This window comes from Sciurus carolinensis, chromosome 19 (genome assembly GCF_902686445.1).
Source record: "Sciurus carolinensis chromosome 19, mSciCar1.2, whole genome shotgun sequence".
Lineage (NCBI taxonomy): Eukaryota > Metazoa > Chordata > Mammalia > Rodentia > Sciuridae > Sciurus > Sciurus carolinensis.
The window spans coordinates 10,582,319-10,654,407 of record NC_062231.1 but is presented as its reverse complement, the minus strand read 5'-3'; the positions used below and the strand labels follow the sequence as shown (position 1 = coordinate 10,654,407).

At 37.4% G+C, this 72,089-nt stretch overlaps 2 pseudogenes; both read left to right on the top strand.

Annotated features, from left to right (window-relative positions):
* Window positions 1–13,713: 13,713 nt before the first annotated feature.
* Window positions 13,714–26,012, top strand: LOC124971203 (ankyrin repeat domain-containing protein 46-like; annotated as a pseudogene).
* An 11,328-nt stretch (window positions 26,013–37,340) lies between these two features.
* On the top strand, window positions 37,341–39,178 carry LOC124970952 (E3 ubiquitin-protein ligase RNF168-like; annotated as a pseudogene).
* Window positions 39,179–72,089: the final 32,911 nt, after the last annotated feature.

The following is a 72,089-nucleotide window of genomic DNA, read 5'->3' as shown; positions in this document are numbered from 1 at the left end:
ACAACCTTAATGCCAATAAAGGATTTGCCACAAAACCTTGCACTTTCCATGTGGCATAAAGCTACAATAATGTAGCAGCTGGTTGATATTTGGTATCCCTGTGGGTTGTTAGAACCAGATGTGAGACATAAGATCTTCATGCAGCATCAGAGAATGGCCCTGGCATGTGGTCTTAATGTGCCTTTGGTCCCCCTCTCTCACACACACCAAATTTCTCTCACACAAAACCTGACAGTTGCTCAGCTAGAGTGGACTTCAGAGGACATAAAGGGACTACATTCTACAAGGAGGGTTGGCACACTGAGTTTTGGGATTCAGTCATAGTTTGAGTGGTAGCTGTGGTGACCCCCAACTTTCAGAAAGCCACAGAAGTGCTGGATGTTTGATGGTCACTTTCAGGACTCATCAGTCATTTAACTTTGACTGTGGGGAGAGGGAATGGGCTTTTGAGATACAGGGAATGACTAAATATAACCTTTTTCTGTTTCCTGATCTGAGAATCAAAATGTTAGCACAGAATGTCTGAGCCAGCTACAAACTTCTTGGATAAGCACAGCCTTTATTCATCAATGAAATCAATGATGAAGCACATTAAATGAGAAAAAGGTCCACCCTCTAATGAACCCACTTTCTTGGTGGAAAATGAGCCACTGGCCAAAGTGGGAGCCTGTGCTTACATAGGCTACTCTGAGAGGTGACTTTATGGACAGAGCATGTCAGTTGAGCACTTAGGAAACAGGTTTTTGGGAATTTGAGATTTGTTTTACTGGGCAATATTTTTGCTTGGGGAATGATGGAGGGTCTGGGGTCACCATTCAGTGCTTATCTGTTTCCCTTCAGAGTCCTATTTACTGTCACTGGGAAAGGATTTATATGGAGAAGGATCAATGCCTTGGATTCCTCTCAGAGACTGTCACTTTAGGCTTGATGGATGTCTCCTTCCCAGGACTTGTCTTTCCACTAAATGATGGCCACTTCTTTCTAAGGATTGTCCTGTCAGGGGGAGAGAATACACTGAAAATGAATCAATGCCATCAATATATGGCCCTCCTCCTCACTCCCTATTCCCAGGTTACAATATTTGGGGTTTGCTATTTTCCATAACTTAACCTGTGAGCTGCCAGATGGAACAGTGGGAAAGAGGTGGGTCTGATTTTCCCCTGGTTTGCTGGGCTCAGTTAAGTCTTTGCTAGTCTCAGATAAAGTCATGCTGACCCACTTGTAGACTTCAAAATTGCTTTTGCACTGGTGCATGGTAATCCCAAGATGTGGCCTGGCACCTGGCCCAGCTTCCCACAGATGATTTCTGAGCTCGTTTTGTCTTCTGTGGACCCACTTCAGGAGTCAAACATCCTCTGCATTGACTAAAATATGTGTGCATTTAGCCTCAGGATTTTTTTTCGCTAAACCTGTTTCTGGAATTTCTCAGCATTTTCTATCCTATGTGGCAATTCCACTCTTTCTGCATATCAGTTTTCTCTAATTTTGTCTCCTTTCCTCACTTCATGTACTCAAACTCTTTTTTTCAGATTCTTTGCCCAATATTGAATATGAGTGCAATCCCATTTTCATCCACCTCAGGGAGAAGCAGTATTCCCACTGAGTAACTGAGCTATAAGAAGTACTGCTTCACTTCTCACCCACCATCTTTCATCCCATTTTCTTGGGAGAAATCCTAGTTCTTGGCCAGCAGCAGTGAATGTCTCAAGTGTGTAAACCTGGAGGGAGGAGCATTCCACCTTGGCCACTTAGGGAAGTACACAACTCCCCCAAATTGACTCAGTGTTACCAAGGGAAACTGTATAGGAATCTGGTGGTCTGATTCTCCATGGTGCATTGTGATTGGGAAAGAAACCTATAAAATGTGTAGCTGTTCCTGCAATAAATGAGTTTACAATCTGCTTGCCACAAGTTTGTTTCCACCCAACTCCTGGAGTGTCGGTCTTGACTCTGAGCTGCTTACCCCTTGTATGTTCAAGTCTGGCACAAGAGAAGCTATACTGTTTAACTTGTTGCTACCAGGGATTGAACTTAAAGGTGCTTAAGCACTGAGCCACAGACTCAGCATTTTTATTTTTTATTTACCGACAGGGTCTAAGTTTCTTAGGGCCTCACCTAATCCTGTCTCAGCTTCCTGAGCTTCTGGCATTAAATGCATATGCCAGCATGCCTGCCCATTAGCTGGACTATATTTTGGGACCACTTCAGGCCAATTTCTCATCAAGCCTGAGGGTAGTAATATCACTTTGGGCCCCCTTTTTTTCACTATTTAAGGAATTACTAATTATGAGAGATGACTAATCGGATGGATGAACATCCGTGTGGACATAAGGAACTTGTTTCCTTCCTAAGAACTTCATATATCTCATTAAAATGTGTGAAAATAGAAAAGATTAATTTGTTTGAGCTACTGATAGGAAAAGGCCACCAAAACCTCAAAGGGAAATTCAGTAAAAATTAGGATGATTGGTTCTGCATCATTAATTATCAGTATTAAGGCATCTGTGTTCCTTGGGTGAGGGCTCATTCTGCAGAGGGTATGACTGAGGCTGTGAAAATTCCTGACAATATTCTGCTTGTTTCAGTTCAACATTTTTTTTTATATCAGAGTCACATGGACAAAAAATGAGGATATAATGGAAAGTTACCATGTGCTTATTCACCAGTTTTCTCTATAATTGACATCTTGCATTTCTGTAACATTTATTGTAATTATTGGACTAACTAATAATACTGATGTTGATATATTATTATTAAATAGACTACTTGGTTTGTAATTCTATAACTATTGACAAAAATCATACTATTGAGTAGCCACTGTCATAGTGACTTACAGATTAAGTTCACCACACCAAGTTTCCCCTTCTTCGGATGTTCAGTCTTCCCATTTTCCCTGAATCTCTAGCAACCTTTAATGTTTCCATGGCCTATTGTTTCACAGTTTTTCCTGGATTCAGAGTTATGTGACATTTTAGGCCAGCTGTTTCCCATACCAACATGTTTATGTGCTTACATGTTTATTAGCCACATTACTTTTATTGCTGGACTTAATCCTGTCCCTCTTCCCCCAGAACTGAAGCCAGAACCCAAAAAGCCAATGCCATGGTGATGGGTTGCCCATTATTCCTATGGTGCAGCTCATTGTGAATATATCTATTCAGATTGGTGGACACCTCATTGCTAACCAGCATTTCTGGTACCTCCCTACCTCCCATGAGATCTCTGTCCTCAGTGATTAGAGCTTGAGTAGCTCCCTGATGCTCACGCCACCAAGACATGGCCGTGCATACCAGATTCCCCTGAGCAACTTAGCCAGCAATTTTTGACAACAAATTGCCATGCACTGCCTATTTGATCTGAACAGATATCTTGAGATTTTTCTTAACAAACCACGACAAGAAACAGAATAGGAAGTCACAATTTTCCCTCTGTAGTAATGACCATTTTTTGCAACTGCTGTTACTTTCCATTTTAATTTTCATTCATTCCTTTTAGATATACATGACAGTAGAATATATTTTGACATATCATGCATACATGGACTATAACTCTCCATTCTTGTGGTTGTACATGTTGTGAAGTTTCACTGCTCATGTATTCATATATGAACATAGGAAGTTATTTTCATTCATTGTATTGTCTTTTTTTCCCACTCCCCTCCTTTCCCTTTATTTTCCTTTGTCTAATGCAATGAACTTATATCTCCCTACCCCCATTAGTTACTTTAAATAGTGCTACCCATCCTAGTGACACAACAAAGTCAACAAGTCTTTGAGGTGAACTTTATCCTCATAGCATAAAGTAACCCATGGTACCTCAAATGCAAAAGAGATCAGGGAGTTCTAAAAGAGTAAAGCTTCAGACCTGAGGTGAATCCACCCAAGACTCCAGGGTTCTGCAAAGAAGACAAAGGACACACCAAAAGGAGGAATTAGTGACTCTGTCTTCTTCCAGAATGTCCAGTGTTGCTAGAAGTTTCCCTTCAGTCTCTTCCTGTGATAGCCAGAACTCTGATGTTTCCTCTTAGTTTTCTTTTTATTCATTCACCTCAAGGACATGAGGTGAAATTTTACATTATCCTCAGTGGTGATGTCACCAAGAAAGGAAGCACACAGGGATCAGAGATCATTTTAGCTCAACACAAGTTAATGACATTTATTGAATATGAACCAAGATTTTAAATCAGTCAGGTGTGTGTGCATGCGTGTATCTTGTGTGTGTGTGTGTGTGTGTTTTAGATAGGCTTTTGGTACATTTTCTGGGATTCAAGTGATTCTCTCACCTTAGCCTCCGGAGAAACTAGATGTATCAGTGAGTGCCATTATGCCTCCCTAACCGGAGCCATATTTAACAAGTGACTCAATACTAAATAAGTCATGTTAGTCAGTTTTTTTTGTGTGTGTGTATAACAAATAACTGAGATAAACAACTTAAAGATGTGCAAATGTTTCTTTTGGTTCACAACTTTGGAGGTTTTGGTTTATCAATTGATGATCATGTTGTTTTGGGGTGGTGAGAGTGCACAATGGAACAAAATTTCAGAAAATAACAGAGATAAAAGGGTGGAACTCTATTGATCCCACTAGAGTATGCTCCCAATGATGTACTGGGTTTTGTCTCTCCCCATCTCTCTCTTGTTCTTTGTATGGTAGTCAGGATAGAATCCAGGTCATTGAACATGCTGGGCAAGGACTCTATCACTGAATCACATACTCATGTCCTGGGTCTTGCCACTTACAGGCTCCCCCACATCCCAATAGCTCCATTTTGGAAACCAAGCCTTGACCTTATATATAAACATTTGGGGCTGATGAAGATCCAAACTATCAACATCTTCTTTATACCTGAAGCCAAAGACAACAAAGAGGGAAACAGAACACCAAACTCCAGAGCACTCCCATGTGACAGCCAAAAGGGCTCTGATGTATATTGAGAAATTACGGGAAATAAATTCAATAATACCTCCAAACTGTAGGAGAATATTTTGTAGTTTGCAATACAATGTATAAGCAACAGAATCATGTGAAAAGAGAAGCACAGATTTCTTCAAATATATAAACAATATGAACTATTACCATTTACAGTTTGTGTTAAAAATTTAAACACTAAATTCTGGAGAATTTTTTTTCAAGAAGAAAAGCATTTGTGATGAACATATTTTCAGCTTTTATGTAAGATCATGAAAGTTAATGTGAGTTCACTACTTGGCTGTAGTGCAGAATCAGCTTCTAGGTGGCAGAATAAACCAAGACCTGAAGCCACTGGGTGATGTCATCCTATGAGACCAGGTGTCTGCGGAACTGACATCATGCTTCTCTTTGCTGCTTTTGATGGTAATAAACTGTCAGATTCCATTTAGGGTTGTTGTATTCTCCACAGCAGTGTAAAAGCTGCAATTGTGATCTTTATGGCCCTGTCAGTGAACATATGCAGCCTGGGGACTGCTTGACAGTGACTTGTAGATAATGGTAGTTAATTGTGAATAATCTTGTGTGATGTGATTTGTAGCAGCAATTTCATGCACCTGGAATGTACTTACTAATATCTCAAATACTTTCCATACCCCTTGGTAATCAGATTAAAACTAGTTTTTATTTTATGACAGGGGCTAGAATTGCTTTGACCTTCTTACCCTAATGCTATTCCAATTATCTTACTCTTTATAATGACAAAGTGTCTCAGTAGACTGGTAATCTTGTTATTGTATCTAATGTTTGACAAGACCAGTCTTGCTGTAGGCAGAAAGGAACTTCCCATGGGAAAAGAGGAAATATTTCCACTTTCAGACTATAATAAACAAGCACCATCCAGTAAAAACTTTTGGTTATACCTCTCATTTTCCAAGGTAATGACCCTGTGGTTTTAATTGGGTACCCATCAAAATAAATGAATTGATGACCTCACATGTACCCAAATGTGTAGGGCCTATCATAAAGTGTACTAAGAACATTATTTAATGTTTTTTGATTGTAAATACATTTAGATGATATATTTGTGAGATGTATCTACTGAAAACAGAGAAGAGTAATGGCACCCATGAACAATTTATGTAGCTCACAGTAAGATTTTAGTTCTAAATACCTTGGTCATGAGAAGAAAATATGGAGATTGAACTGGAAAATCTACTTCTAGAGTGAAAGGTAGGGAGTGAACAGGATGGAAGAAAAGACAGAAGGGGGAAAGAAATTGGGAAGTAAAGAAATAATTCATGTCTAATAGGACATCTATAATTGAGCATGAGACATGTTAAAGAGGCCTCCTTCATGAGTGAGCCAGATTTCTGTGCATTCAGATGATTGTAACTTCCCTCAATAACTGTGGGTCCTCAGTTAATCTCCCATTTTAGTCCATTCCTCCAATTCTCTCATTCAAGTCAAGCTTGAATTTGCAGATCTGTTTTCATTATTGAACACAAATCCACCAAGGAGTATTATGGGCCATGACTCTTCATAGAAGTATTTTCTGCAGCTTCTGTAGACTGTAGATCCTGGCTACTTCTTAGCCAGGAGTAGGTACTGTAAGGATTGTAGATCCTGGCTACTTCTTAGCCAGTAGTAGGTACTGTAAGAACCATGGATGCCATCCCCCCAGGACTCTCTCATTTCAACTTTAGAACCCCAAAATGGAACATCTTTGCTGTTAACTTTGTGGTGAAGACAGAGCTGAGTTGACCAGAACTGATTCACAGGCACTTATTCCTGTCTCTGGTTGATAGTGTTATTCACCACCAAAATTCAGAAATGGATAAACCACAGGGAGAAGGGTTATATCGTTAGGAAAAGAGAGAAATATGTGGGACTACCCCAAAAGTCAAATACTAGTTAGTCTAAATATCAACAAATGTTTATGGTGTCAGACACAATTACTTTTTTGTAGGGCATTCCTGAGTTACATGAATTGTCCTGATGAATTATCATAAATTTTATCAGATATCTAGAACATTATTTTTACTTTATTGGTTACAGGGTGTAATCGATATGGATATTTTCTGTGTGTGAGTGTGTGTGAGTGTGTGTGTGTGTGGGGGGGTGTATCAGGAATTTAACCTGGGGTGCTTAACATCTTCCAGCCAGTTTTTATATTGTATTTAGGGACAGGGTTTGACTAAGTTGCTTAGGGCCTCTCTAAATTACTGAGACTGGCCTGGACTTACAATCCTCCTGCATCAGCTCCCAAGTCACTGGGATTAGAGGCATGTACCACCACACCCTGCTCTGAAACAGTTGTTTTTCCACTTTAGGGTACATTTTTATTGTATGCTCTACTTAGTTATATATGACAGAAGAATAAATTTTGATTCATTGTACACAAGTGGAGTACAACTATTCATTTCTCTGGTTGCACATGATGAATAGTCACAACATTCATGTAATCATATGTGTACATAGGGTAACGATGTTTGTCTCATTGCAACATCTCTCCTTTCCACTGCCCCTCCTCTATTCTTATTTTCCCCTATGCAATCCAAAGATCCTCCATTCTTCTCTTGTCCTCTCCCATTATGCATCAGCACTCACATATCAGAGATAACAATTGGCCTTTGCTTTTGGGGATTGGCATTTCACTTAGGATGTTATTATCCAACTCCATCCAATTACCAATAAATGCCATAATTTTATTCTTCTTTATGGCTGAGTAATATTCCTTTGTGTATATATACCACAGTTTATTTATCCATTCATCTAGGTTGGTTCCATAACTTACCTATTGGAAATTGGGCTGCTATGAACACTGATGTAGCTGCATCACTGTAGTGTGCTGATTTTAAATCCTTTGGGTATACACCAAGAAGTGGGATATGAGGGTAAAATTGTGCTTTCATTCGAAGTGTTCTGAGGAATCTCCATACTGCTTTCCAGAGTGGTTGCACCAAGTTGCAATCCCACTAGAAATGTATGAGTGTACCTTTTTCCCCACCTCCTCATCAAAACTTATTGGTGCTTGTATTCTTGATGATAGCCATTGTAATTGGAGAGAGATTAAATCCTAGGGTAGTTTTGGTTTGCATTTCTCTACTGGAGAAGTTGAACATTTTTTTCATGTTCATTGATTGCTTGTCTAACTTCTTCTGGGAAGTTTTTGCTCAGTTCCTTACCCTTTTATTGATTGGGTTATGTATAATTTTTTTGTGAAGGTATTTGAGTACTTTATAGATTCTGGAGATTAGTGCACTAGCTGAAGTGTGTGTGTTGAAGATTTTCTCTCACTGTGTAGGCTCTCTCTTCACAATTTTGTTTCCTTTGATGACAAGAGGTTTTCAGTTTGAATCGATCACATTGATTATGGTTTTTGTTAGTTACAATTTGGGAACATTGTTAACGAATACTTGTCCTAAGCTAACATGATGAATATGAGCCTACTTTTTCTTCTGTTTGATGCAGGGTCTCTGGTCTAATTCCTAGGTCCTTCATCCACTTTGAGTTTTGTGCAGGGTGAGAGTAGTTTCATTTTACATTGCTGCATTTTGATTTACAGTTTTGCCAGCACCATTTGTTGAAGAGGATACCTTTGCTCCAATATATGTTTTTGATGCTTTTGTCTAGAATGAGATAACTGTATTTATGTGGATTTGGCTCTGTTTTCTTGATTCTGTACCATTGGTTTACCTGCCTGTTTTGGTACCCAATCCATGTAGTTTTTATTACACTTGGCATTTTAATTGAAAACACATTGAATCTGCATAGCACTTTTGGTAGTATGGCCATTTTGACAATATAAATTCTGCCTCTCCAGGAACATGGTAGATCTTACAATCTTGAAGGATTGCTTTAATTTCTTTCTTTAGTGTTCTATAGTTCTCATTGTAGAGATCTTTCACCTCTTTTCTTATATTGATTCCCATGCAGTTCACTTTATTTTTTGGAGGCTGTTGTGAATGGGATAGTTTTCTGAATTTCTCTTTCAGAAGATTCATCACTTATGACTAGAAATGAATTAAATTTATGATTTTTTATTTTATATTCTGCAACACTTCTGAATTTATTTTTGGGTTCTAGAAGTTTTCTGGTGGAATTTTTTGGATCCTCTAGATATAGAACTCTGTCATTGGCAAATGGTAATAGTTTGAGTTTTTCTCTTTCTATTCCTATCTCTTTAATTTCTTTGGAGAGAGTTTCAAGGACAATGTTGAGTACAAGTGGTGAAAGAGGGCATCCCTCTCTTGTTCCAGTGTTTTGAGGGAACGCTTTCAATTTTTCTCCATTTATAATGCTAAAGCATGTATATTTGGTATGTATTATTCATCTTCTGCCATATATAATGCCTCTAGGATATAGATAATATGATTGTCCCTATTCTATAGATAAGTTGACCAGTTTCCCATCATAGAGTGTTCATATTCACACTTGTACTAAATGGAAGATCATAAATTCAAACAATGTGTCCTTTCGATGCACATTTATCAACATTTACTCAGTTACTATATAAAGATACTTCCTCTGGTAATAAAGTTGAATGAAGACAGCTCTGAAGTCACACATCTATGGTTTTTCTACTACAGTGAGACTCATTGGTTGGGAAGTGTATTTGTCAGGGATCTCTACAGAAACAGAATCAACAGAAAGTACAAGTGTAAAAAGGGATTGGCTTACACACTGAATAGTCCACAATTGCTGTCTGTAGGTTGGAGAGATGGAAGAACCTGTAGCTGTGCAGTCCAAGAAGTGGAAGTCCCAGAACATGAGGGAGCAACAGTGCTATCCTAGTTTGAGACCAAGGCTCTGGAAACTACCTGGAGAATCGCTGGCAGAGTCCACTTTGGAAGAGTGAAGAAGCAAGAGTCCAATATTCTCAGACAACTGAAGCCGCAATCAAGAACTCATTCAGGATGAGTCAAACTTGCATCTGTATCTGCTTCCTTGTTCTTCCAACTTTTATTCCATCCAAACTACCATCCTATTGGGTATTTCTGCCCATGCTAAGGGAGCATCTCCACTTCAGTAAACTATCCCACATTCCAATCACTCTTATACATGCCCTCATGGACACACCCAAATCCTCTTAATCATCTTCATCTTTTAATCTAATCTAGATGATAATTCAAATTAAACATTACAGGAAGGCTGGAATTTTTTACTGTTATGCAATCCTCCCATTTGAATTTACCAAAAATTTTAGAGCATTGAATATGTATCTGACCATTCACAAGATGACAAAAATGAAAATCAAATAAGATACAACCTCTGAAAACTGCAAGATGAGGTAAAAATGGGAAAATATTACTATGACACATGATAAATTGTTTGTACCAAGGAGTAAACCTAGGTATGCTTATCCTCTGAGTCAGATTTCCAACCCTTTTTATATTTTAATTTGAGACAGGGTTTCAGTAAGTTGCTGGGGTCCCTCAATAAGTTGTTAAGGCTGAATTAGAACTTGTGGTATTCCTGACTCAGTCTACATATGAATTTTTTTCATCTTTGTCTTAAGAGGTATTTATTAAATTTCAGATGACTATTAAGCATCTACAAAGACTTCTTTACATAGATATGTATTAACAGTTTTTAAGACTATTATGTCACTCATTTAACAACCTAATATCTCTTATTAGAAAGAAAAACAATCATATTTCATAAAAGATAGCATAGTGTGCTATGATGAATCTTGCTTAATATTTGGCCTTTACCAGATCTTCAGTCTTTACTGTCAGTGACCATCAGTGTCCTAGGTATAACCAAAGCTTTCAGAAAGCCAAGTCTTTGGAGGAGTATTGGAATGAGTTCTTCTTTAAAGGTTTTGTAGAACTTGGCTGAGAACCCATCTGGTCCCAGGACTTTTCTTTGTTGGTAGGCTTTTGATGACCTCTTCTATTTCATTGCTTGAAATTGATTTAAGTTGTGTATGTCCTCCTTGTTAAATTTAGGTAATTCATATGTCTCTAGAAACTTGCTGATGTCTTCGAGGTTTTCTGTTTTGTTGGAATGTAGATTTTCACAATAGCTTCTAATTATGTTTTGTATTTCACTCATGTCTGTTGTGATATTTCCTTGTTCATTCCAAATTTTAGTAATTTGAGTTTTCTCCCTCTTTCTCTTTGTTAGTGTGGCTAAGGGTTTATCAATTTTGTTTATTTTTTCAAAGAACCAACTCTTTATTTTGTTAATTTTTCTGATTGTTTCTCTTCTTTCAATTTTGTTGATCTCGGCTCTGATTTTAACTATTTCCTGTCTTCTACTACTTTTGGTGTTGGTCTGCTCTTCTTTTTCTAGTGCTTTGAGCTGTAGTGTTAAGTCATTTATTTGTTGATTTCTACTTCTTTTGTTGAATGCACCCCATAAAATAAGTCTTCGTCTAAGTACTGCTTTCATAGTGTCCCAGAGATTTTGATATGATGTGTCTTTGTTCTCATTTACTTCTAAGAATTTTTTATTTCCCTCCTGATGTCTTCTGTTATCAATTCATCATGTAATAGTGTATTATTTAATCTCCAGGTATTGGAGAAGTTTCTGTTTTTTATTCTGTCATTTATTTCAAATTTCAATCCAGTATGATCTGATAGAATAAGGGTAGTATCTCTATCTTCTTGTATTTGCTAACAGTAGCTTTGTGGCATAAAATATGGTCTATTTTAGAGAAGGATTCATGTGCTGCTGAAAAGAAAGTGTATTCGTTCTTTGTTGGATGGCATATTCTATAAATGTCTGTTAAGTCCAAATTGTTGATTGTGTTATTGAGATCTATGGTTTCTTTATTCAATTTTTGTTTGGAAGATGTATCCAGTGGTGAGAGAGGTGTGTTAAAATCGCCTAGTATTATTGTGTTGTGGTTTATTTAATTTCTGGAATTGAGAAGGATTTGTTTGATGTACATGGATGAGCCAATGTTCGGGGCATAGATATTTATGATTGTTATGTCTTGCTGATTTATGCTTCCCTTTAGCAGTATGTAATGTCCTTCTTTATCACTTTTGACTAGTTTTGACTTGAAGTCCACATTATCTGTAATGAGGATGGATACTCCAGCTTTTTTGCTGTGTCCATGTGCATGGTATGTTTTTTCCCATCCTTTCATCTTTAGTCTATGGGTATATCTTTCTATGAGATGAGTCTCTTGCAGGCAGCATATTGTTGGATTTTTCTTTTTAATCCAATCTGCCAGTCTATGTCTTTTCATTGATGAGTTCAGGCCATTAACATTCAGGGTTATTATTGTGGTATGATTTGTATTCCCAGTCATTTGACTCATTTTTGTTTTTTGACATGATTTGGTTTCTCCTTTATTTCACTGTTCCTTTAGGCTAGTTCCTCCCATTGCTGATTTGCATCGTTGTTTTTCATCTCTTCCACATGGAATATTTTGCTGAGAATGTTCTGTAATGCCGGCTTTCTTTTTGTAAATTCTTTTAGCTTTTGTTTGTCATGGACAGATTCTATTTCATCATCAAATCTGAAAGTAAGTTTTGCTGGGTATAAGATTCTTGATTGGCATTCGTTTTCTTTCAGGGCTTGGTAAATGTTGTTCCAGGCCCTTCTAGCTTTTAGGGTATGGATTGAAAAATCTGCTGATATTTTTATTGGTTTCCCCCTGAATGTAATTTGATTCTTTTCTCTCGTTGCCTTTAAAATTCTGTCTTTATTTTATATGTTAGGTGTTTTCATAATAATGTCCCTTGGTGTGGGTCTGTTGTAATTTTGTATATTTGGAGTCCTATAAGCCTCTTGTATCTGGTTTTCCATTTCATTCTTCAGATTTGGGAAATTTTATGATATTATTTTATTGACTAGTCTCTTCATTCCTTTGGTTTGTTTCTCTAACCCTTCCTGAATCCCAATAATTCTTAAATTTAGCCTTTTCATGATTCCCATAATTCTTGTAAATTCTGTTGATGATTTCTTACCATTTTCTCTGTTTGGTCAACTTTGTTTTCAAGATTAGATATTTTGTCTTCATTGTCTGAGGTTCTGTCTTCCAGGTATTCTATCCTATTGGTTATGCTTTCTATGGAGTTTTTTACTTGGTTTATTGTTTCCTTCATTTCAAGGATTTTTTTTTCAGTATCTCTAACTCTTTATTAAATGATCTCTTGCTTCCCACATTTGCTCTTTTAACAGTTGATTGGTGTGATCATTTAATGGCTGCATTTGCTCTTTCATCTCCTCCTTCAGTGCCTGCATTTGCTCTTTCATCTCCTCATTTGCTTCCCTGATTGTTTTAATTATGTACATTCTGATCTCTGTTTCTGATATTTCTTCTGCTGTGCTGTCATTGGATTTTATTGATATACTATCCAGGTTTGTTAGGGACATTTTCTTCCCTTGTTTTCTCATATTGGTCAGGAATCAGTGGGACTCTGAGATATTGCAGATTTCCTCTTTGCCTTTTAGTGTCACTGTAGATTTCCAGTATATCACCTCCCAGCCTTCAATAGCCTGAAATCTTGGAGGAACTTGATAATGCAGTTCTTCCAAAGAAAGCTGCCCTAGCCCGCTACTGGTTCCAGGGCTGGGGACTGGTTCTGTGTGGAAAGGCTCTCACTGGGCGGCCTGCTCCAAGAAGCTCACTGTGGAAGGAGATTGCTGTTGGAGGGAACAGGGCTGTTTGTGGAAGTCTCTGGCTGCCCTGGCCTGGTCCCAGAAGCCACCTGCGGGCTGGGTCCCGCCACTGGGTCCATGGCTTGGAGCTTGCTCTGTGTGGAAAGGCTCTCACTGGGTGGCCTGCTCCAAGAAACTGGCTGTGGAACGAGCCTGCCACCGGAGGGAGCAGGGCTGCTTGGGGATGATTCTAAATGCCCTGTCCTGCTCCAAGAAGCTGCCCTTTTTTGGGCCTCCCGCGCAGGCTGAACTTCACCTGGTGCGAAAGACTCAACCTGTGGCTCTTTGTTAGTCCAAGTCTCTCATTGCCTCCCCTTCTTGAATCCTGGGTTCTGGAGCAATGGGAGATGTAGTCACCCTCTAGTCCACCGTGCTGGATCTCCCTACATATGACTTTTAAGATACAGGAAACCTGATACAACGTGGGAGACCACGAATGGAGAAAAAAAATTTATTCTCTAATCAGTAAAGTGAGGCGATGCCTTCTGGAGTGTGTGAGGAAGGAATGAAGCAAGAGGATCCATATGAATCCTCAATAGCTGTGTGTATGCTGAGATTGATGGATGTGTCCATATCTGTGATAAAGAATTTTTCTTGCTTTTCTCCTCACCATTTGATTCCTTGACCAATAAATTACCATAAGTAAGATATGCATTTTTCTCTGATGTTGTCCTTCAGATCTCGGGCAACACCATTCTTCTTCTCTTCCGCACCTTCACATTTATTCTACAGCACAGGCTCAAGTCCACTGATCTGACCATTGGTCTCATGGCTCCATTTCACCTAGAGATGCTGCTCATCATGGAACTCATAGCTACAGATGTTCTTTTGTCTCAGTATTTGGAGATTGACATCAAATGTAAATGTAATCTACTTGCACAGGCTGTTTAGGGGATTCTCCATTTGTGCTAACTGCCAGCAGATTTTACCCCAGATGATCAACCACAGCCCCAGAAAACCTCCTGCTTGGCAAAGCTCAAACATAAGTCCACAACAGAAACCATGTACCTTCTTTTCCTGTGGGTCTTCTACATGTCAGTCAGTGCTCAATTCTCAATCTCTGCTGTTAAAAATTCCATGGTCAATATACATGGTCTTATATTTATTACTGAATCCTACACAATTTTACCCATAAGTTATTTTCTTCAGCATTTATTTTCTATATTGGGAATATTCAGTGATGTGTCTTTTTTGGGGCTCATGGGTCTCTCGAGTGGGTACACGGTGACCCCCTTGTGCAAGTGTAAGAGGTAGTCTCAGCACCTTCACAGTACCATCCTGTCTTTAACTGCATCCCCAGAACAAAGATCCACACAGTCCATTCTGTTGTTCATGGGTTTATGTTCATGTACAGTTAGGACTGCATTATCTCCTCTTCAAGAATTATGCAAAACAATGGCCCAGTCTATCATTTAACCCCATCATGTTGGATAGCAGCTATCCACAATTAGTTCTTTGTTGTTAATCACTACTGAAATGATTTATGAATTTTTGAAATCCTTATAGTATATAATTATTAAATGATGGATGAATTCTGTTAATGAGCCTCTGAACAGTTTTGTAATCATGACATAGTCTGGGTGTATTCTAGGTTAAATAAATACATGGTTTTATAATTTTTAGATAAATTGTTTTCCCTTGGTACATGTGGATTGGAAATATGTAATAGATAGTTAAATCATTTACCTCTGAGTTGACCTAAAATTCTACATTTCTGCATGATATCAGGAAGTGATAAATGGGAGGTGCATCTAAATTTCATGACTTAATTTTGCCCATACTGATATATATATAAATATGTACAGCACCTATTATAAGTCAATAGTCTCAGTAGTCTGTTTTTACCTAATTAAATATGTTAAGGTTTATCAGTATAAATTAATATATGGTCCATTAACTGTATTTCCATGTCCTCAGCAGGAAAAATAATGAATTCAGGGATTGTAACTAGTATTTATATTCCTATTCTTATAGTTGCATCATTTACAGTTGCCCATGTTAAAAACAACACAATGTCCCAAGTAGATAAATCTATAATTAGAGTCTGGCCTGGAATTATTTGACTTTCACCAGGAAGGAAATAATGGCATATGGTTCACCACACATGAAACTTCAAGACTCTGTGTCAAGTTCAATGTATTACAAAAGAAAAAAACTACTGTAATATTTCACATGTACAAAATAGAGTTAGATTCTTCTAATTTATAATATCAGAAAACAGAGTGGCAGGTTTTAGAGACTCAGAAAGAATGGCAATGGGAAATTCTGGCTTGATTGACATAGTTAGACTTTGAAAAATAAACAATACTGAGGATGGCTGGTAGTTATAGTTCCAAAATAATATGAATGCAGTTAGTACCACTAAAAATTAAAATGTTTACTCTTACATCATATATTCTTTCTGTAATAAACATAGAAATAATAACATGACACTGGATGTAGCTCAGTGGTAAAGCATACCTGTGTTCAATTCCTAGGAGCAAGAGTTTTAACTGTAAATAAGAACTTAAGCATGAATTATAATCAAATGCATGGGAATAAACATAACAAGGAATGTCAAAGACATTAACGCTGAAATATCTTACTATGTTGAGAGAAATTAAATCAGTTACAAATAGTTGGAAAGGCATCCTATGTTCATGGATTGAGAGAAACAATATTGTTAAAACATCCATACTATTCAAAGCAATCTACAGAAGGAGGCCATGAAGACTTCTATAGGACAAAGAAGGCATCAAATTTTCTGGGTATTACATACATGTAATAACTAACACATTGTGATTCTGGAATAAGAGTAAACATACAGACAAATGAAACAGGAAGGAAAACCCAGAAAGAAGTCCATACATACAACATCAAACCCTCACTCTTTTAATTTATTTCACCCAGAAATATATCCATACATACACAATCACCCTTTCATTATAGATGCCAAGAATCTGTAATGGGAAAGATGAGCCTTTTACTCATTTTACGGTCTACTCAGCAGATGGTGCACGTGAAACTTCATATCCACATACAGAACAAATTAGAACTTTAACTTACATCATACTAAAGAAGACATCAAAACAAATTAAAGATTGACATGTGGTACCTGAATCTACAATACCCCTGTAAGAATATGTGGGATACACTTATCAATCTCTATCCACTTTCTCACACCTAAGGTGTTAGATGTACTAATGGCTCTGGTTTTACAATTACACAATGTATGAATGTATGAAAATATCATACTGTTCACCATAAATAGGTGCTATTATTATGGGTCAATCCCAAATTTATTATAAAATTTTATTCTACATAGTTATGCATGACAGCATCATGCATTTATGTATTTTGATAAATCATAAGCAAAGGAGTATAATTTCTCATATTCTGAGGTAATAATCTGTTACCCTCTACTATTGTTTCTACCCCATACCCCTTCCCCACTTTACAATCCCCTCTACCTAATCTAAAGAAACTGTTTTTCCCTAGCACACTCCCCTTATACTGTATTACCATTCGCATGTTCAAGCAAACATTCAACCTTTGGTTTTTTGGGTTTGACGTATTATGCTTAGCTTGATATTTCCCAGCAAATGCCATAATTTCATTTTTCCTTAATGCTGGGTAATATTCCTTCACACACACACACACACACACACAGACACACACACACACAACATTTTCTTTATTCATGTGTAGAAGGACACCAAGCATAATTACATAGTGTAGCTATTGTGAGTCGAGCTGCTATAAACATTGATGTGGCTGTATCACTCAAAAAATTTAACACCAAAAAATAAACCCAGTTAATAAGATGGCAAAGGAACTGAATAGACAATTCACAGAATAAGAAATACAGTTGACCAACATGTATCTGAAAAAATGTTCATCATCTCTTAGCAAGTAGAGAAATGCAAATCAAAATTACTCTAAGATTTCATCTCACTTCAATCAGAATGGCAATTATCAAGAATACAAGCAACAATAAATATTGGTGAGGATGAGGGAGAAAAGGTACACTCAGACATTTGGTGGTAGGAATACAAATTGGTGCAAGCACTGTGGAAATCAATTTGGATATTCCTCAGAACACTTGGAATGGAACCACCAATTGACTCAATTATTCTGTTCCTCAGTTTATATCAAAAGGACCTAAAATCAGCATGCTACAGTGATGTAGTCACATCAATGATTATTTTTTTATCTTATATTGCATTTATTGATTTGTTTTTGTGATGATGGGGCTGAAGCCAAGGGCTATGCACAGACTAGGCAATGCCTCTACACTGACCTACATAGCAAGCTAAATACAAAGAAAATTTTAAAATTATGTCTGAGAAAATATTGTAAAAGAAACAAAATAGGTGTGGGGGTGTATACCTGTAATCCCAGTGACTTCAGAGAACGTGCCTGCTTCCATCTAGGGATAACAAGATCTGATATAATATTACCAAGGTCCCTGGAGGCAATGTTATATCTGAGATATCTCTGCTAGGTGTGCCAATAGCCACCATCTTGTCACAGAGGCAGGAGAGAGCCTTGCAAGGGGTCAGTAGGTTGGAAGAGGGTATCAGGGCATCTTGATTCCAGCTCACCCAAACAACCTGCCCAGTACCACATGGATTTCAGACAACATGGGAGCACTTCCTGGGACCTGACATGAACCTGTTCCACAGCTTCTTCCCTCATAGAGCATCCACTGATTTCCTGGTCCCACTGGTTTGGCAATCAACAGGGCCAGGCAGCTCCTCAATCACCAGGCTCCCAATCACCTCATAGCCAGTAACATGGCCCAGCCCTTGCAGCTACATGGCTGGTCCTCAGCTCTCCATGCCTGGTCTTGATCTGCCCAAGACAGAAAAATTTTCCTGAACAGGCACCCAGATCCCAGCACTCAGTCCTCAGGACATCTAGGGAGAGAAGTTCCTGATTAGTAAGTCAAAAGGGTGGAGGCAGGAGAGATACAATTTAGAGACTAAATTAGAGACCAGGAACTGTGGAGCCCACAAGTGAGGTAAAAGGCAAAGACCAGGGTCCTGAATCACATGAGTGGACCCCAAAGAAGAGTCCTTGGGTGAAATATTCCAGTAGGACAGGCAATTGCTATACCACACCTCCAGGAGTCTGACCTCCAAGTCTAGTATTCCCACTGTAGTAACTTTTACCATCCTAGGGTGGAGTTACCAACACACTTCAGAAATCCACACTTATTAGATGAGAAGGGAAACAGAAGATATTGATTTCCAATGGAAATAACTGTTCACTCTTTCTTCACTGCTCCTTTATTACCCCTAATTTATTTCTCATTGCCTGCACTCACATCCCCAACATTTGTGAAATAAACTACTTTTCATTCATCGGGACTGGAATTTGAGTGGCGTATTACACTTTGGTTGTATAATGTTTTATTTTTTTCATGTTTCTCTTTTTCCTATTTTATTCACTCTACCTTCCTTTTATTTATTTGCTTCCTTGGAGTCTCTTTCTCTTTTCTTCTGCTAACAACCAACTTCTTTTGATTCCTCTTTCACACTTTCTATGATCAAACATCTCTATAATCTCAACTCCTACCTCATTAATATCACATCCTACACCCTCTCCTGTTCTCTATCCACTATTAGAAATTGTAGAACTTATTGCAAACCTAATATTTATGTTGTAGATGATAACTGAACACATCATCTTTGCCTATTGTAACAAAACTGTTAATATTTTGAGAAGAAATATTTTGTTTAAGATTCCTATAATTTTTTTATTGTAAACAAATGGGATACATGTTGTTTCTCTATTTGTACATGGAGTAAAGGGAAACCATTTGTGTAATCAGAAATTTACATAAGATAATGTTTGATTCATTCTGTTATTTTTCCCTCCCCCATCTCTCCCACCCCTCTTTTCCCTCTATGCAGTCCTTCCTTCCTTCATTTTTGCCACCCTCCCTAACCCTAACCCTAAACCTATCACTAAACCTAACACTAACCCCTCCCACCTCCCATTATGTGTCATCATCCACTTATCAGCAAGATCATGCATCCTTTGGTTTTTTGAGATTGGCTTATCTCTCTTAGCATGATATTGTCCAATTTCATCCACTTGCCTGGAAATGCCATAATTATATCATTCCTTCTGGCTGTGTAATATTCCATTGTATATATATACCACAGTTTCTTTATCTATTCATCAATTGAAGGACATCTAGGTTGGCTCAACAATCTGGCTATTGTGAATTGAGCAGCTATGAACATTGATGTGGCTGTGTCTCTGTAATATGCTGATTTGAAGTCCTTTGGGTATAGGCCAAGGAGTGGGATAGCTGGGTCCAATGGTGGTTCCATTCCAAGCTTTCTGAGGAATCTCCACACTGCTGTCCAGAGTGGATGCACTAATTTGCAACCCCATCAGCAATGTATGAGTGTACCTTTTTCCCCACAACCTCAGATAATGAAGACAAAGTATTTCATCTTGAAAATAAAGTTCACTACAAAGAGAAGATTGAAAGAAATCATGAACAGAACATCCAAGAATTATGAGATAACATGAAAAGGCCAAATTTAAGAATTACTTGGATTGAGAAAGACCCAGAGTTACAAACCAAATGAATGAAAAATCTGTTCAATGAAATAATGTCAGAAAATTTCCAAAACCTGAAGAATGAAATGGAAAATCAATTACAAAAGGCTTACAGGACAGCAAATGTATAAAATTACACCAAACCCACACTAAGTCATATTATGAAGAAAAAGTCTAACATACAAAATAAAGATATAATTTTAAAGCCTGTGAGAGAAAACCATCAGATTACATATATGGGGAATCCAATATGAACATTAGCAGATTTCTCAGTGCAGACACTAAAGACTTGGAGGTTCTGGAACAACATATTTCAGACTCTAAAATAACATGGAATCCAATCAAGAATCTTATACCCAGCAAAACTAACATGCAGATTTGATGATGAAATAAAATCCTTCCATGATAAACAAAAGTTAAAAGAATTTACAAATTGAAAGCATGAGCTACCGAACATTCTAAGAAAATTATTCCATAAGGAGGAAATAAAAAACAATGAGTTAGCAGAGGCAGAAACTACACTACAGAAAAAGTCAATCAAAGGGGAAACTAAGTCAAGTTAAAAACCAAAATGAACTCCTATTAAGAGCTTTCCCTCATTCTTTACAATCATAGGAATATTCTCCAATATGAATTCTCTAGCAGTAAGAAAGGGTTGCATTGAAAATTTTTGCTACAGTCCATACATTTGTATGATCTCTCATCACTATAAACCTTGTGATGTTTAATAAGGGTTGTGCAGTCCTTAAAGCCTTTGCAACACTCTTTACATTCATCATTAAGAATCCTGTGGTGTTGAATAAGATGTGAACTCTGAATAAATGCTTTTCCATATTATTTGCATTTATATGGCTTCCCTCCAGTATGAATAGTCTGCTGTTGAGTAACAGTTGAGATGAATTTCAAATGTTTGCCTCATTCATTACATTTGTATGGTCTCTCATCCCTATGAATTCTCTGGTGTCTAATAAGGGTTGAACTGTACTTAAAACCTTTGCCACATTCCTTACAGTCATATGGTCTCTCATCTATATGAATCCTGTAGTGTCGAGTCAAGTCTGAAACGTGAATAAATGCTTTTCCACATTCTGTACATTTGTACAGTTTCTCCCCAGTATGAATATTCTGGTGTTGATTAAGGGCTCTATTATTCTTAAAGCCTTTGCCACATTCCTTACATTCATATGGTCTCTCATCCGTATGACTCTCCTGGTGTACAATAAGGGCTCTAATACACTTAAAGCCTTTGCCACATTTCTTACATTCATATGGTCTCTCATCACTATGAACACTCTGGTGTTCAGTGAAGTTTGAAAATCGTGTAAATTCTTTCCCACATTTTGTACATTTGTAGGGCTTTTCTCCAGTATGAATCCTCCGGTGTTGAGTAAGGCCTGAGGGGTATTTAAAATCTTTTTCACATTCTGTACATTTGTACGGTCTCTCATCACTATGAATCCTCTGATGCCTAGTAAGATTTGAGGTGGAAATAAATACCTTTCCACATTCTTTACAAGTATAGGCCTTCTTTCCAGCATGATTCTTCTTGTGTTTAGTAAGGCATGACCTTTGATTAAAACCTTTACCACAATCTTCACATCTGTAGGGTTTATCACTACTGTGATAAAGGCTTGAGAAATCCTTAAATGCTTTAATGCATTTCTTAAATCTGTATGGCATTTTTCCCACATGAATTTTCTTGCACTGATTAATTCTTGTGATTTTATTTAAAGTTCTTCCACATTGTTGATATTTGCAATCCTTTCCTTGAATATGGATGCTTGGAATGATAAATTTTGAGCACTGATGACATACTTGTTTGCATTTGTTGCCTTTGTAAAGCTTCTTTGTAAAATGATCACAATGATATTTTCTAGAATTTAAAAAATATTAAATATTTGTGAGTTTCACTGCATTTCTTACATTTTTCACCAATAAAAATGCACTCATATTTATTTAGGGTACTGAACTAGCTAAAAGGTCTTGAAAGTTTTATGATAAATGTAGAATTATTACCAAATAGCTGTATCTGATTGCTTATCAAGTAATATGGTGTAAGTAAAGATCTTCCTACATTCATTAAAATGTTACCTTTGGACACAAGGAAAGACTCTTTGTTGAATGTAGAACAACTAATGCTTTGTTACATTAAAAAAAAACTGATCATACTTAGTAATTTATTTTATATTCAGTAATATAGATTTATAATACTAAATCTATTCTCTACAAAAATATTTGAGTAAGAATTTAAACAAATTGTACATTTCAAATGTTCATTGTTATGAACTGAAGCATGCAATAGATTTTATTTCATATTTTCCAAATTTTATTTCACATTTTTATTTTTTATTTTTATTTATTTATTTTTTTACTTTATTTTTATTGTACACAAATGAGATACATACTGTTTCTCTGTACATGAAGTAAAAGCATACCATTTGTGTAGTCATACTTTTACACAGGATAATAGTGTTTGATTCATTCCATAATTTTTTTCCTTCCCCCCACCCATCCCACTCCTCTTTTCCCTCTATAAAGTTCCTCTTTCCTCCATTCTTACCTCCTTCCCACCCCCCCACTATGTGTCATCATCCACTGTTCAGGGAGATCATTTGTCCTTTGGATTTTTGAGACTGGCTTATCTCACTTAGCATGATATTCTCCAATTTTATCCATTTGCCTGTAATGCCATCAATTTATTATTCTTTCTGGCTGTGTAATATTCCATTGTATTTATATACCACAGTTTCTTTATCCATTCATCAATTGAAGGACATCTAGGTTGGTTCCACAATCTGGCTATTGTGAATTGAGCAGCTATGAACTTTGATATGGCTGCATCTCTAATATATGCTGATTTTAAGTCCTTTGGTTATAGGCCAAGGAGTTGGATAGCTGAGTCAAATGGTGGTTCCATTCCAAGTTTTCTAGGGAATCTCCACACTGCTTTCCAGAGGGGCTGCACTAATTTACAGCCCCACCGGCAATGTATGACTGTACCATTTTCCCTACATCCTCGTCATTTCACAAGGTTATGTTATCAAAAATTCAATGGAGATAAATTTTCGAGATACTCAAAACCTTCCTCAAAACTGATTAGCAAAATTAAGGTATTTTCTGAGACTTCATATATTCTTGATATCGATTTGTGATAAAAAACTTTACTTTGTAGCTATCTCACAACTATTATATTCACCATGACAACTGTCCTGAACATTACTCTCCTCCACACATTTCCATTCTTTCTTTAAGAATACATTCTCAATGCCACAGTTTCCATACCTTCCCTTTATCACCTGATGGAATGAACATTTTATTCCCAGCTCTGATGAAAATTCTTGGGTTTGATGAGAATATATCACTGAAATAAATCAAAGGAATAAATTATTTTACTTGCTACACTTTGTGAATATACTTTGCAAAAAAAGAGAAGTTATTATCAATGTGAGCACATCAGAAAGGGAACAGTAAAGCAAATCCAAGATTGTAATGAATTGATAGATTAAAAAACCCAAAAAACCTAATAAATAAATGGGTAAAAAACCTTACCATGTCCTTCTCAAAAGAAGAAATAGGAAGGATCATCAAATATGTAAAAAAATGGACAATATCTCTAGTAATTAGAGAAATGCAAAATAAATCTGTAATGAGATTCCCCCATACTCCACTCAGAATGGGGATTACCAAGAATACATGTAGCAACAAATGTTGGCACAGATGAGGGGAAAAGTAGGATGGAAAATTGGAGCAAGCAAAATGGAGATTCCTCAAAATTGAGGGATGACCATTGGAGGCTGAGGCAGGAGGTTCATGAGTTCAAAACCAGTCTCAGGAACATAGTGAGACTCTTAGCAACTCTGTGAGATCCTGCCCCTAAATAAAACATTAAAAGGGCTGGAGATGCAATTCAGTGGTTAAGCACCTCTGGGTTCAATTCCTGGTAAAAACAAACTAGGAATGGAACCACTGTTTGAGCCAGTTATGCCAATTCAACATATCCAATGTATTTAAAATGAGCATAGTGCAGTGACACAGCCACATTAATGTTTACAACAGCACAATTCACAGTAACTAAGGTATGGAACAAACCTAGAAGCACATCAACAAATGAATGAATAAAGAAATTGTGGTAGAGGGAGGGTAGGAATGGAAAAGACAGTAGAATAAATCTACCATAATTTTTCTATGTATACATATGACAATCCATAAGTGAATTTCACCAGCATGACCACCCACAAGAATTGGTCCTAATTAGAATAACATATATCCCATGCTTGTAAAACTTTATCAAAATGGATGTGAATGTCATATATTACTAAGAACAAATAATAAAGAAAAAAGAAACTTCATAAAAAGTCACTGAAAAAATTGACTTGTGAGAACTTCCAAAACTATCTTTGATTTTACAGAACCACAGATGAGCACAATAGGGAAAGTCATGTAGTAGAGAAAAGGAAAATGTGTTACTTTGATCAACAGTCATTCCCCAAAAACAGTAGGACATTGTGCAATAAGAAAAAACTATCAACTCCTTTATTCTCCCATGAGCAAAAGGGAAGTGTAAAACATACAAACAGCTATGACTTTCTTGACAACTTTATGCAAACTAGTTTTTGTCTCCACAGAGAGCTGGAGATAAAAGGTAAATTTTGGATGACAGTGCCAAAGATGATTCATCATGGGTATAAACAATTATTGCTTAAGAAGAAATATGTGCATTTACAGTGGGAGAAATGTACACACACATTTAGAGAAAATACAGCAAAAAACTGGTTTGAGGGGTAACAAAAGCCTATCACAGTTGATTTTAGTATGACTTGAATGAAGTCAAAGCATAGAAATCAACAGAAGAGGACTGATTTTTTAATGTTCATACTTTTTGTTATTTATTACCTGATTACACTAATAACTTTTTATGTACTTCATGTTCTATGGCACACAAATGACAAAATATAACTAATACATGCATTATTTGACATAATTAGATTTATTTTTAGTAAACTTCACATACATTCTAGTAGCACTCATTAAAAACACAATGTACAAGTGGCTGAGCCTACTCCATCTGCAACCTGCAGAGAGGAGCTGCTGCTTTCACTGCTGCTTGTCTCACAAATTCTTGCGGGCATTTACTGAATACTTTTGTTGATCCTGTGTAAGTATTCAGAGAAACTGCTGAGTGACCACTGGAAGAAAGGTCTAATCTTACAGCTGACCCATATACCATGCACATTAGGCCAAGATCCTAGGTTTTTGTAAATGATTCTTCTCAAACTAATGTGTCATTGCTTCAAGCCTGTATTGATGGAGACATTACCTATTCTAAGATGGTTCTGGAAAGTGGCTCTGACTCAAATGTCCGCAACAGCAGAGGCAGAACAGGTCTTCACCTTGCAGCAGCCCAAAGGAATGTAGCCATCTGCAAGCTGTTGCATGATTTTGCTGCTGATCTACTGACTACAGATTATCAAGGAGACACAGCTCTTCACCTCTGTGGCCATGTGGATTCCATTCAATCCTTAGTTTCCAATGGACTCAAAATTGATATATGCAATCATAAGGTGTGACTCCTTTAGTTCTGGCAAAGTGCAGGGGAGTGAATAAAGATGTCATCTGATTGCTGGAATGTTTGGAAGAACAGGAGGTAAAAGGATTTCACAGAGGAACCCACTCAAAACTGGAGGCCATGAAGATGTCTGAGAGTGAAAGTACCACAGAAAGCCATTCTCTCCTCAATCCCACCCTACAGCCAGCTGAAGGAGTCCTGTCCAGCTTTTGAATGACTTGGCAGGAATTTGTAGAAGATCTGGGCTTCTGGAGGGTCCTGCTCCTAATTTTGCTATTGCTTTGCTGTCTCTTGGCATTGCCTACTATGAGAGTGGAGTGCTGCACTTTGTGGAAATCCAGCCTGAACAGGTACATTAAAGGAGCTCAAAGAAGTGAGGCTAATGCCTATTTCTTGACACCCAACAATGATTTCCAGTTTCTCAGAACTTTTCTTAGTGCAAGGCAGTGAGGGCTGAACATTTTTCTTTATGCACTTTTACTTATTGTCACCCTTTTAGAAGAATAATGTGTTCATTTGAACTTCATATTCAACTATAGTGCATCCTAATGCTACCTCTGACTCAACCTGACTTCTTAAGAAATTCTACCCATAGCCTTGTTTAATAAAAACACAGAAAAGACTAGAGAATAGAAGCTAAAGGAAGAGAGTAGAAGTTCTTAGGGTGTAAACCGTACACTGATCTTGGACCAATTGAAGTATCTGGAAAGAAAAAACCTTCCCTTTATGAATATTTTGAGTGGGGGATTTAGTTTTGTTTATTTTTGTAAGAGCTCCTTTTTTCTTTTTATTTACTTTCTCTGGAGAGAAGACAAAACCTTTGAACTCAGAGTACAGTTTTAAAATCCTGTGCGGCACATTAATATTGTTAGAATATAGTTTATTTTAACATTTTGAAGTCTAATCACAAACCAAACAAAACTTTCATAATGAGTTGTATTTTCTTCAGAACCGAATTGATTTAATCTTTGCTTCAGGGTGATTTTGATTTATTGCAAACTGCTTTGCTTGTTAGTGTCTGAAAAATCAGTTTCAGGAGTTCACTTTGCTCACTTTCTACTTTCCCCTTGTGTGTATTTTAGAGGTGTCCTGTTCATCAGAAATGCAGTCAGAAAACTCTTTTTCCACTGAATTGTTAGAGGGAGACATAATTCTAATATTTATTGTAACTAGAATTCTGTAGTGTTATTACAGTGGAAACGTCAGTTTTATAAGCTAGCTATGCATCACAGTTATGTCATAATTATTTAATGGGCAGTCCTGTTTAGAGACCTGGCAGAGTTGTCATTGCAGTCCCATCCACATAGGAACAGGTGGACTCAGTCAACAGCCCTGAGCGGGACTGTATTGTCAATAAGCTCTTTATCACTCATAACATTGTGTACATTGAAATCTGGCCCCCAAATTATATTGTGGCTTTCAGCAGTGTGTTTGAAGACCTCCTTTGTTAATATTTCTATAAATATAATTCATTTCTTCTGTTAATACAAAAAATCTGAATGTTTAATAATTGTTAATTGAGTAAAGTCTGAAAATTATAGTGAAAGAATTAATGGTTTTATTTTCTAGAACAGCATTAAGTTACTGTTAGTTGAATTGTTGCTAGAATTAGAAATCACAGAGTAAAATTGGTACTTGTGATTTGTTTGCTCCTTCATATTTCCTCCATTGCATTTATATATGTGGTATAGAAAGTTTTTTCTTTTGTGTGTCTTTATCCTCCCCTAAAAAGCTGCTTTAAAATTTCTGATTTACTGTTTTGTTTCAGGATCATCTTGCAAAGTCTTGCTTTTAGGTTAGATACAAAGAAAACTAATCATTCTTGGTATAACTACAGCAAAAAACAAAACAAAACAAAACAAAAAAAAAACCTCGAATTCAAAGTATATTCAGAATGAAAGTTTTACATTTTTTGTAATTGCTAACATACAAAACTATTCAATATATGTAAATATATTACACTTCTTTAAAGATTAATGCTTCCTTTTAAGTGCTGCTTTATTTGTATTCTCTGTATTCAGTGTTAAGTAAAACCACCAATAAAATATTTGTAAATCCTTTGAAAAAAAGGAATACAATATATTATCCAGGCACTCTGGCTGGCACACAATTGTAATCCCAGTGACTCAGGAGGCTGAGACAGAAGAAGTGCCTATTCAAGACCAATCTCAGCAATTTAGCAAGACGCTAAATAAAAAACAAAAAAGAAAAAGAGCTGATGGTATTGACCAGTGGAAAAGTCCACTGGGCTCAATTCCCAATACAACATAAAAAGAATATAATAAACTACAACCACCATGTTGTACAGACACTTGACTTTTGCCCATTAAAATAAAAATGCAGGGTTGGGGATATAGGTCAGTTGGTAGAGTGCTTGCCTTGCAACCAAAGGCCCTGGGTTCAATCCTGAGCACCACAAAAAGTAAAATAAAATGAAAACTTTGACTGTCATTACTTCTAATATCTCCCAAATCACAGCTCCTAAAGTCAACTTGTTCAGATTTCACGAGTCAGGTGATGTAACAATTGACTTTTTACCTTATTTTTTCCCTCTTCTTTTCTTATATGGGGATGAATACAGGGGCAGTTTTCCACTGAATTACTTCACCAGTCCCTCTTACGTTTTTCAAAAATTTTCTTCTTAATTTTTGTGCGGTGCTGAGGATAAAACCACAAGATCACACATGGTAGGAAACTGCTCTAACACTGAGCTTCAACCACAATCCCCCCAGGCCTTTTCTAGATTGTTTACTTTTGAGACAAGATTTCACCAAGAAACTTGCAGTCATTCTGCCTCAGACTTCTTCTTATCTGGAATTAGAGGCACATGTCTTTTTATCTGACCTATTGATTATTTATTTAGTAATTTCCAAATATTTTCAGAATAACTATAAGCATCTACTGTAAGCTTGGTTTTAAGTAGAAAAATCTCAGTGGAAATAAGAGCACACAAAGAAAAAAGGGAAACTTGGGTCAATCAAAGCAACAATATAAAACAGTGAGGAAAAGATAATAATGTGAAAGTTATGAATTTACTAAACAAAACTAAATAACCATTTTTGTGATATTCAAAGTGCTATTCAAGAACTAAAGTAAATGAAAATTAAAGCAACTCTACAATTTCATCTTACTCCAATTAGAATGGCTAATATCAAAAATACAAATAATGAGGGTTGGGGAGATGGCTCAATTTATAGAGTACTTGCCTTGCATGCACAAGGCCCTGGGTTTGATCCCCAGCATGCCAAAAATTAAAAATATATACAAATAATGGGCTAGAGATGTAGCTCAGTTGGTAGAGTGTTTGCCTTGCAAGGCCCTGGGTTCAATCCCCAGCACTGCAAAAAAAAAAAAAAAAAAAGAAAAAGAAAAAAGAAGAAAAAAATACAAATAATAATAAATGTTTCCCTGGATTTGAGGAAAGAAGCACACTTTTACATTGCTGGTGCAGTTTCAAATTGGAATGGACCTACCTTTTGATCCACTTATCCGACTCCTTGGTTTATACCCAAAGCACTTAAAATGAGCATACTACAGTAACACAGCTACATCAATATTTATAGCAGCTTAATTCCCAATAGCTAGATTGTCAAAATAACCTAGATGTCCTTCAACAGATGAATGGATAAAGAAACAGTAATATATATAGACAATGGAATATTATTGAGCATAAAGAAGAATAATATTATGGCATTTGTAGATAAATGGATGGAATTGGGGAATATCATGCTAAGTGACATAAGCCAATACCAAAAAAACCAAAGGCTGAATGATTTCCCTGATAAGGGATGATGATATATAATGGGGGTGGGGAGGTGGGGGTGAGAGAAGAATGGAGCAACATTAGATTATGCAGAAGGAAATGAGAGGGAGGGGTATGAAAAATGGTGGAATAAGACAAATATCACAACCATATGTACAGATATGATTACATGAAAGGTATAAATCTACATTGTGCACAAACAGAAAAAGATGTACCCCATTTGTGTACAATGAATCAAAATGCAGTCTGTAAAAATATTTTTAAATTAATAAAAATTAAAAATATAAATTAAAAAAAGAATTAAAGTAAATAAAACTGGGAGAAAAATGTTACTAATAGAAATCAGCAGAAATTATGTATATAAAATATTCCTTAAGAAATGAGATCAGAGAAATTTAAAATGTGAGGAAGGAAAGCTATCAAACAGTAAAAAGCAAGGATAAGCACAAAAACTTTGAAAATAAAGCACATATATTCAAAGTTTCAAAATTCACATATAAATTTTGAGAGGATCAAAAGATAAGAGATGTATCACTTACAAGGACATCTATATAATTACTAGTTGATTTTTTACTGGAAGACTTCCAGAAAAGAATTGGAATATAAGCCTCTTCAACAAATGGTGCTGGGAAAACTGGAAAACCATATGCAATAGAATGAAATTAAACCCCTATCTCTCACCCTACACAAAACTCAACTCAAAATGGATCAAGGACCTCGGAATCAGACCAGAGACCCTGCATCTTATAGAAGAAAAAGTAGGTCCAAATCTTCAACTTGTTGGCTTAGGATCAGACTTCTTAACAGGACTCCCATAGCACAAGAAATAAAAGCAAGAATCAACAACTGGGATAGATTCAAATTTAAAAGCTTTCTCTCAGCAAAGGAAACTATCAGAAATGTGAAGAGAGAGCCTACAGAGTGGGAGAATATCTTTGCCAACCATACCTCAGATAGAGCGCTAATTTCCAGAAACTATAAAGAACTCAAAAAACTCTACACGAAGAATACAAATAATCCAATCAACAAATGGGCTAAGGAAATGAACAGACACTTCACAGAAGAAGATGTACAAGTAATCAACAGATATATGAAAAAATGTTCAACATCCCTAGTAATAAGGGAAATGCAAATCAAAACTACCCTAAGATTTCATCTCACCCCAATTAGAATGGCGATTATCAAGAATACAAGCAACAATAGGTGTTGGCGAGGATGTGGTGAAAAAGGAACACTCATACATTGCTGGTGGGGTTGCAAATTAGTGCAGCCACTCTGGAAAGCAGTGTGGAGATTCCTCAGAAAGCTTGGAATGGAAACACCATTTGACCCAGCTATCCCACTCCTTGGCCTATACCCAAAGGACTTAAAATCAGCATACTACAGAGATACAGCCACATCAATGTTCATTGCTGCTCAATTCACCATAGCCAGATTGTGGAACCAACCTAGATGCCCTTCAGTTGATGAATGGATAAAGAAACTGTGGCATATTTATACAATGGAATATTACTCCGCAATGAAGAATGATAAAATTATGGCATTTGTAGGCAAATGGTCGAAATTGGAGAATATCATGCTAAGTGAGATAAGCCAATCTCAAAAAACTAAAGGACGAATGATCTCGCTGATAAGCGAATGAGGACATATAATGGGGGGTGGGAGGGGCTAGCATTAGGTTTAGGGTTAGGTTTAGAGTTAGGCTAAGGAGAGCGGTAAGAATAAAGGAAAGAAGGACTGTGTAGAGGGAAAAGAGGGATGGGAGGGGTGGGGGGAGAGGAAAAATAAAATAAACATCATTACCCTATGTAAACGTAAAAAAAAATATTATGAGGAAAAATAAATAAATAAATAAATAAAACAAACAAAAAAAGAATTGGAATATATAATCCAATGAATAGAAAAAAGAAAAAGAAAAAAACTAACATCCATAAATACTGTATCCAAAACCAGTATTTTTCAATAGTAAAGTAAAAGAAAGCATATCAAGATACACAAATGCTAAAAAAGTTTCTGACTTCTAGACTTCTCCTATAAGAAATTCTATAGAGAATCCTTTCTATTGGATGTAAAATAAATCTTCACAAAATAAATCATTGGAAATCTCAAAATTTTCTGGTAAAAGAACAAATACACACAAATATGAATTCTATTACATTGTAAAGATGATACATAACACAATTTTGCTATAGAATTTCAAAGACAAAGATGAGGGTGTCATAAACCTATTAATTAGTGTACAATATAAAATAGCTGTGAAATTAATAATGACTTTAAGAGGACATGCAAAGATGTTGATTTAATTGTGGAGTTTAGGTAAATTTAGTATCAATGCATAATGTAGTTTAAACTTAAACTGCTGCATATAATCCCAATTTAATGGCATAATAACCATAAAATATATAAAGAGAATATGAGCAGACTTTAAAGCATGTCACAATAAAAATCAAAAATTAACTCAAATAAAAAAGTAAGGAAAACAATTATAAAAGCTAGAAAAAACAACTTACAAAGTAACAGTAATAAGCTCATTATTTTTAGTAATTTGTCTAAGTATAAATGGATTATAATTAAACACCAATCAGAACACAAAACATGACTAATAGGATTCTGGCTGTTTATGGACAAGGACCTTTGAAATCATAGCCACAAGTATACATTTCTTCCTTACAATTATCTTGCCAGATCTCTTAGTCACAGCAGCAAAAAAAGAAAAAGAAAAATAACTCATTAAAACAACTAGTGCCCCTTGTCTCTTTAGATTCCATGGACCTTCCTTTGGTCCATAAAGGTGAATAAGAATGGCTTGGAGACAGTGAGGATTATTTACTGGAAAATGGAATGACTATTGGGAATCCTCCTTGTAATTACTGATGTTTATGTCATACTACTATGTTTATTAGACTAAGGCCAGATTCTGGAAAATTATTTCTCTAAATATTATTTCTTGACACACCCATTAGAATATTTAAAAAACATTCACTCTTCAAATCCTGAGCAAATTTCCAACTATCAACAGTAAAGGGAATGAATCAAAGGTAGGAAATGCATTGCACTTTAAGGGGTTGGTCAAAATATATAATACTGTTGAATTTCTTTGACAGATCTGAAGTGACAGGTGTACATCATATAGAGAAGAAAAGAGGTTAAACATAAAAAGAAATATAATTCATATTTTCCTGTCTATATCAACAATATTCCAATGTATTCCCATGAAAGTATCTGAAACTCATTCAGGCACAGTGGAACCGACCAAGAGATACTCTACAAAGGAAGAATATTCAATACTGATAGTGAATCAGGAATTCTGAAGGGAAGCTCACTCACCCAGAAAGACCAGGTTTCTGTAGTTCTCCAACATCACATCTCTGTATAATTTCTGTTGACCCTGGTCCAGGTATTCCCATTCCTCTTGAGAGAAATCAATGGCCACATCCATGAATGTCAATGGTTCCTGAAATAAGAATAAATGTCTAAATGACACTTTGACCTCATGATCATTCACAGAAGTTTTATCTTAACCCAATGAGAGTTAAGAGAACTGGTTCTGACAAAGATGATTCAGTAAGATACTTTTTTACAACGCCTCCTTGTCTAACATATTATGTAACTCTGAGGAAAAAGGAAAACAGAAGTCCAAAAGAAGTGTATATCCTACACTTTTGTGAAATAAAATGTAAAATTAAAGTAAAAGAATATATTTGCATATTTTGTATATTTCACAAATGAGAAAGTTACACTGAATTAGATGATTGCTTCCCAAATTGAAATGAGCACAAACATGGATTGGATGTGTTGGTAATGCATAGATGGAGTCACTAGTCCTGGGACAGGATCTGGGTTTCTGAGTATGTAGCAAGCTCTCCATTGATGCCAGTAGCACTGGTCCAAGAATAACAATGAGGTAGTACACTAAAGAAGAGTTCACTAGTGAATCTGATTTCAAATATTTTAAGCAGTTTATGCATTTTGCTACAATAGCAAATAGCAACAAGACTCCTTTTTGATCATTTCAAATATATACTTATCACTACAAGAGTTTCTCATATCTTAATGCATACACCCAAAATAATCTTTTGACAGTGATAATACTTTTCTTTTTTAATAATCTTTGAGGATATGTTGTCAAACATCCAATTAATGGTCTTCCTGGGTTTTTTGCAAGTCTACCTGGCCTACAATTCATTAAAAGGAAAATAAATGTCAAAATAAAGTCTGAAATTAAAAGAATTTTCAGAGCAGTTACTGAAGTTATTATAACTGAGAAGAGTAATGCAAACATATTAAAAAGGCAATAAAATCAAATTGATTAAATTTTACATTTTAGTACATATGTGAAAGGAGCAAGATTTTATGCACTAAAACAAGACAACCTTTTATGTAAATCATAGTAAAAATATCCAATTGTTTAAAATTATAATAAAACTTGGGATTGATGCTTTTTTTCTTTTTTATGACACTACTGAGATATAATATTGAAGAACAGAATAAAAAAAGTTAAAATTTGTTAGTCTTTTATTTTCCTTGATATTTTTCACATATCATCTATGAACTATATTTTCAAATTTTAATGTACTGAGAAATAGGCTTTTTTAAACTGTTTCCTTTACAGAAAATGTAAGGAGATTAGAATGTGTATGCCTTTGAACTTGAGGCAAAATAAAATGAAAACATACAGAGCTATGGTTTCCTTCAAGCCTCTAGTTACAAAGCCAATGTGGAGTAAACAAACATGAGAGTTTTTGTTCTCCAAAGCAAGTCACAAGTAAAGAGAAATTCAAAAAAGGAAAACAATTTCTGCATAAAACAAGGTGGTTTACATATGATATTTTAAAATTTCTAAGGAGACACTTAATAATAAAGACAAATTTATTATCATTATTGAGAAAAATCTGGTAGATAGATTTTATATAGATTGTCAATGTACATAAAGAAACAGCATCATGGTTTTGATACAAGTGGCCTCCAGGAAGCAAAATGAAATAAAATGTAGAGCATAATATAATGTTAACCTTCTTATGATAAATGTTGTCCCTGAAATTTGATGTGTGCATGTTCTCCACACTATAGAAGTGCTAAAAGGTAGCTGAATAGGAACTTTAATATTCTAGAGATTGAGTCTCTTTATTTCATGGTTTGCTTTAGTACAATAAACATCTTTCTAATATGAACTATGAGAAAGCAATTCTGATTTAATGGAAGGGATGTCAAAAGATTCAAGATTAATGTCATCCATTATGATCATGTAAAACTGAGGGAAAGATCACTGAATTGGGCTCAAAGAATTTTGCCCCCAATGGAAGATGTAAGGGTCAAGCCTACAGACTTTGATGTGAAAAATGAAGAAAGATGGACTCTCAGTGTGGGTTTCCACCTAGAATCTGTTCCTTATTCACTATGTCAACATTTTGTCCCTGTCCCCTCAGACTGATTCTCTAGGTTAATATGGTGCACATCATGTTTGTCATAGTAAAGGAAGTGATGGGTTGAACCCAGTGACAGTGTTGGAAATCTTCCCATGACTTGGACAGGGCTCCTCCAAGGGAGATGGACAGAGGGAAAAGAGGTGCTGGTATTAAGTGAGGGCTTGGCACAGGGTGTTGGAAATTTACAGGAACTAGAGGCCCAGGTGGCAGGACATGCCTGGGGAGCAAAAAACTCCTATGGCCATGAGAGTCTGCATGCCCACACAAGGGACAGCAGTCCAAACTTCATCATGCCTGAGCCAGTGGAAGCACAAAGACAAGGACATGCCTAAACTGTCACCCACATGGAACTGACCCAGTGCCATTAAGCACATGGTGGGCAGTTTGGGAGCATGGAGGGCAGAGTAGTCCAGTTTTGTTCAGCACAGCATGATAGATAGGACTCATCGTATTTCTGAGGTGAGCTGGTTTATCTCCATCCGTCAAAGTCTTTGGACATGCACAGAGCTGCAGGACATCTTTGTGGTTGAAATCTGTTGGAAATCTTCCTCTAGTGAGACTGGGCAATTTTGGCAGTGTAGGGGAGGGGGCTTCCTTGAAAAAGCAGCTGAGGAGTGGATGGATGGGGATTTGCAGAGACTTCAGAGTCCATGCCTGGTCTGATAGGAACCATGATTTCAATGCTCCAAATTTGGGCAAATTTGCCAAATGAGGTAGTTCCATCCTGATTCCTCTAGGCAGGGAGGACAAAAATAGGCCTTGCCAAGACTCAAGTGGATGAAAAGGGGCCAAGAAAAACAGATTTGGGCTCCCTGAATACAATGGATTGTGATTCTCTTCTAATTATTCTCTTTGAAAACTTTATGTTACAATACGCAAGGAATGGAATCCTCTTTTAATGTGCATTTTGTTAATTCTTGAAGTTGATGGAGCATCCAGATGGAATAAAAAAAAAATCATGGTTTACTTCCTTAGCAATATCTAATGACTGAACAATAGCAAATGCAAGTCTATGGCACTAACACATTTAAAAGAAAATGTGTTCAGCACTACAGGTCATGAATTCATCACATGAATAAAACTGAAGTGTGCACATTGAGGAGATGTTTCTATTATAAAGGGCTACAAATTAACTATTCCATAAAGAAAATAAAGTAGTTTAAGACATGTTACCAAGATAAACAGTAGGGAAGAAAGTTTGCAAATTCAAAATACATAACATTTTGGAAGGAAAATGCAGCCCCACACCTGAAAAACACCAGAAAACCAGCAGCATCTGCTTTCTTCTCCTTCTCTGAGCTTCTTTCTCAGGAGTGATTACCTACAATTCAAATCTAACTCTTAAAAATCTGCCTCTACATGCATCAGGACACATGGACCTTCATAGTATCCTTTTGTAGGCTCAAGACTAGTTTTAGCTGGAAATCATGGAGCTCAGGCATTTCTTCTACATAATTTTATTGATACAGTTTGATTGAGAAAATATCCGCTGTGATGTGAGTAAAAATATTCCAATTCAGTGGGTTTTGCTTATGTTCTTTTGTAGTAGGTATTGAACCCAGGGAAAATTGACTGATTTATGACTGAGCAACATCAATAGCATTCCTTATTTTTTTGTTTTTTATTCTGAGACTGGGTCTCACTAAATTATGAAGGCTAATGTCAAACTTTTAATTCTCCTGTGTTGATCTCCTGAGTAGATGGGAATAGAGTGTGCATGAGCATGCCTGCCCAAGCTCAATGTTTACATGTTCAGAGGAAACAAATGTGTAGGGTGTTTACAATATTCAAAAGCAAAAGCACTTATATTTTTCAGGAAATATATATGTAATTTTGTTGCTACCTCCATAGTAATAATTACTTATTAGTCAATGAACCTTATGTGAGCAAATCTAGGATTTGCCAAGTACTATGATATATATGATTATTTTAGTCAGTTATTTTGCTGCTGTAACTAAAGACCTGACTGTAAAAATTGTAGAGGAGGAAAAGTTTATTTCAGTGCTGATGGTTTCAGAGGTCTTAGTGTACAGAAGGTGATAAACCAAGAAAAGACAGTGCTAATTGTTAGACCTACTATTCAAGTCCACACATTCTGTCACCTCCATTTCTCAGGGTTTGAGTTGAGCCTGAACATCACAGTGGAAGAGTGTGGCAGAGGGAAACAGCTCACATTGCAATGAAGAATCAAAAAGAGAGTCTCCACTCTCCAGATAAAAATGCATACCCCCTTGTTTGTGGTTGACTGAAGAGCTGTGAGGGGCCTGTCAGTCACAGGGTTTTAGGACACTGCGGAGGGCCCCCTGAAGCTGGAATGTGGGGGCTCATGAGTTGCCCCCACAGCAATGGTAAAATGGGTAAAATGGAAGTCCTGCCGTCTGAGCCGGGTGTCCTGGTGGGAGTGGCATTCTCTCAGCAGTGGCCAGAGTCAGTCCCAGAGCTCCCAGGAGCATTGGGACCTGGTGGTGATGTTGAATAGGCCTCCTTATCATATTAAAATGGCTCTACCCAAAGAAGCCATCCCTTTCCTGTCACAATGCCTGTGCCAGATCTGTGTGGAAATCCTAATCCAGATCTGTGTGGAAATCCTAATCGAGCCCGTTACCCTTCCTTGTAACCACACGCTCTGTAATCCGTGTTTCCAGTCGACTGTCAAAAAGGCAAGTTTGTGCTATCCCTTCTGTCATCGCCGGGTCTCTTCATGGACTCGGTACCATACCCAAAGAAATTCTCTTATCAATATGGAACTATGGGAAATAATTCAGAAAAAACTATCCAAAGGAATGCAAGCGTAGAGTCTCTGGGCAAGGATCGGAAGAAATCGTTGATGGTCATCAGCCCATTCATCTGTTAGGTAAACCTGGGGAATTAAGAAGAGAATATGAAGAAGAGATAAGCAAGGTTGAGGCAGAGCCATGAGCCAGTGAGGAAGAAGAAAACAAAGCCAGTGATGAATATATACAGAGATTATTGGCAGAGGAGGAAGAGAAGAAAAAAACATGCAGAGAAAAGGCAAAGTGAAGTGGAAGAACTACTAAAAAATGATGAAGAACTGGCAAGAAAAGTAAGCATGAATATTAATAATCTGTATGAGGGAAGTACCTTGACTTCGCCTTTGAATTCCAGAAAATCTGATCCGATCACAAGAAAGTCACAAAAGAAAAATAAGAACAAACAAAGAAACATTGGAGATATTCAGAAGAAATTGACAGTAGTGATATGAAGAGTCCTAAGTGGCAAGACAAAGAAATTGAAGAAAACATGCCAACACTTTCTCCTCAAATATGCCTTGAAATTCAAGAACAAGGTGCAAAGTCTTCAGTAGAGTCACCTATGCCATGGTTATGTGTCTATGACGCAGAACAGGGCCTTGAAGGAAAAGCCAAAACACAATCCAACAATCATGATCAAGAGTTGTGTGTCATAAACTATGAAGGACCTAAAACCAAAGTTCCCTATTCTAAAGAAACTATAATTAAGCCTTGTGGCAAGACAGAGAATGGGTGTACTTCCTCAGATAAAACACAAGTACTTGGAGGCAACCCAGTTGAGACAGAAAATGAAGAGTCTCGCCAACTGATGAGTAAAGGTATTTCAAAAAGAAAAAGCCAGGAATCTTCAGTTGAAGCAGTCAGGATCCATGTTTTTCTTTAAAATGGAGGAAAACGTTCCCATTATCTTCTTCAGATCAAGAGGGAACAAATGAACTTTACCCAAAAACTGATAGATTTGGAGCATTCACTTTTTGAGAGACATAAAAAAAGAGGAAAAGGACCAGTTATTAGCATTACAACTACAGAAAGAGGTGGATAAAGAGCTAATGAAGCCAAACCAGCAAAAAGGATCCCCAGATGAATACCAGTTACGTGCTACATCCTCACCTCCAGAGAACTTACTCAGCAGGCAGAAGAATTACAGAGATAGGAACTTCAAAAAGCAGACTGATCAGGTTTAGAGCATCCTAAACCTCAGAGAGGCTCAAGAGATGAAAATTGGCAACCTTCTTTTAAAATTCGATAGAACCATTAAGTCAATGGAAAAAAGATGTCAAAGAGGGTGGGAAGGGTGGGGGGAAGGGAAAAGAGAACAGAATGCATCAAACAACATTACCCTATGTGAATTTATGATTGCGCAGATGGTATGCCTTTGCTCCATGCACAGAGAAACGACATGTATCCCATTTGTTTACAATAAAAAAAAGAAAACAAAAAAACTCAAAAGAAAGATGTCAAATTCTACTAGAGAAAGTTGTAATGTATCTAAAAGCACTCATTCTCTACAGTCTAGTAAGTCACAGAAAAGTATTTTTCAAATGTTTCAGAGATACACCAAATAATGTGGGCAAAGAGAGTGTCTTCTAGTAAAACTGGATTGTGAAGCTCTCTTCTGTCATAGAATCTTTATACATTTCACATTAATCTCTGCTTTCTGAGTATACTTATTATCTTTAAATACTGTGATTACAAAAGAAGAATATAAAAATATGTTTCTGTAAAACTCAGTGATAAGCAAGGTTCCCTATCCATTGTTAATAACTAACGCATACTAAGTTTAACAATCCTTCTGTATGTACAAATGCATCCAGGAAGCCCAAGAAGTCTTAAAGTGCCACTCTAAAAAATAATAACAATAATAATAACAAGTTTTATGGCCTTGGCTCATTTACTGTCATGAATAATCAAAACAAAAATAATACTATATCAAACAGTTAAGGAATCCTTGTAGAAGTTAGAGTCTAGATTTTCTTTTTTACTTTTCCTTATATTTACAGCACTTGAAATACATCTACCATAACACTTGAGTAGTTAATTTCCATCACTAATTAAATTTTAAACATTATAGCATTTTCTTTGACTTAAAAAAGATTAGGATCAATGTTAAATCAGAGTTTTCTAGGAAATTAAAATTCAGTTGACAGAAAGGAAAACCAGATTTTTTATGCATAAGAAAGACATAGAATTAGACCAAGTGGGGTGGATTGGCAGTTTAGGAGCATTCTGGACCTATGTTCTAATAGCTGATGTTATTTGGCAGAATGTCCTCTCTTTCTTTGCTATAAATGACAAAGAAAAAATTGGGGGTTTATACCTTTTCACACCATAGTATTCAGTGTAAAAATCAAAATTAGTTTTCTGCATTTTTAGAAATTCATGCTTCTATTAATCTGCTATTTCCTGAAAAAATGAAAATTGCTATAGAAGAGTCACATCACAATGTCTTATATTTTGGAATCTGAAACAACCATAAGTTTATTTCCTTATACTCTCATTTGTGCTGATACTTTTCTTTGTTCTTATGGACAGTGAGAATGTGTATAGATTTTGCTCTTACTGCTGAAAGTTAAATCAGAAGCAGTGATTTCATTCATGAAACTTTAGAGATTAATGCTCTTAATTCTGCTGCTAATTTAAAATTTTAGTTTTTTCTTTCTCAAAAAAAATTTTTTTTGACCTCTGAGTAATTATTGTCATAAGAAGAGGTATAGTCAGAAACTAACCAAATTTGTCCAAAACAGACTAAATCTGCCTTGCCATCAAAACAGTATTTTTCTAAGAGCAAGTTACTTAATGTTTTAGCATAGACATTGTTGGAACTCCTTGAATTAAAAATTATTCAAAGCTTCCTGAATTGTTCTATGACCAAAAAGGAAAGAAATAATAAATACCCCGTGGTGTGATAAATTTGGGATTTATTTATTTAACCACTTATTCACCTGTGAAGAAATCTTCCTGACTAGAGTTGACTTTAAGATAAATTTTAATTTCTCTATTAGTCATTCTGCTCTTCCTAATATGTATGCATTTTTTATTAGAAGTTAATAAATATTTTGTGTCAGTCAAAAAAAAATGCATACTCCAAAGTCATGCCACAATTCCAGTGTCCTCCAGTCACAGCCCACCTACCACTTCAGTTACCACAGTTAATTCCAATCAGGGCATTAAATACCTGATGGAGTTAAGACTCTCACAATCCAATTACTTCTTCTCTGAATGCTCTTGCATTTTCTCATAAGCAAGCTTTTGGGGGACACCCTACTTGCAAAACATACCAATGATTTACGATTAAACTGAAATATCCAAAGAATAGGATATATGATTGACAGTCACAATTTCTTAGGAGAGAAAATCTGATGTGGTAAAGCTGTAATTCAACAACTTATCTGCCACACAAACTTGAGGAAATGTACTGATATTTATGCAGTCATAATGGAGGAGAATTTTTTATTTCTATTTATTTTTCTGATAGATTTTCCAAGGTTAGGCTTTAGAATTTCAATTAAAATCACATCCCAAAATGGAAAAGATGTGATAAACTTACTATCAGCATTCAGGGAAAAGAATATGGTGAACAAAAAGTTTGATTAATGTAAAGTAAGGTCAATAATGTTTCTGAAATGCAATTCTATCCTTCTTCTTTGGATACATTTTCTAGTGTTTCTACTAACAAAATGCATTTTACAATAACTAAAAATGGAACTTGAAATAAGTGAACAAATCTTTTCAAGGTTACAAACCAAGAAAAGAACAGTGCTAATTGTCAGGCCTACTCTTCAAGTCCACACATTGTGTCACCTGTGGTATTCTCCAATACCTACGTTTACTTACTGAAGGGCATTTTTTTTATTCTGGAACACAGGAATGTGTATGAGTTTTCCTTAGACTTTTTTTTAATTTCCCTTCTTTCACATATCAGAGGGAAAAATAAATTCTGTATTTTCTCTTCAATACCGGTGTCCAACATACAGATCACCAAAAATCTCCATAAAATTGAGGAAGTGAAGAAAAATCTTTATACATTCATTTCCCAAAAGGTTACTTATGTAGACTAAAAGGATAATGGAAAATCCTTCTAAACCACAGATAATTAGCTACTCTCCTGATAATCATCTCCCATTTCCTCTGTCATCTAAGAAGAGATGACAAGACGCCAATGAGGCTCTACGGCCAGGAGAAATCACCTCTGTGGGCATCAAGTTTAATGCCCTGACAGCTGTGATATTTATTACTTGCAAAAACATGATGGTGGATGAAGACATTAATTTGTATTCTTTCATTATTAGTAAACTTTTTTCATCTATGTGACCAAAATGCCTGATGAGAATAATTTAAAAGAGGATTTATTCATTTTGAATTATAATTTCAAAGAATTCAGTCCATGCTAGGCTGTCTGCAAGGTATAAACATCATTGAAGAAAGACATGGAGAAAATCTGCTGAGCTCATGGAATCTAGGAAGCAGAGAGAGGCAGGAAGAGGTTGGGAAGAAGATAAACTGTGCAGTGCACCTGCCAGTGACCATTTCCTCTAAGTAGGTTCCAGCTCCCAGATGACAGGCAGATACTGACACACTCATCCACTGAAGATGCAGAACATTTTTGATTCTATATTGTCCTGAAAGTCCCATCTCTGAGTCTTACCACACTGATGACAAGGCTAACAACACATATTATTTGGGGACAGTTCAGTTTCAAATAAGAATAGTTTCCAAATACACTCATATATGATGACTGTGCTACAGAAGATAGAAGGAAGAGAAGTACATAATCTTTTTCCATGAAGAGTCAGGCAATTATTTGTGATAAACTCTCATGTGAAATTTTAATCACCTGAATATAAATATGCTTCAAATGTCATTCATTACTTGGAGAATAATGGGAATATGCTGTGTCTGATTCAGTATTGCATGGGAAAGATAGTTGATAATCCTGTGAACTGGAGAGGGAAATGGACAATTGGAAATGTGGTGAGGGAACTCAAAATGTGAGAATTTATCACACCCATGAGCAGCTACAGTGAGGAAAGAGTATCTTAGATTTGTGACCCTTCTTATATTGTGAAAGACTCAGAGAAGAGGTGACAGCTGGGGAGAAAGAAAGAACTGAGGAAAACATCCTCCCACACAGGAAACACATGTCTATCTGGAGTCTTGCCTCATGACCTTTTTAGTCACTCTACACAAACTGTGAAGATATAGAGATGCCCAGTGATGGATGGCATTATGAGAAAGTTGCAGTTTAGGATCAAAATTTATTAAGAGTTCACACTGAAGAATTTGCCTGGCCAAGGTGTTGCTATTTCTGACAGTAAGGAATCACCTATCCATCATGATGACCAAATGGTTGGACAATCTGGACAAATATGGCTTATCTTTGACATTTACCACATTAACATGATTCAATTTGGTCACATAGTCTGAGGTGCAGAAAATTCTGTATTCTTATTTTTGCTGAAAGAAAACACCAAAAATATCAGAGCTTAAAGTAACAGAACCTTCTTCTTTTATACAAATGTATGTTTTCAGTGACATAGACCAATGTCAAAGGGTTAGCAGACCCACAGTGCCTTCAGAGAGTCAGAGGAGAATCATTCAACCTTCTGGTTGCTACTAGCACTCCTTGACTTATATGCATAAATGCTTCTCTTCCCTTTGTGTTGATGTAGTCATGAAAACTTGAATATACATGATCTACCCTTACATAGATCATAGTAGTACCACAACATATTACAACCTCAAACTGCACAGGGTCTGGGCTCCATAAAACCAGAGATGGCAGATCCTGCAATAAGCTTATCCAAGAAAATTTGAATTCCAAGAGAAAAAAATGTCATTATCCTTTCCTGACACCAATGTGTATTATTAAGGTATAAATTTGCAAAAATAAAGACCAAGCAATCTTGAAACAAAGAAATTTATAGGTATATAAAAACTATTTGTATTTTAAATAGAAACAGAAGGGTCTATGTAAATCCAATGACATTGAGACTAACATTAAATGTGGAGGCATGATACAACCAAATCTAAAGGTACATGTTTGTGCTTGGGGCAAAGTTCACTGAAAGTGTGCATAGAGAATGTGAAAGGCCCTGGGTTCAAACTCCAGCACAAAAATAAAAGACCTATGCACAGAGTAGAGGGAGGATGACATTGGAAATATAACACCATACAATGCTGCTGACAATTCCTCCTCCAGGACCACATTGCATAAGCATATTGTTCTAAGTCCCTCTTGGTAAAATAATAAATGAGTCAACAGAATCATATACATTGGACCACAGAGAAAATATCTGCCATCAAATGTGGAAGAAAACCTAGGGTCATCTTGGGCATGAGCCCAGTTTTAGCAAACTACTGCATAATTGGAACACAATCACCAATAGCCAGTGTCATCCTGAGGAGAGAAATATTGTGACCATATATACACACCCTACCTCTAAAGTTTCCTGTGATAGAGACCTCAATTTACCTAGTACTTAAGGGGAAGAATCGAGATGGTAATAAGAAATAAACCACAGAAAGTGTGGTGGTCTTCTATGGTTATGCAACTACTTCCATAAACTTCAACAACTGGCTTTATGGAATAGGGGAAGTTAAATCACAAGGGACATGTTTTATGACTAAAGAGATTTGTTAGGGTACTTAAGCAACTAATGAAGATGACAGTTGAGCCGCTCTCTATCCTCTCCTGAATCAGAGTTCAAAGGGAAAATACATTGCACCACTTGGAGCCTTAGTGGGTGTTTGGCACTTCCTGAACTGCCTCTCCCAGCTTGCCTCTATAATTGCAGTCCTGCCAATTCCTCTTGGAAGAAGGTCTTCTATTCACTGGATAGCTCATCTCTAACATCATTCATTCCATTAACTACATCCTAAACTCCCAAGATCTGGGTCAAAGTTCACTGAGGATGTTCAAATATCCAAAGATCCAAATAAGTGGTTTTTTAAAAAGAAAATGAAATAAGTTAAGACAGTGATCTGTGACTTACTTTGGTCAACAAACCAGGAACATATGATGTGTGCCACTGCCCATAATATCAAGATAGACTAGATCATTCCATACAGTACATTTCCTGCCTCTGTGTTGCAAACAGCTATGCTAAGATGGAGTTCTCTCACATTGGGTATGTGGGTGACCACAGTAAGTAGAGCCTCCTCCCAAAGCACTGAATAAATCGTGTGACCAAGAAATTGGTCTTGGTTGAACTAAGTCATTGGGGGTATTTTCCTAAAGGAACTTGGAATTGTCCTGATTTCTGAACTGTTGCCAACTGCTGCTATTCTCTTTTTTCCTCTGCACATTTCAACAATTCTTTTATCTTTGCTTTCCCCTTCTCAGCTTTAGTATTAAAATTTTGACCCTTTATCAGGAAAAAAGAAGCAACTAGTATACACAATATCAAATCACAAAGAGTGCAGATTTTCTATGAGTATTCAAGTTTATCCATGGATTTCATCAACAGGGATCAGGGAAGAGGAGATATATTTGAATGGTGTGAGTTTTTCCTTAGAAGAAATTTGACAGAATATTCTGCCACCTGCTATTGCTGATACCAGAGTTTCTATCTAGCTTGATTCATGCATTTAAAAGGGGGAAATATAGTATGCCATTGATAGCCTGGGTAACGGTTCACTTCCTGATTACTGTCCCTCCACTACACACCCCACTAATACCTCCAGGACTAACAATTACTCCTAGGATTTGTACAGGCACTGACTGTCTAACTTTAACACCTTTACTTCAAATGACTACAACCTTATACTCCAATCTGTGGAGTAAATGTGATTGAATATGTTCAAATCTCCATAGATTACAATCAAATAAATTGACTTAGCCTTGCAAGCATATAGGTGGATGAAAATCCCCAACAGCAGTTGCAGAAAAAAATGTTTGAATATCACAGATTCCTATTTATTTACAGCATACAGTGACTTCTTGAAAGCCTGGGATCTAACAAACTTGCATCAGGGATTAAAGATACCAGGGAAACAGATTTACTGCAGCTTGAACACAGCTGTAGGAATGCATATTATAAAACTCATGAAAAATAAAATGTGCTCTGGATTATAAGGAAATGGATAAAAGGAAGCATTTGTACAACTGTTGATGAGAATATAAATTTGGTAAGATATTTGCAAATATAGTTTGCAAAGTCATTTATAAACAATTAAACAGAAATATGTGATTCAATAATAATTCTGTGTATACATCTAAAAGAGTTGGAATCATTCTGTCAAAGAAATAGCTGAACTCCATTTTCATTGCAGTACTATTCATGGTAGCAATAATTTAAAAAACAAAACAGTCTTTTAGAAGCATTTTTTTCTTGGTACAGAGGAATAAACCCAGGAACATTAAAACACTGAGTCACATGCCCAGCGCATTTTTCAGTTTTATTTGGAGACAGGGTCTTGCTGAGTTGCTTAGTGCCTGGATAAGTTGCTGCAGCTAACTTTGAATTGTGATCCTCCTGCCTCAGCCTCCTGGGCCACTGGAAGGATATTTAGAGTCATTTAATGTCAAGAGATTCCTTCAGGCTTTGGGCATCCAGCTATCCTCTTGAGATACTCCATCAACAATTCAAACTTCTTTCCAAGAGGACAAGACTCAGAGGCTGATATTCAGTATATACCCCATGGAGTTATAGACACAACAGATGTGGGCATCTTAAATGGGTCAGTTCTGAAGCACAGGACTAGGAAGACATGAGAGGTTGATATATTATAGGACACATCACACAGTCATTTCTTCAATGGTGAACTTCATCACAAAATATTGCCATAATGTGTCTGTGCCTTGGAAGACAGAGGGACAAGAGGCGCACACAGTTTGTTCAAATGATCAAGTGATACCTTTTTGCTTCCCTCTCACATAAATTGTTCATAAACATGAAACAGAAACTTCATCATGTTCATTCAGTATTAGAAGAAGCACAAAATATTTCATCAAATTGAAACTAGCCTGGGATACAAATTGATAATGTTGAGAGGGAAAATTGGGATTGGGAATGTGAAGTGTAGCTGAAAATTTAGAAAATTTTCCTGTATATACGCAAGAATACACCATAGTGTATTTCACAATCATGAACATCTACAAGAAATGGGACCTAATTAGAGATACATTCCATGCTTGTATAACTATACCAAAATGAATTGCCAGGTGCAACTAAAAAGAACCAATCAAAAAACAAAAATTAGTAATTTACTCATAGACCACCGACTAGCTGGGATGTAGCCCACGGTTCTGGATGAGATGCTGCTTCCTGAATATTCAGCTGGCTCAGCAGGAAAGAGGAAATTAGGCCTCTAGAGACCACAGCCCTTTCTTGCAGGAACACCATGGAGTTGGGGTCCTCCTTTCACCATCCTCTCAGTCTTCAGCACACAGCCTGCAAATACGCTGGGGTGCCAGCACAGGGACACCCTCGTCCTCCTCTATAATCCTCCACGTGTTCTGCTCCCTACCCAGGAGACCTGGGCTGCCAGCACCCTGATGTCCTCATGGGGCTTCAGGCAGAGGCTGAGGACACCATGCACTATTGTGACAAGATTCACAGGGTCCAGCTACCAGATTCACTAGATGTACACGTGGGGACTGAGGGCTGATCCGCACAGAGAAACACGATGGCGGCAGACTGAGAGGACCAGAAATAGCCCTGCCGCCATTTCCCCTCCCGCCACCGCCAGGTCCAAGGGCTTGGGCTTCACCCCGTCTCCAGCTGCCTGAAGCACACTCACCATTTCCTGCTCTTCACTCTGCCCCGCGTTCTCCCTCGGAGTCTCTCCTTCCCTGTGTCGCACAGAAACCTGGGCCTCGGGGTACAGGAGGAAAAGCTATAAGTGGATCCAGAGAATGGCGGACTCCGAGATCAAAGCCAGTGCTAGGTTTCAGAAGCCCGCCCTCCTCGCTGGCTGCATGAGGATTGGACAGTTCTCACCCTGGTGCCTCTGATTGGACAGGGCCTCAGGCCCCGCCCACTGACTCTGAGCCTAGTGATCACCTCTGAAGGACAGTGGAATGTGGCCAACCCAGGAATTAATGAGATCAGAATCACAGACGTTGGGCTGTTGCTTTTGATTGTTGCAAATACTAGGGACCCAACCGAAGGGCACTTTAGAATAATTGAATTATGTCACAGTGAAGCTGTTTAAAATGTTTATATTCAGTCAAGTTCTGTGTGTAACATTTTAGATTCTGTGTTCAAAACTCACATCTACATAAAATGTGACTTTCCTCATGCATGATGCAATCTAAAAATACATATATGGATATCAATAGAGGAAAATGTCTGAAGCATATTAACTGGATGAACAAGGGTGGTTAACTCACAGGAATGGAATCAGATGGCAATGGAAAAAGGTGAAAATTATCTTATCTGCATATCATTTTGAAGGCTATTCAATAAATAGAAAATTATTAGATATCACAATACTCAATTATGTATTTTATTTTATTGACTAGAATACTAACTTTAAGCCTTAAAATTTGCAGGATTCTTAATTTGGCTTCTTGTCATCATTGCCTTTTTCTTTAACACAGGGACTATTATACTACATGTATTCAATATTTGGCACCCCTGTCACTGAATAGGTTCTCAAAATTATGATTAATCCATGCACAGAATATATAAGGAAGACTCAGGGAGAGAAAATGAGTTGTTTAAGGTGATCCAAAAATCAATTGGTATGGTATTTTCTCAGGAGTGTCCTCCTCAGGAAATCAATGTCTCCAATCTCAGTATGAACACTTCATATTTGTAGAGTTTTTACAGGATCATATGGCTTTCATCCCAGTGATAATCAGTAAAATAACAACAATTTCTGAAAAACTTATGAGTATTGGCTACAAGAGTGAACCAACCTGGTTTCTTTATTTCTGCCAGGACATTTTTTTTTTATTTCAGACAATATGATGTGAAAACCTATATATTAAGAACACGATTACTTCTGTGTCTTGGGATGGACATACATATAGAAGATCAAGGTTGAGTTTCCTTGATTGGCAAAATAATGTCACTGTTTGGCAACTGCAGGTTTCAGGAAACTGAAATGGGCAGATCATGCCTTAGGCAGAAAAAAATCCAGGGATAGATGCTGGGATAAGGATCAGTGCCACTATTTGGTCACTACACAAGCCCACATCAACTCTGGTCGCAGAGGAATGTATGATTCTCACTTTTAGAGGAGCAGTGATGGAAGGCAATAATTCATTGAATTCATTGCACTGAATTCATTGTCAATTAGGAGAAACCAGGAAGAAAAGTGTGAAATTCAAATATAGGTCTCAGGAAAAAACTAATGAATTCTTAAAAAAACACATGCATAGATGGACTGGTGGAAAGATGGAAAGACTATTCCATCTGAATATGTGTTTCTTCATAAGATGTTACCAGATGGTGGACTTTTAAATTTGCATCATGTTTATGCATGTGGAGATTGAATTCCGGAGTTCTCTAACACTGAGCAAAACACCTGGTCATTTTCATTTTAAGATACGGTCTCAGTTAGTTGTCAAAACTGACCTCCAATTTGAGATTATCTTGCCTCTGCCTCCAAGTCCCTGAGATTGTCCATATGTAACACAGTGTCTTCCTGAACAATCATTTTGAATTGCACACACCTTATGTCCCTGATATTTTATCCTAGTGTATAAAATGAAATCATTTTTCCAATGGTTGCACACAGTATATTTATGGGTCACAAATTAATAGATGGAATTAAGAATCTTTTTAATGGTCTAAGGGTCAGTACCGCTGACTTGCTATACTCATTTCTTCTTTAAGCTTTCAAAAGTAAAATAGTCATTGTGAAATGTGCATGCTTTAGGAAACACTTGCAGTAAGAAAAGGTGTGGCTTAACATGACAGACTAATCATAAGTAACATATAAATCTTTTATCAAATACAATCAAACACTGTATTCACAGGTAAAATTTTTTTTTAATTTTGTAAAGCCAAGAATTTAAAATGAAGTCAATTTGTGTGGTGGTCAGATGGGTACAGACTACTTGTACTGTATCACAAATTGGTCTTGGGACAGTTATTCTGAAAACTCAGTGAATGTATAACTAACATTAACAACTCTTAAACTGGTACCTAATACTCCCTTACAAAGACTCTTATAAAATATATTACAGATTGTGCAATGGAACAAGAAATGGGCCTTGGGAACAGCTCTTACAGGTTTCCTCTGCTCGTGTGCTGCTATATCCAGTCTTCCCAAAGTTCACCTAGAAATTGTGGATTCTGCTATTCTGCCACATCTTTTCAGGGAGTGGGATTTTATTATTTCTAATTAAACATTGGTAATAATGTGAAAAGAGAGACCTACAAGACATAGGGAATTCTGTGGAGAAGGACAGGTGGTATATTTCCTGGTAAACCTGAAGAAATTGCTGGTTGGTTGTAATGAATGACTGCATTAATGGCACTGTAACCCCTGAAGTCAAATGAATGTACTTGCTATCTGTGCCCCACTCATGGAATTAGGTGGTGGGTATGGAGAAGACTAGTCCCAGTGGACCCTGCTCTGCTTCCTGTGCAGGTCATTTTGCCTTCTCATTCACAATAAAGACTGAAGTAAGACAATGTCATGAGAAATGAGGATCAGAACACCAAGATCTGGAAGCGAGTTTATTAGTGGTGCCAGAACTCAGAGAGGTAATTCCCACAGCCTGAGCCCCATGCACAGCAGGACTTTTAGTGTTATAATAAGCAAGTTTGGAGCACACCAAGGCAAGGGACATGGTGCTGTTCAGTTGAAGGGCACAAATGATATTCCTTATACTGGTAGAAGAGTGTCAACAGTCTAGGAAATTCAGCTCATATACAGCAGGGATTTTTATTGCACTGAGCCTAAAGAGGGATGGCTCTGTCCCTTCAATTTGGCATCTGCTTCTTCTACTGTGATTCACTTCCTACATGTACCTGCATCCTCTGCAAGCCCCTATGCTCAATAGCCATAAGAAACACTGCTGTGTGTCAGCCTGAAAAAACACAGCTATCAGCTCTTAAACTGCTCAAATTTGCATTCTGTTCTACCCCAAAATAACAGCCAAATTTATCCATTACACTGCAGTTCCAAATTCAAAGACATCTGTGTGGCTTCTTCCCATCTCCCTCAGAGTGGATGAATGCCAGCTTGCTATCCAGCTGTTGCCACTCCCTGTGCATCGATCCTAGTAGGTGGACCACACTGCCCTTAAACCTGCTTGCCCCTCTGGCCAGGAATCTCCAGGCCTCAAGGACAGAGGAGTTGCAGAGTGTTTCTAAGCTATTCAAACAGAAAGCCCTAATTGTCCTGAGGAGTTTGCTCACTCAAAGGACTTAGGCTCCTCTCTACTCTGACTGACCTGAACCTCTACAACTCCTCTTTTTTTGTTTTGTATGGCCTTTTAAATAGATATGACTTGTCCTTTGTGTAAGGAAGGTGGAGGGAGAAAGCAAGGCAGATATTGGCAAAAACAAGCACAGCACAATAAGGCAAGTATCAATAAACATCCTCCAATGAAAAGCTGTTTTATCCATATAAAATTAGGTAACCATGAGGCTAATCACTAATAAACCCAAACCTCCATCATCTTGTGGCGTCTTCTTTGTAGTGTCTTTGAAAGATCCAAATTCTTTTGAATGGGATTGCTGTTATCAGTTAAATTAAAACAATGAATATTATTAAATTCATGGCACCCCTTATGATATAACAACAGCAAATAATCAATAGCAGCCCTATTATCAAGAATATTTCAATGAATACAAATTTTCAGAAGAATTAACAATTTCCACTGAGCAGACCCAAATATTATAATGAGTGTAGGAAGCCAAAGATAGAACAGATTTTTGTACAGGGCCACCTCCAACAGGGATACAACAGAATAGTAGCCAGCATAGTTGTGGAATTTTGGAAAAATTTTGCAAACAGAGATGTAACCAAAATTTCTGGGGTACATTCTAAACCTCCCTGCATTAGCAATTATTGAGCAGATGTTGTTAAACTCTTTTTATCCCTCCAAACCAATAGATGATTCAAAGATAAGGGGTCTCTTAAACATCTTGTTCTTGTCAGAGGTTACTTCTTGGAATAATGATCCTCTTCATCTAGGATCAAACAGAATTTGGAAATCAAATTCTGAAGTCTTTGATGCAAACACATGATGATTGATGGTTCTTACATAGCAGGCAGGAATCCAGAAAGAACCTGTAGGAGTAAAATCAGCAGGATATCCCCTCACCCTTGCACTGAAATGTAGATGATCCTGCCATATCAGATCTGATCAAACTCAATATTTTTTATAAATTTTTCATAATGATACCTAAGGGGTAAAGTGTCTGTCCAAGACAGAGGACCAGCAATGAGTATTACCTTCATATTGTATATTAAGATCATTTATTGTAAACATGTCAATAATGAGAGCATTATTAATAAGAGTAAGTTGGGTCCTTCAGTTTTATGCACATTTTTAAATGTGTGATATGCATGTTCAGCTAAAGCCTGTCCAGTAAGATTTTGGAGAATTCCATGGGTTAGAATTATATCCCATTGATTACAGAACTGAGCAAAGGCACTAGATGTATAAGCAGGGGCACAATCAGTTTCTAACTGATGAGGTTTACCTATAGTTGGAATTCAAAGGAACAAGCGAGAGATACAGGCTGAGAACCACTCTGAATAATGGACACTGGCCCATATAGGCCTGAGGATGTATCTATGGTAACATGGAAGAAAGACTAGGTGTGTAAGGTAGGAAGATGAGTTACATCCATCTGCCAAAGGGCATTAGAATATAAACCTTGAGGGTTCACATTTTACCAAGTAGAGGAATGGAAGAATGTGCACTGAGAGCAATTATTAATGATGAAACAGGCCTGTTGAGAGGAAATAGAAAAGATCTTTATTAAAGAGTGAGCATTTTGATGAAAAAAATTGTGTGATTCCATGGCATCTGAAAAGAGGATAAAGTGATTTTATAGCAGTATCACCATGTGTATTTCCTTTAGTGGGCAGTCCAGGAATTTTAGTGTGGGTATATTTGTGAGCTAGAAATATTGGAGCCATATGATCCTATAAAAGAGATTAAGGAATGACAAACCGGGATCCAAATGAGGTGAAAAATTTGCAGAGGAAATATGTGGCATCAGTTTGGCTACATAGTAGAGTCTAAAATGATGTTGAAGGTGTTGGCAAATATAAAAAGAGCCAAAATAATTACAGCTAATTCTGCTCACTGAGGAGAAGATTGAGGCAATGTTTAATAATCAGTCAATTTTTTATCAGTGAATATAGACATCACACCACAATGTTTTCCTCCATCAGTATAGACAATAATCCCATTGGAAAGTGGAATGGAGAATATAGAAGAAGGATCATGAAAGACTTGACACAATAAGGAAAGGCATTCATCCAGGGTTGCATGGAAAGCAATAGGAGGTAGAATGTCAGTTAAGACAGCTTGATAATATGAAGAATATTACAGGGTTATATACAGTTACATTAGGTTACATTAGTGCAGTTAACTTTCTCTATGTGCAGATCATATAACTTGCTTGCTACTGAGAGTCCACTAGTACCAAATGTTTTTCTAATAAGATAATGTTACCAGGCCTCAAGGACAGAGAAGTTGTAGAGTGTTTCTAAGTTATTCAAACAGAAGACCATTATTGTCCTGAGGACTTTGCTCCCTCTTCTGTTCTTTGGCTGCCCTGAACCTCTATGAAGGCCTTATATTCTTTTAAAATCTATCAGATTGAGAACTAACTTTTGCAAATAGGCCTCTGAACAAAGCAGAGTGTTAAAAAAACCTTTATAGTTGGATAAAATAGGTCATATCAAAATAATACATTAACCTAGGTGTGCCATTCAAATCAATATATATGTCTGCACATGTGTGTGTGTGTGTGTGTGTGTATGTGTGTATGAGTATATACAAATTAACATGAATCATACAGAAAAAATGGCATGGTCATTAATTATTTAGTAAAGCAGTATGAGAGAATGAGAGAGGGAGAAAGACGGAGAGAAAGAGTGGAAGAGAGAAGTTAAACTGTCATTTTTGTTACTTCAATCTCAGATCAGTCTCTGGCTGAGCCTGCAGGTCTCTGCTGTCTACATTCCAATGCAAGCTTCAGCATGGACTGGATAGGAAAATTGATGCCTAGGGTTATTCAAACCTTTTATCATTGGTTGGTAATCCAGCTGGCCAGATTTGGGTGCAGACAATTGTAAAACATATCCTATTAGTTTTGAGGATGAGGGTGCTGTGTAAGCTTAGGGCAGGGGATTTTAATATGGCTCCATTTTACATGACTTGAGGCTGAGACCTCACTTAGAATTTAAGATACTAATTATACTTTTGATAATTATTTTAAGTAAGGGAGAACATTTGCCAGAAAATTCAACTGTTAAAAATCTCTTCAGAAGTGTAATATTAACCTGCTGCTTGACTGTTCACCATCCCTATAACTTGGAATTTCTGAGATGTATTATGGGACTTGGAAATTAGGCTGCACTGAGGAAAGGGTTGTTTTTCCCCAGGGACAGTCCTCTTTCCAGTATCCCCATTGCCAGCATTGTGGATGTGGCTTTATGGGGGTCTTGAGATATAACAATATTTTGCCCAATGTAAAGTCAACCCTTATCAGAAAGAGGGCTCAGGAGGTGTATTAGAGGTACTGTGGGGACAAGAACAGCAGTGACTATTTTAGGTCCATGGATGGCTAAGGCTCAGATTGGTGTTTAGTTTAAGATGAATTTCTTCATCCTGTTTGGCCTCATCTTCCTTATTGTTAAGGTCTTGATGGCAATATCTAGAAATTGCTTCTGGAAAGACTTGGTGCCCTTCTCTGTTTATGCTTCTTATGGTATCAAGTACAGATCCACTGATAAATTGGTCAGAAAGAGAGTATCATTAAAAGTGTGAAGGTGTAGAGTGGTATATTTGGTAATGGAGTAAAGGAAAAACAAAGGTTGAAGGTAGAGAACCTCAAACAATTTGCCATTGTGCATTAAATAATTTTCCAAAGCCTGGAGAATTTCTTTATCAACAATTCTGTTCTTGTGACATGTGTACTGGTTATCTAATTTGTACTATGGACAAAGTTGACTCCTGAGTCTGATCAGTGGTAGAATTTTGAGGTCAGTTTGGGAATAGAGTTTTTAAAACTGTAAAGAGAAAGTTCAACTGGGTTTCTCTGGGAAATAATTGGGTCACTCCCATGTTTGGAGAGGCTCAATGGAGTTGATGATTTGAGGGCAGAGCATTGTCTCGAATCATATGACACAGGTGTGCCAGTCACTAGTGTGGACTTTTACACTGGGGATTAGGGGAAAGTCTTTACCCAATCTCACTGGCAGGGAAACCCCAGAATTTTGGTTAGCTAAAGGGTAAGTACTTATCTGCTAGAGGCCCAGATAGATGGAGTCTTACCTTTCTGGAAAGAATGGGGAGGCCATTCTTGCAGGCAGGAGCAGAATGGCAGATGTCTTTCATTCATGAGGTTTTCTGGTTTGTAGGGAAGTGTAGATTGGGGAGGGGAGAAAATAGAAATGGGACAACTTTAATGCCAATAAAGGATTTGCCACAAATCCTTGCACTTTCCATGTGGCATAAAGCTGTAATAATCTATCATCTGGTTGATATTTGGTACACCTGTGGTTTGTTAGAACCAGGTGTGAGACATAAGACCTTCAGACAGCACCAGAGAAGAGCCCTGGCAAGCTGCCTTAACTTGCCTTAAGTCCCCCTCTCTCCCACACACCAAATTTCTCTCACACAAAAACTGGCAGTTGCTCAGCTAGAGTGGACTGCAGAGGACATAACTGGCCTACATTTTACAAAGTGGGTTGGCCCAGTGAGTTTGGATATTCAATCATAGTTTGTCTGAGTGGTGACTGTGGTGACCCACAGCTTTCAGAAAATCACAGAAGTGCTGAATGTTCAATGGTTGTCACTTTCCAGGACTCATCAGTCATTTAGCTTTGATGGTGGGGAGAGTAAATGGGCTTTTGAGATACGGGGAATGACTAAATATTATGTTTTTCTGTTTCCTGTGAGGTTTCCAGTAGCTGCAGAGGAGACTTCAGGTTCAACAGTCCAAGAGGGTGTATTTTTCTAAGAATGTTTGCTACTTTAATTTAGGTCTTTCTAAAGTTAGTCAATTTTTTTTCATAGGGATTAGCAATTAATTTGGGTTTTCTATTTTTTCTGACATCTAGTCAGACAACTCACGTATGGTGTGTCATATTTTCAGGTAAACCATAAGTATTAATTTAACATTTGTATTACTTAAAATCTTGCTTCTGTCATCTTCACAAATCCAATAGAACTATTTTTGATGCAAGAATCTTCTACAGTTTGAGTCATTACAAGTTTTGAAGCCTTTAAAAGAAAATGACATTCCATATACAAAACCTTATTTTATAGGAGGGGATCTCACATTGCTATAAATTACCTAACATGGATTTTCTCATGAATACTTTGGATCCAAATTAATTTCACCAAATAAATATTCCCTTACCCTGTACTCATTCAATTAGAAAATGTGAAATGAGATTTCCAAGATGAAGAAGATTGGAAGTACATTAAATATTTTTAAAAAATCAAATGAACAAGCTGGTAATTTCCCATTCCTGCCTTCAAAACACCCTGGAATATAATTCTTGAGAGTGTAGGGGAAGAATATTAGTGTTCATTGTGTTTATTAGTCTTTAATGTTCTGGCCACTAAAAAAGATACTTTTTCCAAATTCCATTACAATGGAAATGTCAGAATCTGATTTTGTTTAGAAGGATATTTAGGTCACTCCAATACCATCCTGTCCTTGCAACTGTACCTAACTTTCAGATGTTTTTCCCAAACTCAACTTTTCATGTCTTTAGCATGAACAGATAAATGTGAACCCATCTCTTTTCCTTGTAACTAAGACACAAAGAAGAGGTAAGCATGGAAAGCCAAACCATTTGATCAATCAAGCAGGACTTGAATCTTACACACTAAATCAGAGAGAGTCTAGGGGAAGACAAATGGTCCTGTAGGACTGCTTTGGTTTCCCACTAATGACAACTTGGCATCTGCAAGGAAGCATCTCTGGGGATTTCTGGGGATTTTTGGTTTTTTTTCTTTTATTTTAAAACCAACATTTTCTTGGGGTGGGGTTGTAGTTTATTTGGTAGAGTGCTTGTCTAGTACTTGTGAGGTGCTGGGTTCCATCCTCAGCACCACATAAAAATAAATAAAATGAAGGTATTTTGTCTATCTACAACTAAAAATATTTTAAAAGACTATTTTCTCTCCTACTGAATTCTTTCAGAATAAATTTTAAAATAACTACAAATATTACAGCTCTACATGTGAACACTGTACTGTACAACCCTAACAATTTACATAAGCAACCAATAATTCAACCTTCTACTTCTCATACATAGTTGCCCTTCATTTGCCCAAACATTGTCCAGCATTTTGCTAATCATGTTGCTGGACTTTGTGTATTTCTCGGCAGATGTGCCTGCAGGACTGACATCTGCTGGGTGCCAGTTTTGCCTTCCCTGAGGTGCCAGCCATTTCTCCCTAGTGCTCTTCATAGATTTTCAGCACAAGTACTGCTACAATGTACAGGGTGTTGCCTTTATGAACCTCAGTCCCAAATACACTTGCTTGAAGCAGGACCAGTCTGACCTCCCAGATCCCCTTTGTCCATTTTTATCATAGTGAACAGAAAGGAAGCATGAGGATTGGCAACAGTGGTGAAACTCAGCTCTGTGACATGACAGTGCAAAGCAAGTGAGGCTGCACATCCACAGCTAAGGGGCAAGTATATAATAGGATTTGTCTGTCATCTCATCCCAAAAAAGCAGCAGGATGATGCTCACAATGCAGATGAGAAAACAGATGTGTGCTCCCTCACAAATGCAATTTGAAACAATTTGTCCTACAGCATGCACCCCTCAATGTTGATTCAGTTGATATATTAATGATATTACCTCTGATAACCAGAATAAAGGCAGCACTGAAATCATATATTCATATACACAATTATTCCATTGGTATTCAATTCTTCAGAGAGTTAGAATTCTCCACTCTTATGCCATTCTCCTGATTGAATTCAACAAAACTGTACTTTTTTATATGTACCTTGGGCTTAAGAAAGAGGAGAAAGATGGAAATCAATAAGACACTACCTCAGAAAACCTCAGGGTGAGATTATAATTAAGAATAATTTTCAAAAATAAGTAAATTCTGAATGGATAGAAAAGCAGATGTACAGTGGGAGTCCACCAATCATTACAGAATCCAGATATGGTTTGGTAATAATAGGAAAAATGCACCTGAGGGTGTCAGAGAGGCTTGAGTGCTGAAGTGAAAAAAGCGTGTGTTGGGATAAATCCAGACATTTCCTGATTGTAATAGGGTAGGTTGAGATTCATGAAGATGATACTATTTGAAATGATGGCTTTGTCTACATTTTCTCCTAATATATATACTATGGGATTCCTTGCCCAACAGATGAAAAAAAAACAACCAACTATATGATTTTATTAGCATAAGAAATACACTTTTCTCTGAAGTTGGCCTTGGGATCTCAGCCAACACCATCCTTCTTCTCTTCCACATCTTCACGTTCCTTCTCCAGCACAGGCTCAAATCCACTGATCTTATCATTGGTATCTTGGCCCTAATCCACCTAGGGATGCTGATAATTTTGGGATGCACAGGTACAAATGTTTTTGTGTCTCAGGACTTCTGGAATGTCATCAAGTGTAAATCATTTACCAACTTGTATAGGTTTTTGAGGGCTTTTCCATTTGTGCACCTGCTTGCTGAGTGTTGTGCAGGCCATCACCCTCAGCCCCAGAAGCTCCTGCTTGGCAAAGTTCAAACATAGATCCCCACATCAGAACCTGTGTTCCCTCATGTTCCTGTGGATCTTCTACATGGTCTTTAGTGCTGCCTTCTCATACTCTTCTACTGCCATCCTTAATGTGACGTCAATGATATTATGTATAATACTAACTTGTGCACAATATTATCAATGAGTTACTTTCAAAGGCATTTATTTTCTGTATCAGGTGTATTCTGGGATATCTTTCTTATAGGACTCATGGCCCTCTAGAGTGGATACATGGTGGTTCTCTTGTGCAGGCATAACAGGTACTTCCAGCACCTCCGAAGCACCAACCTGTCTCCAAAAGCATCCCCTGTACAGAGGACCACCAGGACCATCCTTCTGCTCATGAATTTCTTTGTGTTCATGAACTGTTTGGACTGTATCTTCTCCTCCTCAAGAATTATGTGCAATAATGACCCCATTTGCCATTATATTCAGATGCTTGTGGCCAACGGATATGCCACAACCTGTCCTTTGTTGATAATCTTTACTGAAAAACAAATTATTAACTTATTGAAAGGTTTTTTTGGGTAAGATAGCACATATTTAACTACTGATGAAGGATAAGTTCCAATATACTGGTTTCTGAATAATAAATTATGGCATAGAATATATGCTCTCTGGATTAAGTGAATATGGAAATATGAATTTTTTAAATGTGCATACTTTTTGACATGTGAATAAGAAATATGTCATAGAAATATCAATCATAAATCTTTCTAAGATAACATAGGGACACAACTTATCTGTGTGACATCAGCATCTCATTCTCATAAGGTGGGTCTCACCTTCATGGCCTAGGTTAGCTACTTATAAACACATTGATGGTGTACAGCACTTTTTAATAAGTGTTTCAATGAGTTGTACTCTTCCCAATTAATATGTCAATATTTATTGCCATGAATTACCTACCTTATCCATCAATTGTCCTTTCATTTTGATCTGCTAAAATGACTTTAAATCAGGGACCAGAGTTATCATATGTAAACTAGTACTCATATTTACATTCCTAAGGATATCCCATGGTGGAAACAACTGAACATTATCCCACTCCTTGGTTTATACCAGAAAGACTTAAAATCACCATACTTCCCTTATGCAGCCACACCAATGTTTATAGAAGTTCCATTTTCAATAGATTGATTGTGGAACCAACCTAGATACCCTACAACAGATGAATGGATAAAGAAACTATGGCATATATACACAAAGAGATATTGTACAGCCATTGAAAAGACTAAAATTATGGCACTTGCAGATGCATGGATAAAGTTGGAGAATATCATGCTAAGTGAGAGAAGCCAATTCCCCCCCAAAAAGCAAAGACCTTATATTTTCTCTGATAGGTGCATGATGATACATATTGGGGAGGGAGGGGTAAAGGAAGAATGGAGGAAAGATGTGTTGTGTAGAGGGAAATGAGGGGTGGGGAGGGAATGGGAGGAAGTAATGATAGTAGAATGAGAGAAACATTGTTACCCTATGTACATATAGGATTACACAAGTGGTGTGACTGTACTTCGTTTACAACCAGAGAAATAAAAATCATACCCCATTTGTGTAAAATGAATCAAAAAATGATAAAAATTAAAGAAGTTACTTCAATGATAAAAAGAGAGAAATGAAATGGAAAAGAAAAGCTCAAACTTTCATTATTAGTCATTGACATGATTCTCCATTTAGATCTAAAAAATTCTACCAGTAAAATTGCAGAACTAGTAAATTAATTCAGTAAAGTAGCAGAATATAAAATTAACACCCATAAATCAAATGCATCCCTATACATCAGTGATTAATCCACTGAAAGAGGAACTGGGAAAACTATTCTAGTCACAAAAAACACAAAAAATGAAATATTTGGGAGTTTAACTAACGAAAGAGGTGAAAGACCTCTAAAGTGGACACTAAACAACAGTAAAGAAAGAAATTGAAATAAAACTTTAGAAGATGGAAAAATCTCTCATGTGCTTGTATAGGCAGAATTAACATTGTCAAAATGGACATACTACCAAAAGCATTGTACAGATTTAATGCAATCCCTAAAAAAAATTCTGATGACATTCTTCATTGAAACAGAAAAACAATCATGAAATTCATTTGCAAAAATAAGAGAACCAGAATAGCTGAAGTAATTCTTAGCAAGGGAAGTGAAACAAAAGTCATCACAGTACCAGAACTTAAAATATACTACAGAGTCACAGTAGCAAAAATGGTATGGTGTTGGCACAACATTAGACACATAGACCAATGGTTCAGAACAGAACACATATAGAGACAAGCCCATATAAATACAATTATCTTATACTATAGAAAATGCCAAGAAGATACATTGGAGAAAAGATAGCCTCTTCAACAAATGGTGCTGAGCAAACTGGAAAACTGTACCTAGGCACTAGAACAGAGAGTCTGCATCTAATGGTAGGAAAAGTAGACCCAATCTCCATGATGTTGACTTAGGAACTGACTTAATTAGCAAGACTCTCAAAGTACAAGAAGTAAAATCATGAATCACTAAATGGGATGTAATCAAACAAATGCTTCTTTATAGCAACAGAAACAATGGCATGAAGATAGAACCTACAGAATGGATGAAAATCTTTACCACACACTTCAGATTGACCATTAATCTACAGAATATATAAATAACTCAAAAACTAAACATGAAAAAAAAAACAAATAACCCAATTAACAAATGGGTTAAGAAAATGAAGACACTTCACAAAAGAAATACAGTTGATGAGCAAATACATGAAAAAAAGGTTAACATCTTTAGCAATTAGAATAATGCAAATCAAAACTAGATCAACATTCCATCTCACTCCAGTCAAGCCCAATTAACAGAAATATGAGCAACAATAAAAGGTGGCGAGGAGATGGGGAAAAAGGTACACTCACCCATTACTGGTGGGTCTGCAAATTGGTGCAACCACTCTGGACAGCATTGTGGAGATTCCTCATAAAGCTTGGGATGGAACCACCATTTGACCCAGCTATCCCACTCCTCAGTATATACCCCAGGACTTAAAATCAGCATATTACATTGATGCAGCCACATCAATGTTCATAGCTGTTCAATTCACAATAGATAAACTATTTAATCAAAGTAGGTACCCTTCAACAGATGAATGTATTGATTGCATCTTAGTACTTATATTTTCTAAGTGAATTCCAAGAAGAGAACAGATACATGTATGAACACAGCACATACATGCAACCTGCATGTATACTGCATCTGATCACTTCTTGCACATTAAGGAGTTTTGATTCCCATCTGTACCAGAAGGACACTGGTTCAGGAAATATTGGAGATGAGAGGGAATCAGGTAAAAGGTAGTGTTTTCTATCTACAAATAAGTACACAGAGGGAGGGTGCTGAAGCCCAGAGAGGCCACACTTTGGTTATAAAGCAGAACTAGATTCAAATGCAGAAAGAAGGCAGTGTGTTCTTCACCAAGTCTAAGGATACCTGTCTTGTGTTTGTCACTGTCTTATCCCACATTTCCAGCTAAGAATGTGAGGGGAAAGGGTCATCTAAAGTCATTTTTCTTTCAGGTCTATGTTATTAACAAACCAATCCAAGAAAATGTAAAATGCCTCAGTGTAGTGAAAAAAACTGATTTGGTGTTGTGTAATATTTTCACTACTCAGGTATGAATGAACTCAATGTCAGTATGCAGGGTATAGAATGACTTGCTTGTAAGGTAAAATATCTTCAAAGACAGAGAGCTGGAAGAATACAAGCATGAAACAAAGGACTTGAATAGTGAAATAAAACTGAAAGCAGCAAATGAATGTATGTTTATACTGACATAAATAAATCACAATGTAGATAATATATAAAGGGAACAGACAAAACTTTCTAACAAAAGAGTTGAAAACAATGCAGATGGACAGCATCCCCTCCTGCAAGTGGTGCTTACTACTCCTCTTCTTTTCAGAGTGGGTAGATTCAGTGACTTGATCACAAAGAATAGTGCTGGAAAAGAAAGAACTTCCCAAAGTTTGAACCTAGCAAAAACTACCTGGACCATAGATGGATTGTATCCTTCCAGGTTTTGAGACCATTAGTTCAACTCATGATGCTGTGACAATAAGGCACTTTACCTCTCTCCTGTTCCTTTCAAAATTATGTAACCACCAGTCTCAACACACACATGACACCAAATATCATGTTAGGTACATTCTACAAAATGTGGCCAGTATTTGCCACTATTGTGAAGATCATGATAAATAAGAAAAGACTAAGATACAGTTCTTTTTGCAGGTGACTGACAATGAGCATTTTCACAAGCAAGAAACAAAACATAAGGATATCAATTTCCTTCCCAATTGTTGAGGGACTACTCCTCAGTGATCAAAGAGAATGATTAGCTCTATGTGCTTTTAAAATTAACACATATTTATTACACATATTAATGAGTGTGATATTTCCAAATCCAGTGACCATATCTATTTACCCATCTTCCACTCTCATCCCACACCCTGCACCATCACCATCCCCAGTCTCCAGAAATCAGTATTATACTTCCAGATTAAAAAAAATTAAACTCGGGGGCTGGGAAGAGAGCTCAGTTTGTAGTGCTTGCCTTGTAAGCACAAGGCCCTGGGTTCATTCCCCAGCACCTAAAAAAAATAAATAAATAAAATAAACTGTAGTATAGAGCTGAAAATAGAGTAATAGAAGAGAGATTTCTGCAGCCACAAAGAAGAGGAAAATGCACTTTCTGGGATGGCCTCTCCCCACGTCTCACAGACCGCCTGGCTGTGTCTCCCTTCACCTCATTGTTCACAATCAGAAAAATGATCCCCAGCTTTTGCCTTCACTGTGCCAACTTCTATTCTTCCACATATCATCAAGGTGTCTTCAACTCCCACCATCTGAAGACAGTGGTTTCACTGAGAGCATCAGAAATGTCTATGGTGCCAAATCTAATGTTCCCTCCTTGGTCATCCTCTAAGCCAATTCTGAGTGTCCTTCAGGACAAGAGGACCTGACTGTTTTGAAAAATCATCTTTTCCCAGAAAACCATATCATTCCATTTCCCTATTTTTCCATTTCCCTAACTGGGTTCCCTGCTCTGTCTTCTTCATAGAATACTGTTTTCTCCTTTGTTAAATATAGGCAGGTCCCCAGCTTACAGCAAGTCTCCCTGTGTTTCTCTGCTGTCACCCTCACTGTAGTTTGCCCACAGACTCATGGCAGTAAATATTTTCCACATTCTTCTGCCTCCCAAATGTCCATCCTCTTCCTTTTCCTCTCCTCTCACCTTCAGATCTATCCAGATAGATATGTAGTAGACTTTACAAACACCAACACGAAGGAATTCCTCCAAAAAAATGCTCTTTTTCAATCCCCATGTGGTTTTTCTGCCACATCCAATATCAGGTGTCAGTAATCCTGTAGGATTCTCAAGTCAAAAATTTAGGAATTGCCATTGGTCTTTTGGCCCTCACCCCTATAGCAATCCACCACCAATTCCTGCTTATTCTAGAGACAAAATTATAAACACATATGTGTGTATATATAAACAAAATTATAAATATATAATGATATGTATAAAGTATAAAAATAATTATAAATAAATTAGAATCAACCACTTTCATCTTCTTGTTACCTAGTCATGCCATCATGCTTTATAATACATATTCTATTGATACACATACCCATGGGGCAAGTTCTGCTAAATGGCAAAAATATTCTCCTTATATCACAGGGACTTAAAGCTTCTTTTGCTAAAAAGCACAAATGCTCCACTAAACCCTTCAAATACCCAATGTGGTGTGGGCTTATAATAATCAGAGCCCAGCAAAGAACACAAAATGCCTCCAATACTAGCAGATTCCTGAAGTATCCCAGGAACAACAGCTGTAGGAAGAGGCCATGATTGAACTCAGATCCTTAAAACACTTCTGAATAATGTTCTGAGAATACATATTCCTATATTTATATATATGTATGTACCTCTATATATGTATATATTAATATACCTATATATATATGTATATATATATATATATATATATGTGTGTGTGTGTGTGTGTGTGTGTGTATTCATCTTCTACTCCACTAGGACAATGAACACTTTGAGTAGTGAGTGTAATAAGATTCCCTTTCATAGCTGGAGAATTAATTCCATACATAAAATTCATTAAGTGTTTCAAAGAGCCAGGCATGGTGGCACATGCCTGTAATCCCAGCAGCTCAGGAGGCTGGGGCAGGAGGATGGCAAATTCAAAGCCAGCCTCAGCAATGGTGAGGTGCTAAGCAACTCAGTGAGACCCTGTCTCTTTATAAAATATGGCAAGTTATGTGACTCAGTGGTTGAGTGTCCCTCAGTTCAATCCTAGTACCCCTACAAAAAAAATTTACAAGGAAAATACAGGTTACTTGTAGACAAGTTCTGAAGGGCTTTCTAAAACTTTCAGTAACCAAGTCAGCCAATAGTTTGGCAGAAACTATGATGGACCCTAGACAAAGTTTTAACTACAGTTTTGGCACCATCTAGTGCCTAACCAGGAGTTCAGCACTTCTAAAAATCAAACACACACACCAAGCAGAGAGGTATGAACTGGTAGGGGTGAGAGAGTTTTTTGTGAAACCTTGGGGAGGGATGGGGAGATACAACTGTAGAACTCAGTGAGGGAGAGTTCCTGAAGGAGGGCTTTATCTCATAGGTGGGAGAACAATGGAGGCAGCTAAGTGACATGAGGGGTATTAGAAAAATTAAGCAGGTGAAACATCACCATGGATGGTAACATAGATCAGATGCCTACAGGTGTCAGGGCTCCTTGTCTGTTTAGTGCCTGAATTGTTGGACCAGACCAGTGAAACACCAGCACCGACAAGAATGGAGGCAGGGATTCCTGGCTGGCTAGTTTATGTCTATGTCCTTTCTGCCTAGAACTGAGTATGCTACATAATACAGTTTGAAATACAAGGGGGACATATTTCCATGTATAAAATTAAATGATTACACTGTCAAAACCCAGACTTCCTGCTCCATCCATGCCAAACTCTTTTTTAGAGAACCAAAAAGCTGGGACTTGGACTCACACCAGCCTCAGAGGCAGGTGTCCCATCCATGTCCTGTTTTACAGATGCAGTATGTGCCCCTGGCACAGTTCAAGGCCACCTCTACCATGTATGCTTCTCTCTCTGCCCAGGCACTAGGAAAACCCTGCACATGAGTGACATGGGATTTTGCAATTCAGACCAGGTTCCAGAGAGTGACAGCTGCACCACCCTCTTAACCTCTCTGGATCTCCAGGTCACCCAACAGGCACCAGAAATCTCTGAACAACATTGGGACAGTGGTCGCTCACAAAAATCAAGCCACATTCCCCAAGACACTTCCCAGAAAGCCAACAGATTCCAACCCCCCTGAATACACTGAAGTCCACATCATCAAGTGAGATGGAAGGATTAAGGAAGGCTGCACTTTGGCATATTTAGACTCCATCCATTGCCTCCTTGTATAAGTGGGGAAACTAATGCCCCAGCGGAACAGATTCTGAGGTCATATCTCCCACAGGGGAGGCCAAGGACCTTCCATCCTGGAGGAGTCCACAGCGAACTCTGACAAGATTTCCAGAGCATGGGTGCCTCTCCAGGGTCCCTTCACCTCTTGAGTTTGCACTCACCATGCCCTCAAGTCACCAGTTGAGGAGAATATGTGAGGATTCCTGAGCAGGGAGAATACATGACAAGTCCTGAGCAGGGCTTCCTCCCATGTGCTTCATCTGACCCCACCCCTCCAGCTGTTCCAACCCCATTCAGCTCAACCCCCAGCTCCTCCCATTCCCCATGTTCCACTTGGCCCCAGTGAGCACTAGGGGAATTGCTTGGTCCATCACTTCTGCTCCACTTGAACCCTCTCAACTTCTCAGTCTCTGCCCAATGTTTGGGCTCCACTTGGCACCCCTCTGCAGCACCATGCCAACTCCACCGACTTGTTCCACCTCTTTCTGCCTACCTAGCTCCTCCTCGTATGGAAAATGTAACATACTGGAATTGCATGTTTTCCCTTCTTGTCATGGAAACTTTTTTGACCTGGCATGGCCCAATTCCACTGACATCCAGTGAAATCCCAAAAGTTCTGCTCCTCTCCATCAGCCTGGCTGTCCAGTCAAGCTCACAGGGACACCTGCCACTCCCTCAGTCCCCTGATGGATACACTGCATTTGAGAACTTTGTTGGAAATGAATGAAAAGGGTCTTGTGGAGTTGCCTGTGTTCCTGGACACCACTCAGGTTGAGGGAGAATTGGACTTCGGGTCTGTTAGCATTGACTCCCCACATAAGAAGTGGATGACTTTGAACCACTCTGCTCACCTCTGAATCAGTCTCTTCATTTACACAGTTTAGATGATAATGATTTTTAGTATGCTGGCAAGCATGTTTTGAACATCATCTGTATGTCAACCCTATCATGGAAGCAGAAAGACTGATGAGCAAGAGAGCAAGGTCCCTGTCCTGCATGTGGAGGAGCCCAGCCAGGATTAAAGGAGCACATGTTTGCACAGGACCTGGCCCTCTGCTTTTCTGTAGCTCTGTAGCCTTCTGCACCTTCTCTGAGTCCTTGAATGCAGATGGGCACACTTTCTTGACAAACAAGAATCATCTGTGCTGTCCTCGCTGCCCCAGGCACCCCACAATGAGGTAGTACAGGTGTCTGACCATGGGCCATCTTTCTGAAGGTTGGATCTTGGGAGGAGATCCTCTTTATAATGACCTCTGTCAATATCATTCATTCTGACAACCTGACTCATTGCTGGGGAGACAGGACAGCAGCTGGGGATTTTGGCTACAAGGTGCAGAAACAGATCTTGTTGTTTTAAATAAAAGCACATGTTAGAGGACATGGGAGAGGTCAAGAGAACCTGACAGCAAAGTTCAACAGAGGAGGAGCTGGACTCTGCCAGGTGATTTCAGCATCCCAAACCCCTGCACAATCCTCCCTGGACACTGCTTCTAGGCAAGCACACTATAAACCTTTCTGCTGTGCCTTTGTTGCTGCTCTCATTCAAAATTTCTAGGACAAAGGACCAGATTGGCTGGGTGTAGATATCTGAAAATTCTTCACATTCAACTAGGTATTGAAGGATGAGTAGAAATTCATTAAAGGGAAAAGGGAAGGACATTCCAGTTAAGAACAGCATGTATGTCCCCACAAAGGACTCCAGGGGTCTCTCAGAATCATGCAGCCACAATATGACAGGTGCTTTCTTCATTATGCATATAATGCCCCCAAGCCCTGCAAAAATAGTGTTAGTTTTGGGGAAAACTGATTGCATTATTTTATAAAAATGCTAAAGGCTCTTATAAAGAATTGAAAATACACAGCAGAATACTGCAAAACTGGAAAGGGGATGGGAATCACAACACACCTGCTGCCCAGACACCAGCATTAGCATTAGGCCACATCAACCCAGATGTTTCTCTCATCACCTGGATGGGAGAGAGGGAGGGAGAAAGGGAGGGAGGTTGTTAGAAAGAAGAAAAAGGAAAAGGATTTGACTAAAATGAAGTCAAATATATATGGTAATTTTTTAAAATACAGTCATTCCACTTGATTTTAAGAAAAACAAATTGAGATGAAAGAGAAGTGCTTACTAACTTTATATATTTCTTTTGTGACCAAAATGCCTATTTATTATAAAATCACTTTGATATTGTGATTAAATTTTTTTCCTCAAAATATATTCTAAATATATTTTTTAAAAAGGACTGAGACTGGTCAAAAGGGAGATGGCAGTTTTCTTGAAGCTGGGTGTCCTCTGCGGTGCTCAAGGAGGCTGAGTTCTGTTTCTCCAAACCTCAGTGGTCAGACCTGCTCTCATCTCAGTGTTCCTCAAGGGCCGACATACCCCAGGATGGAGTGGAACACAGCACATTCACCTGTCACCAAACTGCCTTTTTAGTTCCAAGGCTGCATCTCTTCACTGGACTAGTGAGAGAGTTGTCAGGGTTTTGCTCCTGGGCCTGCTTCCAGCTGCATATGTGAATCCTTGCTTTGCAATGGACTATCAGTCATATCAGAATATTACAAATTTTAAACAGATTTAATCCTCAAATGTGTTTTACTTGTTATAAAATAATCTGGCCACAAATATAAAACTAAAAATAATAAATTATTTTCCCACTGTGGGAATTGGTAATAAGAAAAATATTCCATGGAAGAAAATTTTAAAAAAATACAATGTTATGTAATAAAAAATTTATTCTACTCACTTGTGTAAAAAAAGAAAAGAAGGACTCAGATTGTAACTCAGTGGTTAAGCACCACTGGGCTCAATCCCTGGCAAATAAATAAATAAATAACATGTGCATCGCTTTTCTTTAATTTCATATTTCAAATTTAGCTTTTACCTTTCTCTGTTGTGACTGATAAGAAAAGTAATTCTCTCACATTCATCCATGCCAACACCCAATAGTGTGCTTTCAGGATATTGTTTTATGTCAAGGCCTATAAATTACCTCCCTGTCACCTCACTTTCCTTGGATATTTCATCTACATCTTAGGTTTGTCAGGAGCCATCACTCACCTCCAGTCATGGTACTGTGACTTCTTCCTTTCCTTCTTAGATTTAAGTTTTTAATTGGTGCAGCCTCACTTTATGGATGAGAACAAGACTTGCTCAAAGTTCTTTTCTTCAAGGCCAATCAGTACATGAATTGAGATTCTGACCAGTGTTTGCCTGTTATAGAAACAGTGCTCAGGAGAACCATGGGGGCTCTGAAATTTTGGGCTAGAGTTTTGGCATCAAAAGGATAGAGATTCACTCTCTGAACCTTCTGGGGAGGGTGAGGGATACTGGACAGGACTCAGGGCTAACTCTGCCCCAAGGGCTCAGATTGGATACTGAAAGGTTTCCTCTGGTACCTCCATAACATCCCCAGAAATCTGATAAAGGAATGGGTGACAAAATTTGCTGGTACTCTTGGCTCAATTTTCTCCAGACCTGAGGACTCTGTACAAAAAGTAGAACAAGGTGGAAATTCAACGCATGTGTTCCTCCTCTACTAGATAAAATACACCTTCCAAATACTAAAAATGTTTTCACTCACTTGGTTGCCAGGGAACAGGGTTAGGCTGAAATGGGATGTTGCTCTTTGATGGATAGAAACTTTCTCTTAATTACAATATATAATTTCTAGGTATTCGCAAAATAATTTGCTTTTAGTTTACAATACTATCTGTGCACTTATACATTTTTTAACTCTATAAATATCCTACTGTTCTTACTACCAAGAACAGAATGGAGGGAGGGAGGGAAGAAAATCAAGAAAGAGAAGAAGAAGAGAGGAGGTAATAGGCAGGCAAAAGAGGTCTAGCCCTATGATATTCCTCCTACACAAAGTGGCCCTGTCCATGCTGGATTACTATGCTGTTGCTATTGTAAATTATTATAAATTGTATCTTAGTACTTAAGTTTCATAAGTGAATTCTAAGAAGACAATGGAACACATGTATGAACACAGCACATTCATATAACTACATGTACACTGTGTCTGGCCATCTCATGCATATTAAGGAGTTTTAATTTTCATCAGCACAGAAGTCCACTGGGCCAACAAACTATGGGAGATTGGAGGGACTAGGGCATGAAGTGAGTGTGTCCTATTTATGAAAAAACACACAGAAGGAGGGCACTGAAGCTCAGAAAGACCACACTGTGCAGTCCAATGAGAACTTGATTCTAATGCAGAAAGAAGGCCCTGAATTCTTCACCAAGACCAAGGATCCCTGTTTTCTCTTTTGTCACTCATGGTACTGTACTGTGTTAACCCACCTCTCCAGTTGAGGATGTGAAGGGAAAGGGAAACCAGGGCAAACTACAGTCACATTCTTTATAGTTCTAAGTCATTAACAAACAAATTGGAGAAACTGTTACTGGTTATCAAGTTGTAATAAAAAAAATTGCATGGGTTGGTTTTGTGTAACATTTTCACTGCTCTGGTATGGATGGACTCAATGTGGGAATGCAGGCTACAAAATATGACTTCCTTGTAAGTTTGCATTTAGAATTGACATTGCATAAATAAAGATGAATGTTGAAACTCTTGAAAGTAATTTACAATGCTGGATTTTAGGTAATGCAAAGCACACTATAGGACAAAATTCACAAGAATATGACTTGAACACAGAGAAAGAAATAGATTACTGTTGCATGATGTTAATGTCACAGGTTACCTGCTATTTGATCAAGGACTCTCTTTTCACTTAGCCTTGGGCCTGAAAAATTACATAAGTGACCCTAATAACTACCCATGAAAAGGAGTCTATTTTCTTCCAAAAATGACTGCTAGGATCTCATAATGTAAATGAAAATTGAGCCTGGAAGACTAAGAAGGAGGAAAAGGAAAAAAAGGAGGAGAAATAGGAGGAAATGGAAGAGGAAGAAGGAAGACCATGATAAATAAGAAAAGACTGAGATACAGTTCTCCCCACAGGTGACTGACAATGACCATTTTCACAAGCAGGAAGCAAACCAGAAAGAGGAGAAGGAAGGAAAGAGGATGAGAAGTAGAAGGGGTGAAGGAGAAGAGGAGGAGGGGAGGAGAAGGAGAAAATTTTCCCAAATGTGGATAGATGACAAAGGACTTAGGAACAAGAGGTACAAGATCTTCAATAAACCAAAGCTGTAATAATATGAATAGGAAAATAAATAGCTTTAATAATTAAATATAATCTAATGCAAAAATGAATGTTTACTAACATGAACAATTACTTTCCTAGATAATAAGTGAAGGCAACAGACAAATATTCCTTACAGAAGAGTTCAAAACAATGCAAGTGGACAGTATCCCCACCAACAGGTAGAGCTTACTACTCTTCTCATTTTCAGGGTGTGCTGATTCCCTTATCCTGCATGGATAAAGTGGAAAGCAGTAACTCACAATGATGAGCCTGGCAAAAACAACCTTGACCATGGATGGATGGTAGCACCTCAAGGATTTCAGTGAACATCTTATAACTCTGTCATGCTGTGACAAGGAAGCACTTCATCTCTGTCCTATTCCTTACTGAATTATTTAACGATCTGTCTGAAAATACACACACTCACACACAAATACCACCAAAAACCATGTAAGGCACATGCTACAAAATGTGTGGCCAGTATTTGTCATTATTGTGAAGACCATGATAAATAAGAAAAGACTGAGATACAGTTCTCCTTACACATGACTGACAATGACCATTTTCACAAGCAGGAAGCAGACAGGATATAAACTCCGTCCCCCACTTTTGAGGGCATACCTCTCAATGATCAAACAGAATGACTAGTTCTATGTGTTTTTATTAACTGCATATTAATTGCACATGTTAATGGGATTGAGTGTGATATTTCCAAGTGCATGGTAAGCAGTAAACATTTCTAATGACATGTCTTTCACTCTCTCCCCATTACCTGCCCCAGCACCTTTCCAGTCCCCAGTAATCATGATTGTGCTTCCAGATTAAAAAAAAATCCACTCTAGTGTATAGGTGGCAAACATGGTAATAGAACAGAGATCTCTGAAGACACAAACAATCAATTTCTGGAAAGACTACCGCATCACTTCTGAGGTCCAATATTAATGCCTGACTGGGTCT